This window comes from Paramisgurnus dabryanus, chromosome 11 (genome assembly GCF_030506205.2).
Source record: "Paramisgurnus dabryanus chromosome 11, PD_genome_1.1, whole genome shotgun sequence".
NCBI classification, from domain to species: domain Eukaryota; kingdom Metazoa; phylum Chordata; class Actinopteri; order Cypriniformes; family Cobitidae; genus Paramisgurnus; species Paramisgurnus dabryanus.
Window position 1 is genome coordinate 29,795,918 of NC_133347.1, and position 72,089 is coordinate 29,868,006.

The following is a 72,089-nucleotide window of genomic DNA, read 5'->3' on the forward strand; positions in this document are numbered from 1 at the left end:
AGTTGCATGGGCTCCGGCTCGACAGGTGGTGAAGAAGAAGAGGGGGAAGCGGTGGTCTCGTCTGTAAAAGTTCGCTCATGAAGAGATCGTCGCTGATTGCGAAGCATTCTCCGGGCTTCGATCCGGAGAGCTAGATCAATGATAGCATCCAGCGTGGGGAGAAGATTGTGAACAGCGATTTCATCTTGGAGACCATCAGACAACCCCTAAACAAACTGCGCTCGGAGAGCCGCTTCATTCCAGTGGCAGGCAGCCGCTAAGGTCTTAAACTCAATGGCGTATTTGGTGACTGTGAGACCTCCCTGAACCAGATGTGCCAGCCGAGCCGCAGCGGCATCCCCGCGCACTGAACGATCAAAGAGCTTCTCCATCTCCACGCGAAACTCATCAAACGACCGGCAACAAGGATCGCGGGCATCCCACACGGCCGTAGCCCACTCGCGAGCCCTGCCAACCAGAAGGGTAATCACAAACGCAACCCGGGTGCGCTCAGAGGAATAGGCTCCATTCTGCGACGGCTGACTGGGTTGGGTGGCATCATGACTGACCTGGTCAAGGCGAGAGGAAAAGTCAGTCATACGAGCAGATAAATCCTCAACCTCTTGAGATGTGGTAGTGAGACAGGCCGAGTGTTGTCCCAACCATGAGCCCTGCTGGGCGAGCGCCTTCCGGAGTGCGTCTACCTCCGCGGGATCCATACTGGCAAGTTCGTCCTGTTAAGAATGACACAACACAGGAATCCCAGCGCAGAGGTGTTTATTCACAATATGTTTAGGAGACAGAAACTCAATGTAATCAGATAAGTAATGAAATAACACTTGAAGAAATGTATATGAGAAAACACAATATGAAAGTCAGTATGTATAAGAGAAAACACTCCGTGTCCGTGAGAATGTAATAAAGAGAAGATAACACTAGGTGGGCGGGGCACAACGGGATCTGTTCGGGAAAGTCACTAGAGTGGGAAACACAGCACAGCCATAGGACGTCCACTAGCACATCCGAAATCCACAATGAAGAAATCCTGGCGGAGCACAGAGAGAGAGAGAGATTAACAGTCAAAGCCTTCAGCTATAATGGCTGCTGGACAGCGCACTTCAGCAGCGCGGCGCTCAGATGATGGACAGCGCTCAGGGAAAGTTGTTGACAGACAGAGCGCAAAACTCGGCTGTGCCACTTCTGCCGAGGGAGCGAGAGAGAGACCAGAGATGATAAACAATCCAGCAGCGAGAAGGCAATGACAGGGTATAAATCCACTAGAGAGTATAACAGAACGGGGAATCTGAAAGGGCAAAGGCAGCAGAGAGCACGGATGAATAATAAGATAAACTTATCAAACCACGACAAGACATGAACTAGACAAGGCTAGCAGGCATGAACATACAAAGACGAAATTGCAAAGAACAGAGGAAACGAGGGGAATTTAAATCAAACCGGATTGGGCAAATAATTGAATTCAGGTGTGTGACGCCGGTGAGAAGAGTCGGAGATAATGAGATCACCAGGTGGGAGGCGCGCACGTGTGGAGCTGTCAAAACAAAACACAACACATAGTGAATCAAAGACAAAGCGGCCGATAAGACCGAATTCATGACAGCATTGCTACATCTAAAAGAGAATAAGAGAACTTCATAAGACGACTTTTTACGAAAACACATTACGTTTGAATCTAAAAGAAATCTAAATATATAAAAGTCACTTTCTCACTGTCATTTTAATCCCTGATTTATAAATTTTTTTTGACAATTTTTTTTACAAAAAGCATACAAAATAGCAAGTATATCATACATTTTATAAAAACACAATAAAGCCCTTGACCTTCAATGTCAAGTTAGGGTTAGGTTAGGATTATATACTTTATCTAAAGTCATTTTCTCACTGTCATTTTAATTCCTGATTTATGCCAATTCCAGTAATTTCTTTTTATTTTCCGACAATGTTTGCTATTTCTTTAAAAATTGTCTAATTTTATCCAAACTATATAAGATATTTGAGTCACATAGAAATTACTAAACAGATTTTTGACATGTGCTATTCTTCCAGAGAAATACTACTTCAAAGTTGACGACAGTGCTGTTTCCAGAACATATAGGCTAGGGGCATTTCGTTTTCATTGGGGGGGGGGGTAGTGTTTATGGTCTAAGAAAAAGACATTCACCAGAACAGTAAAAACATATTTGAAATCGACCAAGTTCCATATTTTAACAACTTCGTTGTCCAGCCTACAACTACACCAAAACCTGTTAGCCTTACGCCTATACTGTATACTTCGTAAAGATGAGTCTTCAAATACACCTTACACATTCACTGTAAAAAATACTTTGCTGCCTTAAAATTATTTGTTAAATCAACTCAGATTTACAAGTATATCAACAGAGATGAGTTGTCACAACTAAATATATATAAAATATATAAAAATATAGTTGAGAAAAGTCAACTTAATTTTTTAAGTTATAACAACTCACCTGTAGTTATAACAACTCACCTGTAGTTATAACAACGCATCTCTAGTCAAGATAAATAATAGTAAGTTGAAATGACTTGTAAATCCGAGTTGATTCAACAAAATATTTTAAGGCAGCAAAGTATTTTTTACAATGTTGGGTCCCTCGTGCAACATTTTTCACAGGTTAATAAATAAATATGACCTCATGTTGTTTCAGTCGTGCTTAAACCCTGCCTCCAGAACTTTTCTTCAATTTTTTATATTTTATTTTTTTGCATCCGTAGCCAGCATTATAAGTGGTGTTTTGAAATCAGAGCTACTGTACATCAAATGCCAAAATCAAGTATAGTGTTTGACAGGTTGATCCACATCATTTTGCAGACAAACAGGGGGAGGAATACAAAGAGGTGGAATATAAAGACAGATAGAAAGTGCCATGATTGTCAGGTATGGTAGCCCACACTTGAAATGTGACCTCTGCATTTAACTCATCCCCCAGTGTAGTGAACGCACACAAAAGCACATCCAAGGTGTGTGTACGACAAGCGCTCCATACTTACAATCAACTACATAACATATCTGAATAAAACATTAAAATATAAAAAAATGCAATTGTTATTTAAAATTGTATCTTAACAGTTGTACAAACTATACAATAACACAAAACAATATATTTTTTTTGTATCTGTACCTGTATCTGTACACTGCAAAAAAATTATGTGTTAATTTTGTACACATTGTGTGTGTCATGCCATTTAAGGCATTATTTAATGTTAAAATAAATGAAAGGGACAGCAAGTGTTAATTTATCACAAAATGGAGTAACACGAGTAACCAAATTATTTAAACTTCAGTAATTGTAACTGCGTTACTTGATTTAAAAAAAAAATACTTCGTTACATGCTCATTACCGCTAAAAGAAGTGGAATTACAGTAACGGAATTACTTTGTAACGCATTATTCCCGTCATTTAACACAACTTGTGTTGTCCCTTTCATTTATTTTAACATGAAATAACGCCTTAAATGTCATGCACACACACAATGTGTAAAAAATTAACACATCATTTTTTGCAGTGTATAGTTGACAGACTTCAGCCTCAGTGTGGCATTGTGTATCAATGACTGCTAAAACATTTCTGGAGCAGTGCTGAACTATCCCACTCCAGCTTTAAATTCAATTCTATTAAAAAAACTTTATTGTCTATCAGCCAGTGATAGAAAATTGTTTTGGTTAAAAAAGGCTTGAATGTATACAATACAATCACACATCAGACAAATCACAAATTTAATAAAACAACTATAAGAAATAAATAAAATAGGAGCTATATCTGTTAATAAAGCTTTTTGGTTTAAAATAGTAATTGCAATTGGAATAAAAGAGTTTCTATAAGCTTTATTTTTGGCCAGTGGAGCTTTAAACCAACACCCAGAGGGGGTCTGTAAAAATAAAGGACAGCCTTCCTCTTGACTGCACTATAATACAGATCTAATGGATTTATTGGAGGGGACCCTGTGATTTTGGATGCCTGCCTAATTAATCTTATTAATTTCTTTGTTTTCATTTGTTAAGAAATTAAACCTATATCACATTAAAAGTTATAACAGGTTCCACAAGTGACCTATACACTGTTGTTAAAATATCCTGCTTTACATTAAAGGGGACATTTCTTTTTTAAGATGTAAAATAAATCTTTGGTGTCCCCAGGGTATGTATGTGAAGCTTTAGCTCAAAACACCATAAAGATAATATATTATAACATATTTATATTGCCACTTTGCCTTTTTACCACGAGTCGCTCAATCTATGGAGTGCCCCGCCCCTTCTGCTTTCATAGCAACATTCAGCATTGGCCCTGTATTAAATAAAACATATTAGAAATTAAAGAATGCATGTGTCAGAGTGGTTCGTCAAATTCCAAGCAAATTTTTCTGAGAATAAACAGTTAGTTTAATAAAAAGTACATTAAAATTCAGCTTTAAGAAAACAGCATTTGCATGAAGCAAAAATGTATGCATTGCTATGTAATTGTTATGTTCTTATTAATAAAGTTGTTTGATTGTGTGTGTGCACATAAGCTTACATGTTGCGCTGAACGCATATTTTGAAATGAAGCCACACACATGGCGGGCTACATACATGTTGTGGCGAGCTTTGCATCGTGCACCCTCAAAAAAGAAGTCACCAGCCAGCCGCCACTGGGTTTTACTGAATGGATGATGGACACATATTGGTGTTCTAACACTTTATAAAAAAGTGAATTCTTGTAATATGTGCCCTTTAAACTGTTATATGTGCAATTTTAAAAAGCTGTTAGAGTTAAAAAGCGTGCATGTTTAAATTATTACTATCTTGGGGGTTAAGTTTGATGGAAAACTGATGGAACACGGATCTGGCAACTTGCTGCAATGAAAAGCAGTGATACGACGTAACGCCGGGCTGCGCAGACAAATCGACTTATGACATCACAATACCGCGAGAGCCTTTCAAAACACATCTGTGGACATTTCTCTGGGTGACGATTGCCCAGTCTTTTCTTTAAAACAGTTAATTTTTATTTAATTTTTATTTTTGTGGTAGCGGTTATTCGACGTGTATAGTATTGAAACTGTAGAGGAACTCCACGTCACGCGCAAGGAACCCGTTCCCACGAGCTTCCTGGATTCATGCGTCAAACCTAGTGAATTATGGGTCATGAGTTCGTAAGCTTCATTATAACACATTAAAGGCGCGGAAGGAAACTACATCTCCCACACATTTTATTTACCATTCCCGGAGAAAACCCCGAAGTGTAGGATCAGTCGTCAGACTGCGGGCTCTCCTCCTAGGCTCTGACAAACGGGAGAGGAGCGCAGAGGAGGACAAAACTGACTGATGGAGACTCAGCTGTGGATGATCAGGATTAGCGGACAGCAGGCGGTCATGCAGTGCGCTTACAGACGGATCTAAATCACCGAAGATGTCCGTGGACCAGCAGCGAGACTGGATGCGGGCGGAGGTGGAGCGGCTGTCCCGGGAGCTCAGCGACACCACACGGGAGAAGATCCAGGCGGCGGAGTGCGGCCTTGCGGTGCTGGAGGAGAAACAACAGCTCCAGCAGCAGTACGACGAGCTCGAGGCAGAATATGAGGCCGTTCGGCAGGAGCTCGAGCAGTTGCGGGAGGTGAGAGACTCTAGTCTGCATGCGTCCGTATTCCGTAACGTTAACCTACTTACTACCGACTGACGCCGCTGTTTACCTCATAATGATTAAGCTCATGCCAAGAAACATGCCGCTGTGCATTTGATTTGATTTGATTTGTAACGTTAGTTGACCTAGTAAAAAATTATAAAACTGTGTAGTTGATGTGATGATAATGACAGCATCGTTTTTTGGTAATGTGGTGATAATGACAACATCGGGTAGTTGATGTGATGGTAATGACAGGGTCGTGTAACTAGTTGATGGGATGTCAATGACAGCAGCGTGTAGTTGATGTAGTGGAAATGACAACATCGTGTAGTTGATTATTTAATATATTTGAACGAATATTAATTTCAGAATAATCTAACATGATAATAGTTCATAGAAGTTTGAATTGTTTCTCTTAACATCAGATCCATATCTGATTTTATACGCACATTTTTAAATTACAGATGGCATCATAATCATGAAAATTCCTAGATCATAACTCATGTTTTTAGTGGTGAAATGTGACTGGGTTGGATTTGAATTTTTGCGGGAAGTTTTTGTCCCGCCTAAATGCTGAAGCAAGTTGCAACAGGAATGTTGGGAATGCTGAAAATGTTCTGACCTGGACTGATGAAAGAAGTCACTGTCCTGTTTTATCACACTAGGTTTCTTTTTCTAGAGATGTTTCCCTTTGATTTCAGAATGATTCACGTGCCATCATGTCTGTTATCACTGATGTATGTGTCAAACTCTGGTTGATTCATCATTTTAAGATATCTGTGAATGAGCCAAGATTTAGGTCATTACAGTTGGTAGTCTGAATTTAAACCTTTTGTAAATGTTTTTTGGAGCCGAGTTACTAATTTCCTGTTGGTTGGATGACTTTTGACATTGCAGAAGGCTGAGCTTCCTGTATTTCTTTACCATCTGTTTATGGGGAACTGTTTATGGGTCATCACGTCATATGAAGTGACCACGTTGACATGCACAGCAATATGATTCTTTTCTAATAGTCAAAGTAAAGACTAAATTGAAGTAAGATGTTTACTTGACTCCAGCTAACCTCATGAACACACTTGTTTACATTTTCAATACAGGGTTTCCCCGCAGAAAATTTGATAGTTAGTTGGTCGGGTTGGGCGAGTGGGCGGGGCAGAGGGCGTGGCATCAAAGGGGCAGGGCGTATGCGTCATTATGAAAATTAAAATATTTTTATTTAAAACACTCAAATAAAACTTAATTTTGAACAAACTATGACAGAAAATGAACACATACTAGATTATTAATGAATTAAATGTTTTTAACAGATACCTCTAATGGGAATAGCTGCGTGATGAAGTGAAACGCATCTTTGATGAATGAAGATGCATCTTTGCTTTACATTATGGATTTGGGATGGTACCTACACCTCTCAGGAAACATACAGATAGAGATCATTTTAGATGTTTAATGACCATTTAGAGCATTGGATTCGCTAGACAAGAGCTTAAAGGATTAGTCAATTTTCTTAAAAAAATCCAGATAATTTACTCACCACCATGTCATCCAAAATGTTGATGTCTTTCTTTGTTCAGTCGAGATGAAATTATGTTTTTTGAGGAAAACATTGCAGGATTTTTCTCATTTTAATGGACTTGCAGTTTAATATTGCAGTTTCAGCAGAGTTTCAGAGGACTCTAACGATCCCAAACGAGGCATAAGGGTCTTATCTAACAAAACAATTGCCATTTTTGACAAGAAAATTTAAAAATATGCACTTTTAAACCACAACTTCTCGTCTATCTCCGGTCCTGTGACACGCCACATTTTATATCATGATAATGTTATGTATCACGGTAGAGTTTTTTATCTTTTAATAAGGTGTTTATGTTATTAAAATATTTAATGCCATAGAATTTTCATAATTCTCACAAAAAACTTATACAAGCATAAAAAAGAAGATAAAAACAAACAAAACTCAAGCTTACTGAAGATAAACCGTGATGAAAAAAATGATAATAAATAATATTGTATATTGTATTAAAGGTAGAAAAGTGATCTAGTCAAGATCAGTGAGAGATTTTCACAGAAATATTTGTGACAAACAGGAGCAAAATTAGGTAACTTCTCCTTTAAGACTAAAGTCAATAATATTGAATACTGGATACTGTTACACATGCTGTTTCCTTTTTCAGCTGTTTATTTTCTCTTAAGCACTTAATGGTCATGTTTATGAGGATGCTTGCAAAGACGGGAATTTTGACGCATATATGTGTTAAGGCAAATAAAGCGACAACAATGCTCATGAGCTTAATGAGCAGCGGATGCGCAACTGGCGCACTTCTCTCACACAAAACAGTGCACGCATTTGGAACTGTTGTTTGTGTTTCAATGGCTTAAAATCACTTGTTTTAAAACTGCAGTGCTTGAATACGTGTACAAACGTTACATTTTCGTGACCACATGCGCTGCAACACGACGTTGTCTTTAAAAAGCAATTGTTTATATTGAGTTTTCTTTAGAGAAATAACAGTTCTTTTGAAAAGTTTGCTCAGCTTGTAAAGTTTTGGTCACTGTGCTGACAACAAAACAGCGGTACCACAGTGCCATAAAGACACAACTGCATTTAAAAATTATAGTTTGTGCAAGGATTGTTTGTGTTTTCCGTGAAGACACATGACAGAGAAACTTGTCAAGAGCTGGAGGCAGCATGAAAAAATCTCTATGCAGGAAAAACCCTGTGAACATGATGTCACTGTTTTTTTGAATCATCTTTTTCCTCTTATTTCCAGGCTTTTGGACAGGCTCACTCTAATCAAAAGAAGGTGGCAGCTGATGGCGAGAGCCGTGAGGAAACGCTCCTCCAGGAGTCTGCGTGTAAGGAGGCGTATTACGAGCAGCGCATGCAGGAGCTGCAGGCAGAACTGCGGCAGACACGCAACACCCTGGCAAACAGCCAATCAGAGAACGAGCGTTTGGCCACCATCACTCATGAACTGAGAGAGGTCTGTCTGTTTAAACTTCTTGAGTATCTACTTACAATCATTGTCCTTGAGATGTTAGAGATGGCTTAAAACCAAATCCTAGCTTATTGTTTTGCTGTACAACTTAAGTACCCATCATTGAGTATCTTCAGTAAATGGCCACAAGTATGTTCGAATTTTTTTACTTATTAAGACAAGGGTCCAGATTAGCGTAAGAGAGCAAATTCACAAACGCATAGATGAGAGTGGAAAATCTGCGGGTGATTTTCGAACAGGGTGCATTTCAATAATGACCAAATTAACAATTTTATACTTTATTTGACCCGTTAAATAATGAACGAACGTTTCGTGATTCATTTAAATGCTCTCCTCCCATAAATTTAGCATCTGAAAGGAAAACATAAAAATGCATGTAGTGCTGTAAGGTCAGTCGCAAAAAGAATGTCCACTCCTTTTCATTGCGTGTCTTTAGTAAATCCTGACAGTATTTTTTTAACAGCATTAGAGGCGTTTGCTCTAGTGCAAACTGTTGGGCCCAAGGTGTGTGTGTGATGTTTGGGTGTGAATGTGTTGAGATTTTCTGCTAGTTTGGGTGAAACTACCTCCACCCTCGCCTCCAGTTCTCAAGTGAAAGTGCGTGTTTGTGTTCAACAGTGGCGTGTGGTGCATAAATTAGCCAAAAGAACGTGCCTGAACAGTTTAGCAAAATAGGGAATGAAGAGTAGAAATGGAGAGAAAGATGGATTGACCTAAATGTGTAGTTTGATTAGAAGATGTAGAGAAACAGAGAAAGAGGTGGATGAGTTAGGGAAAGAAATTACTTCCTTTAAAACTTAATTAAATAATAGAAGTAGTAACCTTTTTTTTTTTTTTCGAAAATGTAAATGAAGTTGCTGATTTATTGTCTTATGTTGTACAGAACAGTCAGATGGTGGAGATGCAGAGATCCCGTCTGCGTGATGACATCAAGGAGTTTAAGTTGAGGGAGTCTCGTCTTCTGCAGGACTACAGCGAACTAGAGGAAGAAAACATTGCCTTGCAGAAACATGTGTCTGTCCTGAAGCAGAGCCAGGTAATCTTCCTCATTCCGTAAATCGGCTACTGTTAAACAAACGGACCGTTTCCAAATGGGTGCACTTGATTTTGTTTGGTTTTTTTGGCTTTTTTTGCATTATCCACAATAACGTGGGGGTGCTTACAACGTCCCCTGTGCTACTGCTGTGTACTTTTTGCCGAACCTGAAGCCGAGTCCACGGCAAACTTCTGCCCCAAAAGTCTGTGTGGCATTACATTAGCAAAGGTTGGACTCAGAAGAAAGACTGCAAGGGCTCGAGGTGACATTTCGGACAGGGCCAATGTAGTAAAAACGGCACCAGTTGACATCTGTCTGATGTGTTGTAGGTTGAGTTTGAGGGTCTAAAGCATGAAATTCGTCGTCTCGAGGAGGAAACACAGTGTCTGAACAGCCAGTTGGAAGATGCCATCGGTCTGAAGGAGATCGCTGAGAGGCAGCTCGGTGAGGCCCTGGAAACCATCAAGACAGAGCGAGAGCAGAAGGTGAGAGTTTTTCTTTTAGAGTTGTTATGGGCTGTTGGAGGTAGTATGGGTAGTGAGATCTATAGATCAAACGTACACTAGCCTTGTCTATTCATTAAGCTGTGCTGCTACCGCCGTAGCTGATGTGTTGTCCGCTGTAAATGCAAGGCTTGTTTATGACTTTTTTTGACATGCCCCTATCATACATGGCTTTGTGGTGTTTTTGTAAGCAATTTGCCCTTTGAGGTAGCAGCGCTAGCAAGAGGTTTAGCGCAATACTTGACGCTGCGCAACATCTTAGTCCCACACTAGTGTTGCTTTCGTCAACGAAAAGTATGACGAAATATAGTCGTCAACGAACCTTTTTCACGTGACGAAAACGAGACGAGACGTAACGAAAATGCTGGTCATGTGACGATGACTATAATAAAATGTATAATGCAATATTGTTGACGAATAAAAACGAGACTAAAAGTGGTTTACAAAATAAAAACTAAGCTAAAATGTCTCTTCATTTTCGTTGACCAAAACGAGACGAGACGAAATGTTATAACGTTATTTCGTCTTTTACCCATCTCAGCATCTCCGCGCCCCCACCACCTGACTGCAGGTGATCACGTGTGTTGTTGGCGCTGCGTAGATCAATCAAAACATGAAAGTACCGCGAGAGTGAGTAGAAAGCATGCGGAGCAGTCTGCTCTCGCGATGCTTTGATATCATACGCCTCCATTTGCACGTTAATGGGCATTTCAAACAGTGTACGCGGCAACCGCGAGACATGCGGAAAGCGGAGAAACGGGGGCGGTTACAGAGGTGAAGCAGAGTTGGTCCACAAGCCTTGCTCGTGCACCTAAGATCCTCTCCCTTTTACGGACACGACTCTTCATGGCAGTCGCTGTTGAAGATAAACACATTTCCACTAAATGCTGCACAAAATGCTTCCACTAACGTTACATGAGAAAAGCTGTAGCCGCGTGGCGATTCCGACCGGGAAGATGCAGCATTCTGGCTCCAAATGTAAAAGAAAAGTCCAAAATAAATCCCGTGCATCACTTTCAGGTCAGTTCAACAAGCCTGTTAAAATCTATAGCTTTGATTGCTGACAACACCAGTATAACAATGTACAAATTTATATCATGTAACAGTTGTTTAAATGACATTGTGCTGCGTTGCGTTTTGAAACATTGTAAATATATCTATGCTAAAGACATTCGTTGTTTTGTATATGCTTAATAACTACACTTATTTATTATTTAAATAAACAAAACATACTTCGCTGAATACTTGAGTATTAAATCAATCAAACACCTGTACTGTTGAGAACATAACCATACATACCAACTTTGCTTTTCTTAATAGACATCTGCTGTTTTCTTAAAGCTGACTTTTAATTTACTTACAGGAAAAACATTAAGTAATTCTCCAAAATCGCTTGGATTTATACTGACATTTAAGATCAGCTTTGTCACATTAGATTAAGCCAAAGTCCATTAGGTACACTGGTGGTAACGTACAGATGCAGAAATATAAACTATAATAATATATAATTACATATGTATGATTGTAGTTTGTGCTGCTGTCAAAATACAATTATAAATGTTAACAATAGCATATTTCTATTCTCACACATACTATAGTTATGTGTGACCCATTTGACCTTGTGTGTGTTTGCTTAGACTACTTTTGTTTTGATTATGTAGACTTTTATGTAGACTCTTACGAACAATCAAGTCACTCACTCAGAGGATAGTAAAATAAATATCTATTCAAATCAGAGCATCTTCCATGTCTGGAATGGATGTATTCTTGGGTCTATAAGGTAACAATAATATAACTTTTGTTTGAAATGGGTTTGGCTAAAAGAAAATATAGTTTTGTCTATAATATTATTAGGTCATTATACTATATGGGTTAAATAGAATTGCATTACTAAAAAGAGACTAAATACATTTTCACTGACTAAAACTAGACTAAAATGTCATCAGTTTTCGTCGACTAAAACTAGACTAAAATAGTAATGGATAAGTCTGACTAAAATAAGACTAAAATGGCAAGAATTTTAGTCGACTAAAACTTGACTAGACTAAAAAGAGTATGACGTGACTAAAACTAATAAAAACTAAAATGACAGCTTGACACAAAGACTAGACTAAAACTAAAATGAAAACAGGCTGCCAAAAACAACACTATCCCACACAATAGATGTAAGGTTACTGTTCCTCTTTGGTTTGGCACACAAGTTTCTACAGTGTCCGGTTTAGTCAAGCCTAAAGCCATTTAACAACAGGTTAAGCTACAGCGTACAGAATTGCCTCTCGTGTGTCACGTGACCAGAGTGTAATAATCGCAGTCCTTGCGATTAGAAAAAAGCAGTGGACACAGGTGTAGTCACCGTCAAACATGTCAACACATACAGTTGTTACATGCTTCTACCCAGATGTTTATGCTGAAGAAAATTAAGGATTTCAACTGGAATTTTTACATTATAGTCTGTTAGGGCTGTCACTTTTGAGAAAAATCTAATTTGAACGGATTTAGAATATCATGCAATGTAACCGAATATATTCGAATATCTAGGCACCCCCCCCTTCGCGCATCAAAAACCCACCGTAATGGAGATTCAATCACAAAATTATTAAAAAAGTGACAGTCATAAACTGGGCTGTCTGGATTACCTTTTTACTTAATGTTTGAAACAGCAGGTAATCAATTTAAGAATAAAAAACGTATATATGAAAAAACGATTCAGAACAGTTACAAACAATAACGTGACAACTTAAACAGCAGCAGGAGTATAGGAACCCAAACCGAATTCGCGCCCGCAGATTTCGGCAGAAAACTCTGTGGAATTTTGCAGATGTAATGCCCGTCATTGACAAGCACACATATCCCGCGCTTCAGCGTGTTTGTGGGAAGTAATCTCATTGACAACAAGCACACATACATAGCCTATCCCGCGCGTTTGTGAGCCGTCATGTTCGAATGCATATTCGAATATCGAATAAAAAGTGACAGCCCTATAGTCCGTTCTGTTTTTAGCTGGGGCGGATCAAATTGTGTTTTGTGACTCTGCGTTAAGCGGGAGAATGCTGTATGCGGGAATTTTTTCCCATATGTTTGAAACTGCTGAGGGTCAATCCAATCAAATGATGCGAAATGGTGACACCAACTCAAAATCTGATTGGTTAATGCAATGATTTTATTGCCATATCTTAAGCTGAGAGCGCCTGCACAGTTCGTTCTGAAGGCCTAGGCAGATTTTTTGACCGTGACAAAACATGATGTCCGACGCTGGCTGAAATATGATTAGATAAATGCTCTATCATAAATATACTGGAAGTATATTTTCTGGAAGCAGCACAACCAAGAGAAAGCTATGAAATAAAGAGAATAGACATTATCGGATTAATTTAATACACATTTATAGAAAAATTTATTTAAAAATAAATCAGTGATTCGGATAATGTTTAGGCCAGCAGAGAAGGCTTTGCTGGCTCTGACGGCCCACTACTTTCACGTCATTCTAAAAACAGCTAGTCTCCCAAAATGGCAGGATTTGGAATGTGCCAATTTATGATGTAATAACATGACTAAACACAGCCTCCACAGAAGAAGGTCAACCCCTGCTTTACAGTACATCACTGCCTGTGCAATCGAGCATGTAGTGTAAATATTGAGAGAGACAAACAAACAAAAAAAAACAGAGAGATTTGTGCAGATATGGCTCCTACCATGTAAAATATCTTATTATGCTAATAATAGCTTACCTCTAGAGCATGTATGCAGCCTGAGGGCATAAATTAGGAGTATTCCCACTTCTCCAGGCACCACTACACCACTTGTCTACATATGTGGAGTGGTTGAATGATGTATATATGTAAACATATCTATGGTGGGATCTCCCTATAATGTTTTACTTAGCAACCTCAAAGAAGACTGTAGCATTTACATAGCAATGAGCTCACTCTGAACACCTTAGCAACCAGCATTGTGGTGCCATATTTTTGCTTATAGAGAAAATATTAGTGATGCACCGATGTATCGGCCACCGATATTTATCGGCCGATTTTTAATGAATTTGAAACCATCGGCAATAGCACGAGAAAGGCCGATACCGATTGTTTATTAATTAACTGCATAAAGAAATCCATTATATGTAAAAAAATTGTTAATGTCGTTAATAAAATAAATGCTGAATAGCAAAAACCACCTTTGAAGGTTGTCATGCTGTCTTATTATATTTGTTTTAGCTTAATTTGTGCCTCTCTTATTATGTTGGTCAGTTGAATGTTAATTAGATCCAATCCGTATTCAGGTAAAAATAATTTGATGCAGAAATAAACTAGCTAATAGACCAATTGTATAGTATTGTATACAAGTGCTTAATATCGGTATCGGCATCGGTATCGGCCAGAAGTTGTCTGTTTAAATCGGTATCGGCCCAAAAAAGTCCTATCGGTGCATCCCTAGAAAATATGTAAAAAGATATTTGTTAGTGAAGCAGTATATTTGATGCAGATTGTTTCTGAATCCAGGCGGCCTTAAGAAAGGAGCTCTCCCAATACATGACCATCGGAGACTCCATGTACAACAGTCCTTTAAACATCTCACTCGACGGGCTGAAGTTCAGCGATGACACGGTGGTCGAGCCTAACAACGATGATCCCATTCATGGCTTCCAGAGCGCTTTTGACAAGATCACCAAAGGCGGTGACAACCGTGTTTCCACGCCTAAAAAAGGAGAGCGTTTCCACCCGTCCTCCAGCCTCGTGGACAATCTACTGAATGAGCTGAACATCTCTGAGATCCAGAAACTAAAACAACAACTCATGCAGGTGATACATAATGTGGTTTCGATATTTTACCAGGTTCTGCGAAACACTGTATCGGCTTTACTTCCAATACCATTAGTATGCTTATCACAGTTAAAAAATATGGATATGTTAAAGTGTAAAAATGAAAAATGCACAGATTAAGTCTTGATAGACACAATCCATTATTATTTATCTTCTAAGCTACATTATATGTATACATTTGTGATAAACCGTCATGTTTTTCTGGACCTCCTTTCTGCTTTCAGGTGGAGCGAGAGAAGGTTACATTGCTGTCCACCTTGCAGGATTCTCAGAAGCAGCTGGAGCAGGCTCATGGAGTCTTATCTGAGGAACACGAGAAGGTCAGTCGCCTCACAGAGAACCTCAATGCCATCCGCAAGCTCCAGGCAAGCAAGGAACGCCAGTCCGCTTTAGACAACGAGAAAGATCGCGACAGCAATGAGGATAGTGACTATTACGAGGTGGATATCAATGGCCCGGAGATCCTGGAGTGCAAGTACAAGGTATAGAAGAAATAATGACTGTAATGGTGTTTTTCTGCCAGGTTTTCTTGCATTGTAAATGTACGTGCCTTTTGACAATGTTGCACTCATACTTACACTGCTAGTTTTAGCATCCAAGCCTCTTCTAAAATAGAGTTGACATAGTTATGCTACCAGATAAGAAATCAATGTGTTGTGGCAAACAGCGTTCAGATGTAAGTTAGTAAAGACTATGCTGATTTGTTTGAAATTGCAGGTCGCTGTGACGGAGGCAAGCCAACTGAAGGAGGAGCTCAAAACGCTAAAGGCAGAGCATTCAGTCTGCCAATCACAGTACAAGGAAAAGCGGGCACAGCTAGAGAGCCAGGTAGCATCTCTAAGCGCTCAGGTCACTTTCCTAGAGCACAGCAGTCGAGCAGAACGCGAGCAGTTAGCACGGCTTGAGAAGGAGCTACGGCAAGCCAGCGAGGTGGCGGGCGAATCACAGGGCAGCCTTAACGTCGCGCAACACGAGCTGGCCACCTTTAGCGAGGAGCTAGCCAACCTGTATCACCACGTCTGCATGTGCAACAACGAGACGCCGAACCGCATTATGCTCGACTACTACCGTGAAGGTAAAACCGGAGTCGCCAGCACACAAACCACAGGTCGGGGAAGCCCTGAAGGTCGCGGTCGACGCTCGCCTATCCTGTTGACCCGTGGCCTCTTCCCCACAGCTGACAACAGCGATGGAACTTCATCTCCAATCTCCTCCTCCATTCCATCTCCAGTGGCCGATCCTCGCAAGGAGCCGATGAACATCTATAACCTGGTGACCATCATCCGTGACCAAATCAGGCATCTGCAGCTAGCAGTGGACCGCACGACGGAGCTGTCCCGCCAACGCGTGGCTTCTCTTGAATTGGGTCTTGGAGCGGATCGAGACCAAGAAGCCAGCGTCGAGGAGATTCTCAAACTTAAATCACTCCTCAGCACCAAGAGAGAGCAAATAGCCACACTGCGAACCGTCCTAAAGGCGAACAAACAGGTAAGTGTATACTGTATGTGTCATTTATGTTGTTGGAAGATTTGTTGTCTCTTTATTGTTCATGTGTTTTTCCAGACTGCTGAGGTGGCGCTGGCCAACCTGAAGAGCAAATATGAGAATGAAAAGGCCATGGTTACTGAAACCATGATGAAGCTACGCAACGAGCTGAAGGCGCTGAAGGAGGACGCTGCCACCTTCTCCTCACTCAGGGCCATGTTTGCCACTCGGTATGAGACAGTCATTATTGCTTTCTTATCTTCCTACATGCACTGCACAGGATTTGTACTTACTTGGGTTAATCTTAAAAAAAAACAACATGCCTAGAAAATTTGCCTTTTAAGGGAAAAACTGGCATAACATGCAACCAGGTTAAGATATTGGTGTGTATTAAAGGTCCCCTATTGTGACCCAGAGACGTTCGGGCAAGTAAAAAGTATTGTCACTTGCCCGTTCGGGCCAGTGCTTCACCCTCGGTCACTAAAATATATTTTCATCAATGTATAGACCAATTTAGAGTAGACGTCACTGCAAGCTGCGCGCGTAATGCGGTTGCAGAAAAACAGTGGAAATGAATTAGACACGAGTGAAAAGAGAAAGATAACTCACTAGAAAATGTCCTGTTGTGCTGTTAAGTGTCAGAATAAGAATGCCAAAAAAGATGGCTTTCATTTTTATAGAATACCATCGTTGAAGACATCATTTGAAGATAAACGTAGGTGTTTATGATTACAGTAAGCCCTTAAACGGACAGAATGGAGCGAGGAAATCATCTGGAAATCTTTTAATAATTAGAATAGAAAATAAGTAGAGAAGATGTCCGGTGTTCTGTCGAAGTCTGTTCCCTCCATGTGTTTCTTATAGCGTTTTTATTACGTTACAATTATAATTTATTCAGAATAAATGTTTTTTTTATACTGAAAAAGCAGTAATATCACATTTTTTTTTTAAATATTTCATAATTTTTTCGTTTTCTATTATTTCTTATTATTTCCTTATCTTAGCTTATGTCTTCTTCCTGTTTTTTTCTAAAATTATTATGTTTACATGCTTAATAAATATATAAATATAGCACACACACACACACACAATGTAAAGTGTTATTAATATATAAACAGGCCTTTTTAATGTATGTTTAAACATAATACTTTTATAATAGTTTTAGAACAAACACGTAAGATAAATATAAGGAAGAAATAATAGAAAACAGGAAAATTATGAAATATTTAATAAACGCTATTATATATAATACATGATAGTATTGCTTTTATATGTACTTTAGCGATTTAGACTGTAAAAATAATTGATTTAGCAAAAAAGATCAATACATATACATTACATACATGCATATCAGTAGCCAAGGCATTTAAACTTTTTATCTATCTAAAAAATAAACGTAACGTGATTAAAACGCTATAAGAAACATTGCACTAAAGGGAAACATAGGGGAATCAGACTTCGACAGAACACCGGATCCATAAAAATCACGGTTTAATGCTAAAACACTTCACAACCCTACTGCGGAGCAGTCACTTTCTGCAACCAGTTTGGCTCCGCCCACAAAAAACTTCATCTCTGTTTGCAAACACGAAATTGATCTATATTATCTAACATTTTGAAAGCAGACATTTACTTTTTATGCAATATTTTTTTATGCAGTTTGCTGTCAGTTTACAGGTTAAGCAGAAAAGTTGGGAGCCTTTTTTTCGTTGGAACATGTCTGTTGTATATGTATACAATTATATTTGACTTTTGAATTTATTATTTTTAATTATTATTATTTTAATATATGACACTGACATTTTTTTAGTGGGGCCAGTGAAAATTTTGGCAGGGCAAGTGAAAACCTGAACCACTGGCCCGCATGGGCCAGTATAATTTTTTTTGTGTTGAGTCCTGTATATGTAAGGGATCATCAATGGCCTGCCATGCATTAAAGGAGGCAAAGAACCGTCCAATGTGAAGAGGAGTGCATTTAACTCCTTCCCCACCATTGGCAATTAAGAGAAAATGCTTCCCTGCCAATGACGTGTATTTCCGTCAATCTGTAATACAAAGTGACGCTCTTCTGCAATTTATAAAACACGGAAGAATCGCCGTAGGGCAAACAGCTGTATGTCCATCTAAGTTTTGAGGATTGCTCTGCATCTGATCTCTATCAAAAGTCATAATGTAGTGTTTTTGACACCTACCCATATTTGAGAGTTGATAAAAAAGAACTGATGACGGATGTAATATGAAAGGTTTTTTTTTGTTTGGAAGCAGAGAGTCTGTTCTTTCATTTAATATATGGTGTGTTTATATATTAAAAAGAAAACCATTTTCTAGAAGGCATTAAACTTTTGTGAAAATCATTAAAAATGCTGGCGCTGGCATCCTTTAATGCACGTCAGGCCATGGTTTTTACACTTATTCTGTGGTCATTTGCCAAGTTATAGACCAGTTAAAACTATATTGCTTTTTGCAGCACAATATTTAGCCAAATGGGTAATTTTTGTTAAGTACTGTGCATTGCCTCAAAGATCGACTTCTTTGGTGATCTTTAGTTTTTTGAAGACCTTGGATCTCATTATTGTGGTTGCATGGAAAACAGTTTGGATGTTTGTTTAAAGTCTCTTTTTGCTCCTTAAAAATGAAAATATAGGTTATAAATGACATGAACTTAAGAAAATGAAGATAGATTTAAAAAAATCCTTGAATAATTGACAAAGAAATGCATGTTGAGGGTTCCTGCTCAGGTTTTGGTAAAAACAGAGATGAAGCTCTGAGGAGCAGCTGAGCTCTGTATGAGGTTTTGTATTGACTTGTTTCGGGTTATTAATATGCTAATGAGAAGAGATTATCAGACAGTGGGCTGAATGCTGTTTTCTCATGAACACGTCTCAATGCTCTGCTTTTCTCCAGAGACTGGCACAGTTAAAACTGTCAAAACACTTCTGGCTTATGTTGTTTTAACAAAATGTAGAGTAAAACACAGGATGGTTTAGATTTCACCCAAAAATGGCATTGCCACACAGTGCAAAATATCTTCTCAGTCATTAGATTTCATTGAATTACATTCACGCTGATGGTTTGCCCAATAAATTGAACAGGTGTCACAAGTAAAACACAAACTCTGTGGACTGCTTGCTTTAGATTTTATTTCCATTTTGTAGTTTTTCTGTTGACTTCATTCCCACTTTTCTGAAAAGCTGTCGAAGTGAAAGAGTGTGAAGTCTGTTTCAAAGTCATCCCCCCCGCACGCCTCCATTATACATGCTGGCTGCTTCTCACACGCACATTCGGCCTCTTTTGACCTCCGTCCTTTCTTCCCGGGGGATTCGTGTTTGGTTCCCAGGGGCCAATATCTACTGTTTCTATTGTGTGCCTTCATTCCCAAAACCTCAATCTCACCCTCAGTAATTCTTCAGCAAACACACACGAGTCCAGACTGTGGCTGCTGTACTTAAGAGTCAACGTTTATACTTGTGAGAAACACTTAAATATAATCCACCAAGTGTACGATGGGTAAGACAGTAGATCACCAGGGGTTTGACCATCGGCATTTTGTTATTAGATCAATGTAAAACAGTAAAAGCAGTAAACTGACCTTCACAGATTTCCAATAACACTGATTTAACACTGATATTTTGAGGAATGTTTGGACCCCATTCACTTCCATGGTAGGAAAAAAGAATACTATGGAAGTAAATGGAGTCCACGAACAGCTAAGACCTTTCTTTTGTACATGACTATACATTTTTTATACATGATTATAAATAAATAAAAATAAATAAAAATTGAATATGAGCTGACCTCACAGTCTGCACTACTTCGTTGGCATTGGTTTGGTGTGTCCCTACAGTACCTTTCCTGTGAGAGCAAGACTTAATGCTTATCATTTTTTGATCATGATAATAGACATGTGTTGAAGTAATAACTGCATGTGTAGACTTGCACCGCTTTAAGCTACAGAAGCATAACTGCATCTTTCCGCATATTAAGATGAAGATTGATATATAAACATACTGATGAACAAATGTGTGACAAACTGAATGATGAACAAAACAAAACACAAGGAATGGTTTCTCTGCTTTACAGAGGAACTGAATTGGCTGAAAGATTTTAATTATACCAGATGACGTATGTAGAGCGACATAAATTTAAGCGTCAAAAAACTTTTAACGGGTACGTGTGCACACAGCTGAAAGCTATGCAACTAAACCGGTAGCTTTTTATTGATATTGAAAAGCAATGTGTCTTGCCATATTCAAACATCCTTCTTGGATATAAAAATTGTTTAACGCCAAAAGTTGCCCTTTTTAAAAAAATAAACTTGCGTTCAAAACGACTTGGGATACTATCTAAGGCTGCTTTGAAAAGTAACTTCGCGTCTACTGCCGTGTTGGATAAACAAAACTGCTTCGGTGTGTCGCATAGACGTCGTCATCGTCTTGCTGCCCCCTCCCCATTCCGTGATTGGTTCCCTAATGCCGGGGAAAGAGTTCAAATAACCACCAGAGCAATGTTTGTGGTGACTGAGGTATAAGAGGTATAATTGACTCCAGTCCTTTGAATATTTGAAAATAATGCACACCTGTGATGCATTTTCACCTTGGGTGTGCATTATTTTTGAATAATTCAATGGCCCGTCGTCAATTATTCCTTACATATCCAGCTGTTATATTCAGCCGTTACAGGTGGGCAATGAATCTTTGGATAGCGTAGGCTGTAAAGGATCTATTCCTTCAATCTTTATCTATTCCTTCAATCTTTTAACTTAATCCAGTTAAAAATGTTTTTTAAAGGCACACAAGGCAAGTCTGAGTATAATTTCTCTACTAGCTCCCCCTAGTGTCTGGGAATAAATGCTTTCTATATCTGAGACTTTACAGACTGAAGGACACCGGGTCGGATACAGCGAACTTGCAAGTGGGGTATTCTTCCTACAGACGGTAGGGGCGGGTGAGAGAGTCTTCATTCGTCATGTAATGAGTCATTTAACCATATACCGACTTACGAAGATGATTTATTAACATAAAAATGCTGCCTTGTGTCCCTTTAAAGGCTTTACATTTGAAATAATGACGCATTACTAAAACCAGGCGTTTATACGCATCACTTTAGCTAAATTAGCATTATAAACTTTCTAATACAATGTTAATATGTTTGCAGTTTTTTTTACAATGTCCAGATGTTACCAAGTAGGGCTGTGACAAAAAATAGGCTGTCCCATTAAAAATACCTGTCTGAAGTAGATTTTAAATCCCAAGACTGCGATTCTGTGTTTCATGCACAGCTTGTGCGTCAGTAGTCTGAGTCGTTTATAACGTGCATTTAAAAAAGCAACACTCATTAAACAAAATCATTCAAAATATTCTTTATTATCATGAAAATACCTTTTGAAGAACAGAGATGTAAATATTCTTATAGACATTTCCTGGAATAGCGCTTGTAATGTTACTTCTTCTGTGGCACAAATGGCGTTTCTGCTAGAGAGCGCCCTCTGGCTTTTGGATGTGCCGGGATTTCCCTGTAATTCATTAAAATTCATTCATTGAGAAAACGCGCATTTAAACGCACGATTAATCGTTACAGCCCCACAAACTTCTATTGGGTTTATGAAGTCATCTTAAGAGTTTCGTAACTTGCTTTTTAATGTAGAATCCACCCCAAAAAAATTATTTGCCATGATTGCAAATAAATAGCAATTCTTATAACGCTCTTTCTGTCTCTCAGGTGCGATGAGTACGTGACTCAGTTGGACGAGATGCAGAGACAGCTCGCTGCTGCCGAGGATGAAAAGAAAACGCTCAACTCTCTTCTCCGTATGGCCATACAGCAGAAGCTAGCTCTCACTCAACGCCTGGAGGACCTGGAGTTCAACCACGATTTAGAGACTCGTCGGGGAGGAGCCAACGGCCGCACCAAAGGCACCTCCTCACGGGGAAAATCCGCCCACAACTCAACCCCGTCCCATGTGAGTCATCCCCCCCCCCTGCAGCGAGGGAGCACCGGCGGTGTTCTGCAGTGAGAAGTATAAGATCTACTGCGACTGATGGGCGTCTATCAGATGTACAGAAATTCTCTCTCTCACACCTCTTGCTTGCTCTATGCTAACTCGCACCGTGTGTAAGTGTATTTAGGGGCTTTATATGGTCATGTGCCTGCCAGCGTAGCTGAATGCAGATGTTTTAGAGCAAAGTGATGATGTTTAGTCTCATCATTTGGTAAAGTGTGTAATGTCTGTGGCAACTGGATGCAGTTGTCCTTTGAAGCAGGATTTGTCTTTCAACACTTCTACTACCGGTCGTCCAAACTCACGCCACTGCTTGAGCAGATGTAGGGCCGAGGATGCTCAACCAATCAGGGTGATGTTGTGATGATGTCTTGGAAAGTGCGATGTGAGAAAGTATTTAACGCTCATCTTCACACACTTAAGTGGAGTATTTAGGTGATACTTTCATGGGTAATTTGGTGCTTTCGTGTATAGCCTGTTGGAGAGATGAGTGTGTCTCTCCTGCCTCTGAGATCTGAAGCCCGTCCAATCAGATCACTTGTGTTTACAAACGTAATATGCAAACGTCTTCCCTGCAGTGTTGAAATGCAGGAAGTCTATTAAATTGAGTCGTTTTTTGCTTTAAAATCGAATACGAAAATTTAACCTCGGGTTCAGATGAAGAGCGACCGTTTGAATGTCACTCGTGAGGCAGGCGGGAGCGTCATCAAGTGCATGCGGCAGGAGGCCACGCAGCGCTAGTAGATGTCTGGCTGTGAAAGCTTTAACTTTGATTTGATGTACTTGATCACACAAGTAGCTTTAATCGAAGTCGTGGTGAAGGGCTTGACGTGGTTGCATGCTCATAGTGATGTCATAATGCAACTGTAACCAGTCTCTGTTTATTTATATGAGGAGAGGCCTTATTTTAGCTTTCACGAATCGCCAGACGACGACTAATGGCAAATGAAAAGCCACACGGTGATTCTCCGCTGAATCACTTTTTTAGGCCACAGTTGTTTTATAGTAAAAGCACGTTTGAAGATACATGTAAATGTATTTACCATGTAGGGGTTGTAATTTAGTCAAAGCAGTATTTGAATTAAAGTTGACATTCAGAAGATAGTGAGGTTTATTCCGGAGTCACCAGTGAGATTTGATGAAGACAGTAATTACATCAGATTATTGCTTTAACCTATACAGTATATACAATGTGCTTGTATACGAATTGTAGGTGAGAGCTTACGTGATGATAAACTCAATGTAACCAATTAGCTGCGTCACTGAATGGCTTAAAACTGCTGGCGCTGTCTGTCTGCAAAGCACAAAAACCTTTAGGGTGTTTTTTTTTAAACATGCTCATGCCACAGGATGCTAACAAATTGCATGAGTCAACAATAATAAAAAGTTGAGCAAATAAAATAAGAAAAGTGGTCATTGATGAAGATCTAGTTACTTGTATTTGTGGAGTCTGATCTTGTGGCTTTACCCACTATCATTTCTTATTTTCTAATGATGTCGCTCTCTGCCAGACCCTCAGGGAAAAAATACAACTAATCTCAAGTCTTTATTTGTCCAAGTAGAAAGTGGCATGTCATCATCTTGTCGTCTATGAAAATGTCCACAATAACTCGCCTGTTTTCAATGGCAATAACACTAATGATGAAATGCTCATTCAGAATTAGAGACATTAAACTTAAGTTCAAACTTTTCCTTGTACTGAATTCTTTATGTGCATACTTTAAAGGTGCAGTGTGTAAATTTTAGCGCCATCTAGTGGTGAGGTTATTGCAACCAACGGCTGCTCGCCCCTCGCTTTTGAAATACACAGAGAAGCTACGGTAGCCGCCACTGGAAAAACATGTCATCCATGGAGACAACTTCGTAAACAGAGTTTGTCCATTAAGGGCTTCTGTAGAAACATGGCGGCACAAAATGGCGACTTCCACCTAGGGGGACCCTCGGTGTATGTAGATAAAAGATCTTATTTTAAGGTAATAAAAACATATCAGTTCATTATAAAAAGGTCTTTATACATCCTTAATAATATAGTTTTGTATATTATTTTGCATTTCTTTCAAGAGATCCTTCTAAAAATTACGCACTGCACCTTTAAAACAAAGACACTGAGTCTCACTCACTAAGCATGCGTAAGCACAAAATTGTTCGTAAAATGTCCGTACGGATGTTTTAACTAACAAATCATGATTCAACAAAACTTTCATACTAATTTTTTTTTTAAATGTATGCAAAAACGTAAGAACAACTTAGACCACACATTAGACCGCAATAATCATGAACAAGAAAAAAAATACATAACACAGATATATATTATAGTGTTCCTATTCTTTGTTTGATTATTGCGTATGTGTGGTCTAAGTTGTTTATACGTTTTAGCAAACATTTAGAAGAAATTGTAGTATAAAAGTTTTTGTTGATTCATGATATGTTAGTAAAAACGTCCGAGCGCACATTTTACGAACAAATTCGTGCGTATGCATGCTTAGTGAATGAGACGCAATGTTCAAATAAACCGGTTTGATTGAGCTTTGAAACAAATGACAGAAACTCTACTAGCCAATAAAAAACTTCTAATCACCCTTGAATTGATTAATATTATACTTTATATTTAAATATTCAACAGTGATTGATATATTAACTATACTATATTGAGCTTTTTTCAGATCATTATAAAAAGTGACTAGGTTTGGTCTTTACTTCGTTGATAAGCTTTATATATCTGTTAATTTTTGTTTTCCACGCTCAGACGTGTTTGTATTTGATGAAATCAGTAAAATATACAATAAGTATTATTAATAAACAGCTGCTTTATAGATGTACCGGGTGGAGATGCGAGAAAATACTTTGCCATTAACCCTTTTAATCTCAAATTGTTCCCAGACATAAAAATATCCAAATAATGTGCCAATTTTAATGGAAAAGTTTGTGAAAAATGAGTTTTAAGGTCAGTCACAATTGTAAGCGATGAGATTAAATGAGTTAATGTAAAGCACATTGAAATGTTAAATGGTTAGGGTTAGTTGAAGATTTTAGTAAGATCATCTGGCTTCAACAGAAGGCATTATGTGGGCCTAATACCAGACTAACCCTAATTTTATTCAATTCATTAAATATGATTCATTGGACCATATAAATGATTTTCCACTGAATTCTGTTGGATCGCAGCTTTTGGTCAGATATAAAAAATATTAAACCTCAACTGAATCAAATCCAATGTAAAGTTAAAGGGACACTCCACTTTTTTTTTGAAAATATGCTCATTTTCCAGCTCCCCTAGAGTAAAAAATTAGATTCTTATGGTTTTGGAATCCATTTAGCTGATCTCTTTTTAAAACTAAAAAGATTCAATTTTATGTCGGTCTTACTACACGGAAAAATATCAAAACTGTTTGGTTATTTTTTAGGGCAATGCTAATGGTCTAATCAGATTCAATGGATTATGCTAAGCTATGCTAAAAGTGCTAACGCCAGACCCGGAGATCGACTGAATGGATTCAAAAACGGTAAAAATCAAAAATGTTTAACTCTAAGGGAGCTGGAAAATGAGCAAATTTTCAAAAAAAGTGAAGTGTCCCTTTATTAGTCTCCAAAAATGAGCAAATGTATAACTTTACAGCATAAAACCGCTTATATATGGGGTTTAAAAACTTTTAATGAGGGCTACTTATTTCATTTATGTATGTTCTGGGATATGACTGATTTATAGGTTTATACTATTTGTTGTATTAATCTAGTTTGTGGTGTTTTAGTTTTTGAATGGGTTTATGTCATTTACACACATATTTACAGAGTATTAGATTTCTTCATGTACACGCCTTTCGTCATCTATTATTTTGATGTTTTAGTCATAAATCATGTTGTTGAAACTAAATCCCAGAAGTTCCAATGCTGCTTTTGTTTTCAAAGTTATCAATTAGAAACTAACCAGCAAATGGCGGATGGGATTATTTAATTTGTATTAAAATTGTAAGCACCTTGTGTAACGCTGAAGCTGGATCACTGACCTTCAGCATTCTCTACAAGAGTACGACAATTAATTCCAAATTGGAATGTTTCAATTCTCTCTCTGTGTCGATTGTGTCAAGTGTCATACACTGTTGGTGTTATCACCTCTTCACCCCTCCTACATTTCTTTTCATCTTTTTTTTAAACTTCATTCGGACCGTTAGTGCCTTTTATTATTTCAAGAGAGAATTTTAGATTTTTGTAGCTTTTGCCCACACGCATGAGGATGTCTTGTTTAAATTGAGCAGCAGCAATAAGTTCAGAAGACATTCGTTCTGTTGTGCGGATAATCTTAACAATTAGACAAATGAAACCTTGTACTGAATTCTTCGGGTCAGTGATCCTAATATCTAATTCAGGTTTTTTTGTGAAAGTTTGGGGTTGAAGCCACATATCCTTGTTTGCCTCATAATGAACAAAAAGTTTTAAGACACGAAACCCAAAGTGTTGTTTTGTGGTCAGAGACTGGTGTTACTCTAGTGTTGTATGGTGAGGTAGCTGAAGGTTGTGTGGTATGGGTAGTATTGTTGACAGATGTAAAAGTAGGGCTGGGCGGTATATCCAGTTTGGTAATAAATTGGGATTTTTGTCCCAGCGGGATACGATCCTTTTCCACGGAAGCTCTGTCAGTAATGTACACAAATGTAAGCTTCCCAAACGGAAACGGGTCATTAAATTTGTATTTTTGTTACACACCATTTTAATAAAGGTGATTGTGACATCTCACATGAGAATTTGACCTGCATGTTAACATTTATTTCATCTTGTAGAAAGTTTTCGTATATCGCCAGCCGTCCCAACATTACCATTATGTGAATGTTGGTGAAATCGCCCAGCCCTAGTTTGTTATCGTTTTTTTATTCTTGCGTATTTTTTGACATGGTAGTACAAGCATTATAATTTCAGGAAACAGAAAACTTTGCATCAACAAGCAAATGATGTCATGAACATACATTGCTGTTTGTTGAGGCATGAAATTAATCAATTCAGTTGCCATATTGAGAAAAAAAAAACACTTAATTGCAATTTACAAAAAGAAATGAAACCGTTGAACGGTAAATATCATTTTCTGTTTCCTGGAAGTGCCAGCATTGTTATTCAACTAGCTGTGCAAACTTTGTTTTTTGTGTTTCAGTATTGGTCTATAAGAAAAGTTTGATACCTTTATATAAAGTAACTTCATTAATTTGTATGTATTTATTTAAAATGGTGAGCAGTTATGGACTTTATAATGTGCATTATTGTCATATGCATGTTTTTCTTTCTCTCAGCAATGAGACTTTTACACAGAAGCGAAATCAAACTTGAAATCTTCAACGGTTTAAAAAAAGTTAATAAAGTAATGAAATGGTAGAGGGAGAAATGTTTTGTGTAAAACTGATCTCTGGAGTTCAAGGATTGTTCTCTCTAGAGGTTAAACTCTGTGTAGGGGTTCGTCATGCGCTCTCATGAATAAACACAAAGTCAATGAACTTCTGTTGTGTAACGTCAATCTTCTTGCTCTTAATGCAGTTCTAAACGTAGGTTCGGGAGGAGCCTAAACATTCAGGCCTGTCAATCATCATCATCATCATGGGCGTATATAAGGCAGCCTTTAGGCCTTCCTGTCCAGCTGCTTTCTTTTCCGGATTTTGGCCCCGCCCGTTTCCGGAATCACGTCTACACAACGAGCTCCAGGCTCCTACTAACTTGGGAAATATATTTTTAAATACCAATGCAGCAGCTTTTTTAGTACCCGCTCACTACCGCCGTAGTTGATGTCAGGGGCTGTGCTCAATATTTTTGCATTTCGGATGTTCTTTTACACGACAACCGCATGCTCGATTGCAAACGCTGTTTGACAATGGCGACGTGACATCATGCGCTTCTGTTAATTCCGTCTACGCATGCGCGATCGACCAAAACAACAATGGCGGCCCACAGGACTGTGTTGCACTTGTTTTCACGTTTATTAATTCATTTTACATCAAAGCTAACAATCATCGGAGCTTTATAATCCAGAGTTAATCGTAGTGAAACCTACCTTATTGTCAATTCAATCAAACTGCTCGTTTTTTCGTTCTTCTCGATAGTTTATTTTTCTCACAGCTCTGTAGAAGAATTCGCTACACGCTCCCGCGTTCTTCCATCCAAGGCAACACTGCATTCCACTGGCCCCGCATGCATACATGATATGACAGTCTCCGCGGACGGGCAAGGATGCCCACGCAATGGTCTACAACGAGCCTCCGCTTTTCGCGCACACGTCTCAGGCGAAAGGCATGACGCGCTAACTGTTGCACTTTTCTTTGAACCGACAGCATTGAGCAATTGAATTAAAAAAAAACCCAACACAAAGCTAAGGATAGAAAAAGTCGTCTGTCGGACTCGGAACAACCCTATTGTTGTAACACAAAACTTGACACATATAAGAACATGAACAAAATAACAATCTCATAAATATGTCTTTATTAAACTTTCATTTCATTTACGTTTTTACTTTTCAAGCAATGCAGAAATCGGATTGTAGTTATTTCCTCATCCAGGGTTCATTTTATATAAATATAAGATAGCCTATCTCGTGTTTTAAATGGCAAGTTTCTATACTTCATAGTAAAAACGCATATACATTAAATAGCATTGTATTGCATGGATCAATCAAAGAGATTTGTTGCAGGCTTGCCTGCTCACACGGGCTCGCCACGAGTCCGGTTAAGTATTATTTAAAGCTGATCTTTCTGTCGCTTTATCTCTACCGCAGTAGGGATCTCAGTTCACATTTATCCTATTATTATCAATTTTCTCTCCGTTACAGAACCGCCGCTCGCACTATCACGGTAAGCTAGTCCACTTTCATCAACCTAATAAGCATATAATGTTTATTCAATAAAGATATTGCTTCTTCATTGCTTTAAATATTATTCACAATTGATTAGAACATCTCAAAAAACGCGGTTCGGTTGATGCGTAGTGCTTAATTAACAGGCGACCTAACCCCGGTCTCATTGCTATTCACAATTTGTCCAACAGCCAAACCTCAGTGTTTATTAAAACATTTAAACACGCTTCGCAATTTGAAATTGTTCTTCGGTATTGTCTCTCATCGACGCACCATTAAATTGATATCAGGTCATTAAATATCACGCCACGGAGTTATGCCAATAAACTTTATAGACTTTATGGACTAAAGAAGATTTGTCTGTATTAACTCACCTCGTAACCAACTGCAGGACTTCATCCCTAAACGCCGGTTTCTACTAGAAGCGCACATAATTAGCCTTTACCATTGAATAATTTCCACCTGTCTCACCTAAAGTTCATTCCCTCAGCCGCAGCAGCAACCACAAACACCGCTCCCGCACTTGATTTCATTTTCAATCTCAAGGCCACAGCAGTTATCTGACCAACCGCAATAGCGCCAGTTAAAATCCATTTCTCACTGCCGCAGCAGTGTTCTCGGACTCCGATTATTCACCAGCCCCAGTTAAACTTGATATTTCTCCACCTCAGTAATTTCGTCCTCTCACGATACTTTGTCAGAGAAAATTGTCAATTTTTTCTATTTGCAGTTGTGATCCCGGTTTCGTCCCCTCACCCAGCTTTTAAAATAATTTTACTTCATTGCTTCAGCAATGAATTCGGCCACTTCTTTCACAATAATTCGTCAGAGTAAATTTACAATTTTTCTTCCACAGTAGTGATCCAGCCTCCATCCTAACACCCAGCTTTAAATTTATTTTACTTCATTGCCGCAGCAATTATTTCGGCTGCTTCTCCCTTGATAATTGTCAGAGAAAATAACTTTTTCCTACCACATCAGTGATCCAGGTTTTCTTCATCACACCCAGCTGATTAAATTATTTTTACTTCATTGCCGCAGCAATGATTTTGGCTGCTTCTTTTACGATCATTTGTCAAAGACCATTTTTTATATTTCTCTACCGCAGCAGTGACTCCTGTTTTCGTCCTCACACCCAGTTTCTAAATTAATTTTACTTCATGGCCGCAGCATTTATTTATTTTTTCGGCTGGTTTTTCACGAAAATCTGTCACAATGTTCTTATTTTCTCTCCCGAAGAAGTGATTCCTGTTGGCGTCCTCAAACCCAGCTTTTAAATGAATTTTACTTCATTGCCGCAGCAATGATTTCGGCTGCTTCTTTCACGATTATTTGTCAGAGAACATTTTTATATTTCTCTACCGCAGCAATGATCCTTGTTTTCGTCTTCGCACCCAGCTTTTAAATAAATTTTACTTCATTGCAGCAGCAATGTTTTCGTCCGCTTTTTCACAATAATTTGTTAGAAAATGTTTACATTTCTCTACCACAGCAGCGATTTCTGTTTTCGTCCTAGCACCCAACTTTTAAATTAATTTTATTTAATTACCGCAGCAATGTTTCGGCTGCTTTTCACGATAATCTGTAAAATATATATATATTTCTCTACCCAGCCGTGATTCCTGTTTATGTCCTCCAGCCTCTTAAATTCATTTTACTTCATTGCCACAGCAATGATTCGGCTGCTTACTTCACTATAATTCGTCAGAATTTTTATTTCTCTTTACCGCAGCAGATCCTGGCCTTCGTCCTCACGGCCAGTTTTCAATAAGCTTTATTTTAAAAAATGTTAGGGGCGAGAGGGAACTTTCCGCTGTCATCAACAGTCTTAAATATAGTTTATGAACTTCTAGCTCCGTTCTTGGATTTTTTGTTTTGTTTAGCTAAACTTTACTTTTGAGAATTGATCACAGATTAAAGATCAATTGTTCACAAAACGAGAACAATTGCCGTTTGCTCTTGCGTTTGTAATAATTTTTTCATACAAGAGTGCTTCTACATTGCTGATAGCACACATACACGTCTATTTGATGTCTATGCTACATTTTCACCTGCAAGATGTAATTTTTGATGATTAAATTGCACATCTGCAATACATGACTCGCCCTTCTCAAATTCTCACTATACACGCTGCAGAGATGTGGTGCGTGCGCGACGCGAATGCTCTGCTCATGAAACTGATCAACGATTTTTCTATTGAATGCCAAATTCGGAAAGTTTGACTTTGGTTCATAAAAGCAAAGCGGCTGGCTGGCAGCAGGCCAATTGGGCGGCAGGCTGCCGGGAAATTTTATTCCAGGTTGTTATGAGATGTTTACTCACCCAGATTTTTTTTTTTCCCCAGAGCTCCAGATCCTTCTAATGCTTTTTCATTCGTACCCGTGCTGTCTAGGTGTCCAAAGGTGTCATTTCAAACGCATCCCTGATAGCACACATACATCTCGAAGATGTCTATTTGATGTCTGTGTTTACATCTGCAAGTCACATTATTTAGATTGTTTGCTCATCTGCAATACGTCTCTGGGACTTTTCCTAAAAGATGTCATAGACATATTAAAGATGTTTTTGATTTATAACGTATGTAAAGCAGCTCTTTCTAAGACCTTTATAAGATGTGTTTACACACCAAATGTATTCCACTTCTCCAGATCTTTATCAGACATCTTACAGTCGTACCTGTGCTATCTGGGATTAAACGGTGCCGTGCTAGCTGCAAAGCTAAGTGGATCACGTCTTTGGGCTTTGATCTCACAGCGTAGTCTACGTATTATAACAATCGAGAAACCCTGCTTTTCCCATAAACTGACCGGCCGCAGATGCATATTCTATAACATTCATATATTTTTTATACATATTCACGCTTTTTCAATTGCGAGGCGATGAAACAAAAATTTCAGTCTTCCGTTCCAGTTTTAATTTTCTTATTTGTTGACACTTATATCAACGAGAAACCCCGGGACCACTAGCTTTCTTTATCTGCCCAGTCCCACCCGCAGCAAAGGTAAGCTGCATGCTCCCACAAGGTTCGAGTTGGGTCCCGCTGGTCCCACCGGATACCAACCTCTTAACACAGTTCTCTAAAGTAAGCAGACAAGCCCACAAAATAGTCACAAGATGTTCTTATTTTGCGTTTTTCCCCCTATAGAAATTTATCATAAATAATATAGTCTGTTGCTCCAAAAAACGTGTTCACGATTGTTTCCAATGTTCGTGTGTTTTTTGCGCAGTTATTTGTCAACAAAAATCGAATTAACATGTTGGCTAATTATCAACCACAATCAGCCTCTAACAACCTTTCGCTCGATACGCATTGATTTCAGCAGTGATTTTGTCCTGCTCATACTACTACAGTATTGATCCCAGCCGATCGCGCTCTTATTTAACAGTTGTCGCAACCTTTTTTCTCACTGCCTTAGTAGTGATCTTATCCCGCTCGCTCCGAAGCCCCAGACAGCGCATTTCCTACTCCCGCAGGAGTTATTATTTGTTTATTTGACAGGGACCATACAAGCATACATAGTTACAATACATAGCCCGTAACTGATGCGTAGCATATAGTGTTTATAGCTAGAGCTAAAATCAGCCCAAATTTCGCACACTTTTTTCCGTATAACTTTGCTCACTGCAGCAGCAGTGATTTCATAACGCTCGCACTCCCGCAGTAGTGATTCAGCCTTGCTCCCGCAGGAGCCCCAGTCCGTTCGCTTCCCAGTAACTCCCGCAGGAGTCTGAAGCCAAAAAATTTCGCACAGCTTTTTCTGTATAACTTTGCTCACAGCCACAGCAGTGATTTCATAACGCTCGCACTACCGCAGTAGTGATTCAGCCTGCTCCCGCAGGAGCCCCAGTCCGTGCGCTTCCCAGTAACTCCCGCAGGAGTCTTAAGCCAAAATTTCGCACAGCTTTTCTGTATAACTTTGCTCACTGCCGCAGCAGTGATTTCATAACGCTCGCACTACCACAGTAGTGATTCAGCCTTGCTCCCGCAGGAGCCCCAGGCCGCACGCTTCCCATTGACTCCCGCAGGAGTCTTAAGCTGAAACTTCGCACATCTTTTTCTGTACAATTCTTTCACTGCCGCAGCAGTGATTTCATCTTCGCTCTTACTACCGCAGTAGTAATTCAGTAAGAGGAAGAAGAAATGGTTTGATGATATTCTACCCATTTTTTGGGGGGGAGAGAGAGGATAAATCTTACAGACCTTAATTACTCGCAGGCTCCTGCTCAACTTGCTGTCCATCAAACACTCTTTTGGGGGTTGAACTTGTGGCTCGAGCCCCAGCCTCAGGTTCGCTCTCTCTGAAGGTTCAGAGCTCAGGTACAGAGCTCCCTTCGAGGACAGCAAGCCAAGTTTGTTTACCATTAATCATTAAGACCTGAATGCGCAGGCGAACTAGTGAAATGCAGTTCTAAACGTAGGTTCGGGAGGAGCCTAAACATTCAGGCCTGTCAATCATCATCATCATCATGGGCGTATATAAGGCAGCCTTTAGGCCTTCCTGTCCAGCTGCTTTCTTTTCCGACATCCCTCCTCCTCCCCATCTCCTCCTTCACTCTCTCCTTCACTCTCTCCTTCTTCCTCTTTGCAGTTCCGTTGCGGGGGGTTGAACTTGTGGCTCGAGCCCCAGCCTCAGGTTCGCTCTCTCTGAAGGTTCAGAGCTCAGGTACAGAGCTCCCTTCGAGGACAGCAAGCCAAGTTTGTTTACCATTAATCATTAAGACCTGAATGCGCAGGCGAACTAGTGAATATTATGTTGTTTATTTTCCAATGTTTTTCATATGATCGAGATGATAAGCTGTTGAGCTCTTCTTGCTTTTGCTTAAGTGATTTTAGTTGTGAGCGGGACACTGAAGTTTACTTCAATATTTTTAATGTAAATGTTAATATATTACGACAAACTATAAATTGTTGGAAAGGCCTAAGAATGTAGTTTTCATATTTCAGAATCTTTTAGCAGTAATAATAATGCAGTAACTGTAATTTATTCATTTGTGACAAGAGCAAACTTCACAGCAAACCAACACAAACCTCAGTTTTTTTTTAATAATTTTATGTATTAAAAATAATAGTATATTGCATTTTTTATTACAAAATAAATGTAAACTGCTATAAAAATATTTTCACCTCCAGACACTTCTGTAAAAAACATTGAAGTGCCGTCTTTAAAACAAGACCAAAATTAGGCTTCTAGACCAAAAAAAGCCAATTAATTTGTTAACATATTAATTTGAAGGTGTACATCACCTTTTCACCCCCCCCCCCACTCAAAAAGGGATGCACCAGTTAAAGGATTAAAGTGATTTTCTAAAGGGTAGAGCAGGGGTCAGTTCTTCATACATCACGTACTACCTCAGAGATCAAATGACACATCCGAGATGTTCAGATCTCACTAAATATGATCTTGCTTATCAAGTTCTTTGAACACTCCTGCTGTTGATGATTAATATGGCAGGATTGAATTATCTGAGATCATTGCACTTTCGTGCACCGCATGAAAAGGCAATACATATTGATGGTTGAAATATTGATCAGCAACGCTGTGATTGGCCGGTTGTTACAATGGCCACGAACACGCCCATAGTTTTAACCCCTGCAGTGCGTGAGCTATTGATGTAAGGTTATATTAAACATGTAATGACAGGAAATGAAGCTATCCAATCATTGCAGTGGGCATTTACAACCAGGGCTGCATTCCACTCCAGTATTAGACACACACTCGCAAACTTCCCTAAACTCTTCCCCTCGGGGAATCCCTGTCGCCATATTGAAGTGGATGAGGTAAGTTTATATGGACAGACCCGATTTTGACCGAGGGAGCGAGTCTACTTCATATACCACAATGTAACACGATTGTGACATCACTTCAGCAGCTTGCGCTTTGCACAGTTAAAATGATTGAAGGGGTGGTCTCCACTTTTCATGTGATCAAGGGCTTAGGGCGATCCATTTGAACCCACTTCAAGTGTTCTAGCAGAAGTGGGCACTCGTACAACGTAAGCAATAACGTACATCTGAGTGAACGAGACTGAGGGAAGTTAGCGAGGGAAGGTCATAAAAAAACGAACTGGAACGCAGGCCCAGTCTTCAATGCGACTCGCCCCTTCAAACGAACCATTTCTCCAGAGAGCCACTAATCCATGTTATAAAATAGCCTATTACTTAATGCTTTTGATGTTTTTGAATGTAAAAACCACGCAAACATCATAAGTAGACCTCATACACAGTATAAAACAATAAAATCCACAGGTTCATTGCCCCTTTAAAATACAAAGATACAAAACTTTAAAATGTAGAAATTTAGTTTATATTTTATAATATTGTTAAATATTTTGTTATCTTATTTTAAATTATAAGACAATTCTTTTTTTACAGTAAAATTGCTTATATTTCTTTTATGTAAAAATTTCCCTTTTTTAGTCAAATTATATAAAAAAAATTATATTAAACCATCCACATATAAATTTGTAGAGCAATTCGAGTGCTTTTATGCCATTCTTAAATGTGAAATCATAAAAACATTAAGTGCATTTTTATAGTTTTTAAAATTTAAATGCTGTTATGATACACTTTTTACATACTTAACCTATTAATGTATTTTAAAGAATGTGGGTACATATATCAAATTATGAGGCAATAAAAATTTTTTCCTGCTTGTAATTCTTTTCAAAGTGTGCTATTTAAGACAGTGCCTCTGCAGGACACCGGCCTTCCAAGACCGAGCTTGAGCACTTGTGCCATAATATCTTGGCTTCATAGAAAGTGTTACATCAATTAGTAATGGCAAGTTGGGATCATTTTAATGATTTAGATCTTTGAATGTTGTTCATCAATAATTTCGTTTCTTTTGATAATCTGAAATGAATTAAAATATTACATGTTTATTTACAAATTCCCTCTACTCATGCAAACTTTGATAATATTTTAATCCAAAAATAGATAACAATTCAGTCAAGTACAGATTATAAAAACAAAAAACGCTATTTCATTTTTTCTCGATATCCACATGAGTTCTGTAACATAAACAAGAAAGTGACTGAAACTATTAGCTCACCTCCAGAGTGCTCGTGTCCAAAATCACCTACTTATTTTATTCTGTACATTTCTGTAAAGTTGCTTTGCAATCATGCAAAAAATGTATCACTGCTATAGAGATCAAATTGCAATGAATACACAAGGTTTTCAAATTCAGGATTTATCAAAGTAAATGATAGAAGAAAAAATGTTCTAGGCCATTTTACTTAGAAAGACTTTGTCTATTACAACATTGAATGGTGGAGAAAAAAAGGCAAACTGATTTTCTCTTTTGTTTTAATGTTGAAATTAAATGTTTGACAAATGTTATAATGGCACAACACATTTGAAACGAGCTGATTTCATTGGTTCAGACAACTGCTGTCATTAGCATTATAGTTTGGGTGTAGCTAATATAGAAACACTTTAGCTTTACTGTTATTACTTTTACAATGGTCTCTTTAAGTTAACCATTTAACACTTCAGTTACAAAATTCAATACATTACTGTACACAGCAGTGCTAATGAAGTGCAGCATCTAAACAAAACATAAAAAACTAAAATGAACTCATCTAATCCTTATGTAGTCATTCATTTATCTTTTATGTCAAAAATAATTTGCTGTTTGTACAAAAAAATGTCCAATAATCCCACATTACATTCTTTTTCAAAAACAACAAAAAGCACGCTAAATACTGACACTGGTACATGAGATCATATATATATATACACATATATACACAAATGTATTGTATCCAAATGTCTTATAATTCTTCATGAACACAATACTCTGTATTGCACACATCCCTTAAAGGAGTAGTCCACTTTAAAGATGGGGTCCATTGACTTTTTATAGTAGGAAAAAAAATACTATGGTAAGTCAATGGGCCCCATCTATAAAGTGGACTACTCCTTTAATATAAGCACATGCATTAGTTGGTGAGATTGAGAGAAGCCCAGGAGACCTGACAACCATGAGTGGTCAATAAACTGATGTTCATAACGGGGCTTTGAGAGACCAAATATGTGGCAAATGAAAAATCATTGGGTCATAACTGCCAGTATTAATAACATTCAGTCAAGTGTCAGAGTTCAAAGTTCACATCAGAACGTGTAGCGAGATATTCAGTGGCTATAACTTGACCTTGTTGACACCTTTAGTCATGCTCTGTACGTAAGCCTCATGGATTGTGCCGAGGAACCGCGGGTCGTTCTGAAAACAAGTGAAATGAGGTTACATTAGGACATAACTTGATGGCGTTTCTGCACACTGTTGTGTGGTTGGTCTACTGTACCTTGATCAGATGTATGAGCGTCTCTTGCAGCTGGGTTCGACTGTACAGGACAGGGGGTAAATCTGCCGTCGCCAGAGGGGTGGTGGGTGACGAGGGAGAAGCAGGGATTCTGGGTGGATCTGTTGTCTTGGTGATAGAATGCTGGAATACACTGGGAGACAGAAGCAGTGAAGACTCCTCCCCGTGGACAACTGGCCCCGCCTTCAAGTCATTATAAGATCAGAAAAAATGATTGACATAAATAAAAAAAGTAATTAAAAAATTAGTTCCTCTAATAACAGTAAATTGTTACTGTTAAACATGAGCTTTTGTCATCATACCACAAAGATGAATTCAGTTCACTTTTTTCTTTTAACACCATTCCAGCATCTATGATTATATTCATGTTCATCTATTCTATGGGCTTGTTAAGTCTGATGTCATGCAGCACTGCCCAGTCCAAACAATCTCAAATGCCATAGGGAAATAAAAAAAACAATCACGCTTATATACACATGTAAAATTACAAGCCAAATGGATTTTGCATGCAACATCAAAAATCAAAGAAGCGTCCATTAATCGGTTACTTGTCTTTTAATCTGCTCACGAGCTCTTTGCCGTTGCTGCTGCATTTTGCTATCTGAGGAATTAAAACGTGTAAGAAACGCTCACAACATTTCCAAACCCCAGTAAGGTAATGTGCAGTTAACCTCATCTGTGTAGAAAATGTATGGTTTAAAATGTGATCGTCTCGACGTTATATTAGTAGATTTCTAGATTCATCATCTTGGTACAATGACAAAGTTCGCCAGAGTTCACAGGGGCGCGGAATCACACGTTCACATATGAGGTAAAATTTTATGCAATAATGCGTTCCTCTAATAATTTTATTAAAAACATATATTTTTTAAATCATTATTGAACATTAAAATCAATCACGTGGCTATAGCTTATGTCATTTTCATTGGATTTAAAATAACATTAATCTGATAGAATAATGCAGCTGTTGTGCAAAATGCATTAATGACACAATTAAACAAGTCATTAAAACGTAAATAAACAAAAATGCCATTTCAGATGTAAATATAAATATAAATGTCAATGTGTGATTATTCCGATTGAATAGTATTTGATATGAAAGTTAGTCAACACTTTTATTTTGCATAAAAGCAGGGGCGCTCAGATTGTTAGAAATGTAAGTACCATGGAAAAGACTGAAAGCTCTATTATATTTCGTTTGATGTCTGTGCATGCACAAATTCTGTGACCCCTTAAAAAAATTTGGTGCATGACACCCCTGATAAATAGTGCTCATAAACAGTTGTTTAAATAATATCCTCTATTGAAATGAGTGATGGCTTGGACCCAGAAACAGTATTCCTTACGTCATGACTTAACAAGCTCATACACAAGTTAATCTATACACAATATAAATTCATCGTATTTTAATCTTAATTGCAATTCGCCATTTGCCATTTCACTTACTCTATGGGTCCTGCAAAAACTAAAGTGAAAGAACAAATGATGAATTGCAATTGATATTAAAATATAGCAGGGTTGTAACTCGAAAGACATTTGAAAAGCAAACTCCATTTGCAATTTTCATACAATGTAGGGTTGCCGTGGTGACAGAATTTTCCCACCGGTTAATCAGCGTGTCACAAACCCGGTGATCCCGGTATCACTGTGTGGGAGGGGCTTATAAATGCGCATGCAGACGTGCACATTTTACTTTCACTTTTGAATTACGCAACTGTTAAAATGCATTGGTTGCGTGCGAATTTGCGTACAATGCAGTGCAACAGCTGGTTTAATTAGAGTCAATGTGCGCAGGTAATTCTCACAGAACCTGCCAGTCCCAAGCAGAGCAACCGGCTACTTCTCCATAAAGCGCTGCTTGAATGATGGGTTTATTACTTTTCTTGATGAAAAACACAACAACAAAACAATCTCGCTTATATTAAACATCATATATGTATATTATAACAAAAACGAGTAAGCACGCGGCTTCTGTCATCGTCTGGTCAGTCAGCTTTGCACACTCTGATGAATAAATGAAATCTGACACCTGCTGCTCTGTGATAACGTGCGTTCAGCTCCGCTGAATTCAGGCAGCAGGCACATTCAGTTGTTAGTGTTTGCCCTCTCTAACAAAACTAAATGATTTAATTACAAGAAAATATCAAAACGACGGTGAAAGACGATGTCGCGGCAGGCAAGTGATCTAACCAGTGAGAGGCTGAAGCATCGGTAATCACCGTTTCACCAACTATCGCGGCAAGCCTTATACAATGGCGCTTTTCCATTGCATGCAGTTCATAGTACCCGATACTGTTTTCAGTACCACCTTGGTTGGGGTTCCAAGCGACCTGAGCTGATACCAAATGTGACGCAAAAACACTGTACATCACTGATTGGTCTGAGAGAATCGACACTACCAGCGTCATCGTTATAATGTTAAAGATTAGCTTTAGCTCAGTGCTAGCTTGTGCTGTCTCGAGCAAACATGTTGTCATCTGTGCTCTGCTATAAATTCCCAAACTCCCTTTTAGCGATGAAAAACATCCACAGGTTGAGAATCAGGAACACCATAACAGTTTTTCCCAAACTTGCAGTTTGTGGCAAAAAATTTGCGACAAGCACGTCAGCATTATATATGCTTAAAGGCAACTTCATTGAGGCTAAGCGGAGCGCCGTCGACTGACGCCGCGGTGTTTGAACAGAAACTGTCATGTGAGACATAGGTAGTGATAAACGCGATGTGCAAACATCTATTTGTGGTGGCCAATTTTAATTTTGTGGCGGACTGAGAAATAAATAAATGTATGGGAATGTACAACAGCGCTCTCACTTGTATGATGTCACAGCAGTAGACAGCGCAAATAACTCGACACGCCTATAATCCCTCCCACTGCGAAGTGATACTAAAACTCGATGGAAAAGCTAACCACGCCAAAGTGAGGTGAGCTGACCCGACCCAAACTAAACTAAACCGTGGGGTAATATGCAATGGAAAAGCGCCACAAGTTTCACACAGAAAGGTCTCCTGATCAAGAAACCTAATTGTTGCTACCGGCACTGAACCATTTTGCCATACAGTCGTTTATATGTTTAAATCTGGCGTTTAGGTATGTTCACACGCAGTCAGAGAGACAGGACTCACTAGATTCATGTAAGAAAATGTAATATGCTATGCATTCATGGGTTCAGTCAGACAAGTCTGACATCTACTTATTCACCATCACATTACATTATTAACAAAGTCTTGTTAAATAAAGAGCACAAATTAAGACCTCCGAGAGCTCCGCTGTTTGCATGAATCCTAAAACTCAGTTTGTGATGATGGGTGAAGACTTCATGTGTTTGTGATGATGGGTGTTGTACTTACTGTAATGGATTTCACCAGCGTCTGGGCGTTCACTTCTTTACTCTGTGTCAGAAGACAGTAAGACATGGGAAAAATGAGAATAACAGGTTATGTGTCACACACATACAGGCCTACTCTAAAAATTAACACATCATATATTTACTCAAACATACAAATAACAGAACTGTGATACTAACCTAACCAAACCAAACCAAACCATGTAAAATTCACATGTCCTGCTAATATACTTTCCTCACACAAGTTTTCTATACTTTGTAAGGCAGTAGACACAACGATGTTTCACTTGTAAGTGATTTTTCATTTTATCAAATGCGTTTTATCGCAAAAGAATAAAAATTACCTTTGATACACCCACCAAGGGTTTTGTTAAGAAATATACTGTAAAAAAAACCCTAGTAGCTAAAAAAAAAACTATGTAAATATGTAAATGTAACACTCGTACGTGCTAAAGTCATTTGAATCTTGAGAGTGAACTGTGCTTACCTGCACAGACGCTGGGCTCTTTCCAGTGAAAGATGTGGAAACTTTGCAGCCGGATTCTACGAAACACTGTGGGGTGACCAACGGGCCGGGCATGAAGCCGGGCATCCCGTCTCTATCCGCGAGCGTATTCACACGTGCAGGCGGAAGCCGGCGCAGTGCAGGACCGCTGGACCCCACCGTGCTCTCCTCCGTGTTCGAAACAGCTGCTTTTGGGGAGATGGGGTGCTGGGAGTCCCTGGTGCCGGACCCCTGGAGCAGAGACACCAGTGCCGGCTCAGTCGAGAGCCGTGGGGTGAGTTGAGGGGCGAACGTCAGGCCCCGCAAGCTTTCTGCTGGGGTAGGATTTGACGACTGGGGCGTTTCTTTGGGCAAAGAGCTTCCAAAAAGTTCTTCTACTGTGATCTGCTTCACTATTGAGTGACCTGACTGTGGAGAACAAAGAGGAAAGGAAAAAAACTTGGTTTAGGAGACTTTCAGTCACTTACAAAAAAAAAACAGAGTTCCCATGCTGAACGTACGAATGAAAATGAATGCAGTGTTTTGTTTATAACAGATTAAAATAGCAACTCTAGTTGCAGCTCCTGACCCATGAAAGAGACTGTTCAATGTTTCAGAATTGGTTTTGGGAGAAAACTTACGATTTTGTTGCAGTGTTTATGATAGCAAAGCCACAGTAAATGAAATGCTGGCTGTCAATGTTTATTTCAAAGTCTATTTAAACTGGGATTTCATGTACACAAAACCAAATGTCTCCCTTTCATTTGTTTCCCAAAAGTCACTCATCATTTTCATAAAGTTAAACTTTCTCAACTTTGTTGTGTTGCTAGACATGCCCCATCTCATTGCACAGGATCACTGTCGCTAATGTAGGGTTGTAACGGTATACCGGTATATGATATTAACATGCACGATTATCATACCGTAAACATTTGCTTAATACCGGTTTTGGAAAAAAATTATAATAAAGGAAATCTCATCTGTGCTTCTGCGCATATATACTTCATTTCACATGACTGCTAGACACCACTCATATAGCTTTTCTCTGTACAGCAGAGAAAATTTCATGGCCAAATGAACACAAAATCTAACCTCTATCCCCCGCTGAGAAAAAGTTAAAATCTGCATTATGGGAATACTTTGGGTATCCCAAAAATGAGCATGTGTTGTCCTTAAAGATGGATATCCAGTTTGCAAGAAATGTGGACGAAGAGTGGCTGCAAAAGGAGAAAATACGTCGAACATGTGCTACCATATTCACAAACACATCCCTCTGTGCAGATAAAGGTGTGTTTTGTTTATAATTTAAAGCAGTATTATTTCCGTGATGCAGAGGGAATCCCAAAATCCAGTCATGAAAATCGGCCATAAATCGGAAACGGATGTGTGTTTAATTTTCGGCCGATCTGTTTTCGGACACAATTTTGTTATATAAATGCACCTCTGAAGTGAACTGTCTTCAGAAAAGTCTTGATGGCATTTTCTTGTCGTTTAATCTCAGTATAATGCCTGATAAAGCGTTGTTTATTAGCGCACATGTCTGTTTTGTTTACATGTGAACGCTGGGAACCTCTCGCTCTCCGTCTCGTTCTCTTAAAACACTAAAGCACATTTAAGTGATTTTTATTACAAGTCAATTTTAAGTTGATTACACATAGGCGATATCTTAAGAGAAATAACTTATTTCTTATTTTGTTCAAATGAGTGATGCAGCTTTAATTTTCTTCTTTTTTTTCAAAAGGTTTTTTTATATATCTGTTTTCATTCATTTAAGGGTCATTATAGCTGATGATTATAATACAAATAATAATTTTATAACATATACCGTGAAACGACGAACACCGTGATAGTTTCTGAGACAATTTTCATACCGCGAAAATTTCATACCGTTACAACCCTACGCTAATGTCACTGGAAGTCACAAAGTTTCCATTGAAATGAATGAGATTGCGTTGCTTTGTTACTGCTAGATGGAAGTGGAAAATCTGTGTCTAGTTTACTAAAAAGGCGCAAATTAAATAACAGCTCATTCCCAAAATGACCTCCTGGATAAACTGACATCTCTTTTGTAAGCAAAAGACAATAAAATTAGGCAGCTAAATGTTACAGGACAACATAGTTTATTTAAAATTATATCATCAATTTGTTTCATTCATTCTGGCACTTTTAAAAATTGTATTTTTAGACAAATTGTCACAGTTAACGGTTAAAGCCAAGAGGTTATAGACTAAACATGGAAAGAATAAAATAAAAATTCTTGAAAGTATTTGTTCTTTTTTCTCTCACTAAAAATATTGGAATCAGAACCAGGAATCGATAAGAAACGGATTTGATAGTGGAATTGTCATCGGAATCGCTACAATTAAAACAATACCCAAATTTTGCCAAATGCATAACTTATTTAAATGTAACATTGATTACTAGAGTGTTATAAAAGTTTAGGGTCACACCAGCTTTATACACTCCCTGACAAAAGTCTTATAACTTATCTATTTTGTAGAAACACCTGCTATTAACTTGACTTTAAATTAATCAATTATAGAAATAGTTAATATGAAAAGCTAAAACCCTCCCAAATGATGTTTAATGCACTGAAATAAATTAGTTTCACTGAAAAAACACAAAGCTCAAATTTTGGCAGAGAAAAGTTTTGTCGCCTATACAGAAATTGAACAAATTTACTGCAAATACAAAAATATGTCAGCAAAATAAGTAGTGGTGTTGTGAGATCCAAATTTAATATTTTGTATGACTTCCATGAGCTTGAAAGACTGCATCCATGCGGTTTGGCAAGGATTCATACACGTTATTGATAAAGTCATCAGGAATAGTGAAGAAAGTCTTGTATGCATCCCAGAGTTCATCAATATTCTTTGGTTTCATCTTCCATGCTTCCTCTTTCATCCTACCCCACATATGCTTAATGATGTTCATGTCTGGTGACTGGGCTGGCCAATCCTGGAGCATCTTGATCTTCTTCGCCTTGAGGAACTTTGATGTGGAGATGGAAGAATGCGATGGAGCACCATCCTGCTGCAGAATTTGGCCTCTTTTATGGTTGGGAATATAAGAGGTAGCTAAGATTTCTTGGTATTTTAAACTTGTTCTGGTTGAAAGAGGGACTTCAGGTGATGTTTGCAGAGGTGTAGTTGCAGTTGATGTGAAGGTCTGGGGTTCTTTTTATACACACCTGAGACCTAATTGATCCTTTATTAGTTACAGATGAAGCTTATATGACAAGGCGACAACACTTATGTCTTTGCAAAAATTGACTCAATGAGCTTTGAATATTAGAATACTTTTTGACAGTTTCGTTTTGCACTGAAACATTATTACAAAAGCTGTTGGGATTACAATTAGCCATTTCTTGAAAACAAATCTTGATTAGAAATATATTTTAGCGGCACTTCAGGTCAATTTGTTCACAAGCGACAAGACATTTGTCAGGAAGTGTAGATGACCTTACTAAACTAAAAGCCACAAAACCTACATTTTGATTTGATGGGGACTTGTAATGAGGGACAAGCATTTATAGAAACTTTCTAGCAGAAGTGTCACATGACTATATAGGTGAATAGCATTCTTTACCTTTTCATGTTGAGTTGCCGTCTGTCGGTCTGTGGTGTCCTCTCTCTTTTCCAGCGACGGCAGAGAATCATCTCTCTCCATTGACTGACTCTACACACACAAAGACATTTAACAAACAAATAATAACCATTTTTAATTATTAATTATTTTGTAATTATTTCCATTTTTGCATCTTTCCTTTTATACTTTTTAAAGTGTAGTGTAATTCTCATATCATATATCAGACCAATATGTATACCTAAATATCTAAAACTGTTGGGTCACACTTTAATAGGCTTGGTTATGTTTTTTTTAAATCACCCGATAGATTAAAAGGGTGGGCTTTACTCTTATTATAGTTTAATTTATAACCAGAAATATAACTGTATTCCTTTAATAAATGTAGTAAAGGTGGAAAATAGGATGTTGGATTGGTTAAATATATTAACAAGTCACCAGCATAGATAACCCATTTTCTATAGTGTCTAACTGTATTCCAGTATGAGATCAAGAATGATTGCTCAGAGCCTGTTTCTGTTGCTCATGGTGTCCCACAGGGTTCAGTTTTAGGGCCGCTTTTTTATAATTTATATTCTACTGCTCGGTCATATTTTTAGTTCCTATAAGATTAATTTTTACGCCAATGATACACAAGTGTACATCTCCTCAAGACCTGATGCTTCTCATCCCTTCTAGATTAAACCTTCACAAATGTTTGCAAGATATTTCACTAATAACTTATGTTATTATGTATGTCACTAATAACTTGTTTATTTTATAAAAAAATGTTATTCAAATAAAACGTTAACAACCAATAAAACTGAGTCTTGGGGTTATATTTGATGCTTTGCTTTCATTTATATATAGTACATGGTACTGAAATTCATATTTATGCATTGGTTACATCTAGGGATGGGCATTCGATTAAGTTTTCTTTGTCGATCGTCGGGAGAATTAACGATCGACTATCGATTAATCATTAATATTTTTATAATAAAATTTGTTATTTAACTTTTATACTTAAAAAAATGCAATGAATACAAATATACAGCGTGTTTTTCCTCGATGAGACCTTTATTACAAGATCAACTTGTGGCAGACAGTTAAACTACATTTAGTTAGACAAACATATATTTGCGTGCATGTGCTGTGCTCTAAAGCAGCGCAACCTGCAGCTGCGAGCCAGCGTTCTTAAACAGAGACCTCATTATTTCCAAAATAAATAAAAAAACAGATTCATGTTTAACATTAAATTAAACAAAAAACATAATACTTAGATCTGAAAGGTTTTGTCAAAATGTAACTCAAAATTATTCAAGCCAAAAGAAAGTGCAAGATATTAGCCTTCCTAACATTAGGCTATAACAAATTAGGCTACTTAAAGCCTCGTGAAAAATAACTAACTTAAGTAACTCGCATAAAACTTCTGCACCAGTCTACTGATTTTTTTTGAGAAATAAAAGCATTTTTTGGTGTCAGACGCGACCGCAACCCATGGTGACCGTCAGTCCAGCAGCCGCCGAAAACAGCCGCTCCGAGGAGACTGACCGGGATGCACAGATACCTCAGCGCAAACTTGGCTTATTCCGCATACAGAGTATGAGTGAAACAGCGTGCGTTTTGTGAGCCCCATTAACCATTGTTTAATTATACTAACATAGTCTTTTAGTTTTTATTTGTTGTAAAACAACAGTAGACACAAATTTACTATGGTCTCCAACTCCACAATATACCATAACCATGCTATTTGTAGTAAAATTGCGGAAATACAAATCGTTTTAATCTGCAAAAAAAAAAAAAAAACATTTTCACAATGATAAAATCATGGCTAATTTTCCTAAGGTAGTAATTACAAAATTATATATGTTTGAAAGACGGAGATGCGCACCTGTCAATCTATTACATAACAGAGCGAGGCCAGAGACAAACGTGCTCATAAACGGGAGTAATATGGAATAATGTGTGCATCTTTCAATAACTGTAAGTATACATTTCTTTTAAATATATTTTGTCATATAAAGTTTTGAGACATTGCCTAATAATGCTTTTTCACTTTAATTGCTCATTTAGACTTATTTTGCGGGTAACAGCGTTTTTGACGCATTTACCTCAGAGATTATTTTAGCAATATTGCTTTTTTCCGGTAATAATAATACAATTTATATTTCAATCCTGTTTCATTGTCTGTTTATTCATTTCATTATGCTGTTATGTTAATGTGAGAATATTTATTTGCCATATGAAACGTGCCGTTATATGAATACTTTTGTATAATATTCAAATATATGCGGAATAATGTGTGCGTCTTTGAATAACTGTATGAATACAGTTGCTTATTTTTGTCATAAAGTTTTGAGAAATAATAATATTGTGAGGATTTATTTCCATATGAGACGCTTTTTGTCGTTGAATACTCTCGTTTATTATTTGGAAATCATATACATAGGAAATATATAATGTGGAAGGCTAGACTTGCAAAGTTACTCTGCTTATTTTTATTTATGATATAGGTGGAGATAAATAAAGCATTGCAAAACTGCTGATTTGATCCATTCAGATCCTGACCACCAGGCTAGAGATTTTAAACATCTTTAATCCACATTTACTAGTCTGTCAAATAATATCTAAAATATATTGTTTTGTGAAAAAAAATGATGCTTTGTTCTATTGTTTATGCGGAAAAGTGTTCACAGAAAGTGTCAATCACATGAACGTTTTATATGCAGAATAAGCGGTCAGCAGCGCACTGCAACAGGTGCTTGACGGATTCGCCGCACACATACGCAAACGCACTGCATACGGAGTATTTGTGAAACAGGAGTTAGATAAAAAAAAATGCATTCAATTAATTGATAACAAATTAACGTGATCGACGAAATTCTTAACAATCAATTATCGATCGTCGATTAATTATGCCCATCCCTAGTTACATCCCAGATTTTTTAATGTAATGAAATTTTTTTTGGCATCCATAGAAACAAACTCTGTCAACTACAGTTAACCTAGCATTCAGCAGCTAGGACTGTCACTTAATGACGTATCTCTAATTACATTTCTCTAATCATTTATCAACTGTATTGGCTTCTGTCCGTTACGGATACGTTTTAAAATTTTACAATTTGCATATAAAGCTCTTTATAACTTGGCAGGACAATATCTCTCAGAACTCCTTCACTTGTATATTCATTCACGCTCTTTGAGATCTTCCTCTGGAGACTTACTGTCCTTAATTTTAGGGCTTTTAGTTATTCAGCACAAAAGCTGTTGAACTCCTTACCAAGGCACATTCACCAGCTGAATTCAATTTCAACTGAATTCAAAGGTCTCCATGAGTACCTTGAAAAGCACCTATAAATAAAAGGTATTTTTATTAATTATTATATATTATTGTTTTTGTTTTATGCAAAATATTATTATTTCACTCTTTATGCACTAGAGGGAGTTACGTGGTTAATTCAGGAAATTATTTTCTTTTTCACATATTGGATTATAAGTGGGCGAGAAAGACACATTCCGGTTTACATTTGGTGTTTTTAATCCGTCTCTTTTGTCCACTTGCGAGTTGTTTAAAACGCAAGCGGAAGAAATGACGCGAGGCGGAGAAAGGACGCGCTTTAACTGCCGCGCAGTCTGTGGGAGTACAGCTGCTTGTGCTGTTACTGAACATGCTCATTTCAAAGCAATTGATTAAATAAGCTCGCGCAACTTTACACCCTCGCTAAATTAAAGAGGCGGAGAGCAGACGCTTTAGTTTTATAAAAGATTAAAGTCCCGGCAGAACACTGTGGGTTCGTGTTATTAAAACGTTGTGCAGTACATTAAACATAAGCCTACATCATTATGTTGTCAGCAAGTCAAGCATTGTCATCTTAACTGTAAGTTTCTAATTAATTTGTGAAGTACATAACTTATTGTAAAGCTAATAAACAATAACTTTATGAGTTTCCATTTTCAAAATAAGCCCAATATAACATTATTCTCGTCAAAACTGACAATCATTTAAGTTATATGTATTTTGTTTTGTTTGTGTTTTAAAGTTATTTATAATTAGTCAAGTTTACTGTTTTGTGCACTTATATTAGAATCATTTTGGATAATAAAGTTTATTGTTAACTTGTAAAACACACCTGCCTATATTACATATCTTTGTCACGTCATTCTAAGTGTTTGATCACCACATTTGTGAGTGATCATTGCAAAAAAAGTATTTATATATAGTATATTCTGTTAATGTATATAGTGTATTATATGTACAGTAGCCTGCTGTAGTATAAAATACTGTAGTATATGTGTACTATACTATAATATACACACAAAGAATATCGGCCGATATATCGTTATCGGTCTTTTTTTACTCCCTAATATCTGTATCGGCCCAAAAAAATGCATATCGGTCGGGCTCTATATTAAAGGTATAGTTCACTTTAAAATGAAAATTCTGTCAGCATTTACTCGTCCTCATGTTGTTCTTAACCTGTATGAATTTCTTTTTTCTGATGAACACAAAAGAAGATATTTTGAGAAATGATGGTAAACACACAGCAGTAAGTGACCATAGACTTCCATAGTAGGAATAAAAAAATATGATGGAATTTAATGGGTACTGTCAACTGTGTGCTTACCATCATTTATCAAAATATCTTCTTTTGTGTTCATCAGAAAAAAGAATTTCATACAGATTTAGAACAACATGAAGATGAGTAAATGATGACAGAATAAAGCAAATAAACCCCGAGAAGCAGTGGGTTACCAGTGCATTTTATAACAGCTAAGGGGCATTGTTAGGCACGACGCGAAGCGGAGTGCCTAAACCCCCTTAGCTGTTATAAAATGCACTGGTAACCCAACGCTTCGAGGGGTTTATTGCGTTTATAAAACGGTTACTTCATATGCATAACGTTAGCGGGATTTTATAAAATAAAACCCAAAAAAGTTGTAATTATATTAGTACAAATATTACTCTTCCGCCAAACAAAGTAGTTCCTCAGAATCAAGTGTGACTGAAACAGAGCGCAGTTCCCAACCAACACAGACACAGCAAAGACACAATGAAAATATGATTTAAGACTGTGGTGTTTATTTTATAAATCACCATTCATCTAATTTATACATTAACATTTATATCGTGCAACTGTTGAAGTGATGATCAAATATGCTTGGAAGCATGCTGAACTCTTTCCCCGTCAGCGGTTTTTTTTTTTTAAGTTGCCACCCAGTTTTAGTTTAATGCCTTCCAAAAAATTATCTTCTTTATATAAACATAAAATATCAAATGAAAGAACAGACCATCCGCTTTGAAACAAAAACAAACAAAAAAAACATTTCATCCTACCTTCATTTGATCTCTTATCACCTCTCAAATTTTTTTATTAAAAGCGGAGATAATTCCATTTTTGTGAAGAACTTTAGTAAGAGATCAGATTCAGACGGAGCCATGAACAGTACTACACGGTGTTTTCAGTGAATGCGTCAGTGTTTAAGTTGGGTAAGATCGCCACCCAGTGGATAATAGCGGACGTATGAACTTGAATCCTCAGACAACGTTTTCTCTTTATCGACGAGATGACTCAACAATATTTATTGACAGTTATCTGGATATCGCCATTAATAGTGCAATTGTAGACAAATTAAAAATATGATTTAAGACTGTGGTGTTTATTTTCATAAATCAATACGCAGTAACAGTGGCGCAGTGATACTTATGTAATGTGGTCTGAACCGTGAGGTTACCGGTGTATTTTATCACGGCTTAGAACGCGTTTCAACCAATCAGAATGAAGAACCAGAACTGCCCGTTTTATAATTTTCATTTTAAAGTGAACTATCCCTTTAAAAGGACAAAGTATTATAAAAAGCATCTTAAACGGTTGTATGCACTATAAGTCTTCTTAATACACTCGATAGCTTCATGTGAAGGACAAACGCACCTTTAAAGATATTTAACCCTCAAGAGATCCTTAAAAAAACTTGCATAAGTGTTCCTAAGGCCAAAAAAATGACACCTTCCCAAAAACTGCTCAAAAAATATCATACATCAATATTTCTTTTCCCATATTAAACAATTTAAACTTTTAGAACTACTTCTGCCTAAAATATACAGATCAAATATTAATTACATTTGTGGAAATGTTATTTTTTAAACAGCGTCAGATTTTATACAAAACTCACACTTGTGATCATAAGGCCAAAATGACACCTATCCAAAAACTGCTCTTAAAATATAATACATTAAAAAAATCCACTTAGTTTTAACACTACTTCTGCCTGAAACATACGTATCAAATATTAAAGGAACAGTATGTAAGAAATGTATATCAATTAATCATAAAATGGCCCTGATATGTCACTAGACCTTAAGAAATAATTTTCATTTCAAATACTTATATCACTCACAACAGTGGTCTGGCCAGGATATTGTCATTTAAGAAGTGGAGTTGCAGCCCTCAACTGATGTTTATGTTGTCATTTTGTGTATTGGCCACCAGTTGTGTGATTGCAATACCAGTTTTAGCTACAAGGTTTGTTATTGCAATACCAGTTTTGGCCACAATCCTACATACTGTTCCTTTAATTACATTTGTGAAATCAGAATCAGAATCCTCGGCATGATTATTTCTAGAGCCTTATGTGTGCTGTAATGCCTTGCCATTTTCACTACTCCTGCTATATTGTTTATACTTATAGCAGTGTACTTGGATAAACAACATGAGGGAGAAGCAAAATGAAGATTGATTTTTTTCGATTATGGCCTCTCATCGTTTTTATTACTGAATTAGTTTAGAACGCATTTTTTGTCCCTAGGATCACATGTGTCGGTTTTAATGTAGCTTAGCCATTTTAAGCTAATTTAAAAAAGTAAAACCAAAATTCTTACATTTATCAAAAATTATTAACCTAATTTTGGGCAATATTCAACCATCAGTCTAGATAGATTAAAAATGGCACATAATGTCCCTAGGATCTCTTAAGGATTAAGTTCACGGAAAAACTGTACTCTGGGAAACGTGTCATTCACACACGCACACACACAATAACTGTAGGGTATTTTAAAGATCTGATTTTGAAGTCTCAGTAAGCCGTTGGATGGATTCAATTCACTATGTGCTGAGCACCTGACGCATCTATTCTCTTTGTGTTTTAACAGTTATGAACAATCCATTGCACTGCGAGAATTCCCATGTGAGGATGCTTCAAGTGCATCAACTCTGCATCCAAGAAGCCAATAAACGTAGTGTACAGGATGATTTGGGTTCATCAATTCTGCACCCGGGATGTGCTTAAAAGTTCAAGCGCATAATTCCCAAAAAAACCATCGGCATACTACAGCTTTTTTACTATGACTACTTATTACTATGTTTTACACAATGGTATCAGGACATCCCTTGTAAATATTGTGTCATTTGTTTCTAAAAGAAAGATTTATATTTCATTTTCTGTAATATTAAACTGTACCTGTCAAAATGATTTGCAGCCATGAGTTATTGTTTTTGATTGGTAGTTAGCTGAAATGAACGAAACTTGGAATGTCTCGACTGGCCAATCAGAATCAAGCATTTTATAGAGGAGTGAAATAAGTCGAGATTAATAAAAATCAGTCATACCCTCTGGTATTCCTCTTTGGCTTTACTAAGCAGCTCCAGTATATCTGTGGGACGAGTCTGAACGCAACCGTTTGTCCTGCTGTCCAGAGCTCTGGCTGGTGACGCCTGCTGTGCTTGCAACGCCTCTTGCTTCACAATCCTGCAATGTGCAATGTGTGGTAAAAACTGTATGGCTGCTCCCTGATAATCCAATCCATGACCAATTCTACTGCACTGATGACAGTTTCAATAACAATTATATATGTTACTCACTGCAGCATGAGCTGGGCTATCCGCTGGCAGTCCTTCTTATCATAAAACCAGATACTGTAAATGCCCACTGACAGAGAGAGAGAGAAAGAGAGAGACAGAGAGAGAGAGAGAGAGAGAGAGAGAGAGAGAGAGAGAGAGAGAGAGAGAGAGAGAGAGAGAGAGAGAGAGAGTTCACTTCTTTATCTGTACCCTTTAATTATATCAACATGATGTTAGGAGGCCATAAAAACTATATAAATACTACAGTGTGAACTACAGTTTTTAAGTATTTATAAAAGAACTTACAGTTGCCATTCCGGTACAGCAGAAAAGGATCTTGCAGCTGAAATTCCAAGTCCTTATTGATCGGCTCCACTAAATTTTCAGTGCTCAAACGATTCATAATTGTAAAGCCATGATGTGGGGATGCAGACCTGTAAAGAAACAAACTCATATCATACTTCACGAACCTGTACGAGACAGGCAACAGTCAAACATCATGCTTCTGGAGCTATAAAACAGCAGCAGTCCATTCTTACCTTGCATACACAAACAAGGTGCCTTCAATCTCAGTCTTTTCCTGTTTAGAGACAGATGTATTAGTCTTCAAATAACAGAGATGTGTTAGTCTTTAAATATCAGCTACTTAATGCTGACTGTACCAAAGATACTAATACAACAAGATCAAGCACTGCTATTACTATGGGCACTGCTTAATCATCCATCAATATAAAGATTGATGATTCTCTGTGAGGCGCTCTACTGGTAGTTTTCATGTGTCCTCACCACTGATCTATATAAATGACTGGATTGCGCATGACGTCACAATTGTGAAGCCACCGCGCCACCATACTGGTCTGCCCAAACATTCTATTAAGTCAAGAAAAGTGATATTAGATTAATGATAAAATATCACTTTACTAGTCTCCGTTTGTATATGAAGTCTCCTTGTACATTATTACATTATTATCCTAAAAATTATCTTTTTACACCTTACGTTACTAAACAAACTGCGCGCGCATGAAACCTGGTCGCCAAACACAGAGGGGCGTTTTCATCCCTGTGTGTCAAAAAGCAGATTTAAGTCCGTATTTTTTCTCTTCTAAAGTTCGGTAAAAACACATAATGGGGTTAAAATCTTGTTTAAGAATCTGTTTTATAATGAGAATCTCTCTTTCAGCGCGCCTATGTGTGTGTGCGCCGCGCGACTTTAAGAATCCCACACAAACATTACAGCGTAAATGCTAGGATTAAGATTGATTTTATATATAACAGATAATCTGGATACATTTACCCTAATACATGGTAATGTTTTAATGTTTTGCTTTAGTTTTAATGTCAGACAATCATTGAAATGTGAGAAAAATGAAGAGAAAGGCAGCAGATATATCATCCTTCTTCAGAAAGAGTAGCAAGCAGCAGTCAAATGAATCTTAGTAAAATACATTTCAGTGGCCTACAAAATTCACGTGATTTTCTGGTCTCTATAGTTTTTTCAGCAATGGGAGATATAAATTCTGGTTTCAAAGTAAATTTCAAAAGTTTTATTTGATTAAATAGTAAAAAAAAACACGAGGTTGAATTATGACTATAAATTGTATGTTAATCTCAATTCATTTTAATAAAAATTTAAGTATTGTAGCAATTGTATGTTATACATCATTGTGATTAACGCACCTATAATACTTAAAAGTATTTTAAGGTTGGATGATAGAGATTTTATGTGCCACTCCAGAGTAACTGCTGGCCCCTGCCTGGCCACCCCTATGAAAAATCCCTTGCCCCCCCACTGATTAGCAAAACACAAAAAACACATTATATTATAAATCTTTACCCGGACAAGTGACTTTTGTGCATGGACAAGTGAAACATAAATTTACTTGTCCAAAGGACAAGTTCCTCAAAAAGTTAATGTCAAGCCCTGGACTCCCTCTGCCGGTTGGGCTTACCAAGATGGCTGCTCGATCACTTTACGCTGTTACGTTAATCCCGTTATTTATATAGATCAACGGTCCTCACACACTTAGGGGAACCTAAGCCCCGCTGGATGGCAAGAGAGCACTAACTGCTGTTGTCCACAGGTTAAGAAGTGACTAATTTTTTTAGCCTAAATAAATAACAATACCACCGAATAGTTGTTGTGCAAGAAAATGTCTAATATCTTTCAGCTGCTAGTGCTAAACAATAAAGTTACGGGGTCCACATCATTCAAGTCCAAAAAATGTGCATATATCCTTCTCCAAAGAAATCCAAATGGCTCCAGGATGATAAACAAAGGTCTAAGATGGCAGCGCTACCTGAAGCAAGTTATTTTCGTTTATAAAGTTTTAAAAATGGATATTTCAACAACAACACCGCACGGGTTACCCTCAGTAGGCATTTGTTTATCATCGTGGAGCCGTTTTAATTTATTTTGTGAAGGATGAATGCACATTTTTTGGACTTGAAGGTCGTGGACCCCATAACTTCACATTTGATTAACTGAAAGATCTAAAACATTTTCTAAAATAACTGAAAATGTGTTAGTCTGAAAAATGATGGACATATGCATCTCGGACGGCTTCGGGTGAGTAGTAAATCATGGATTTAATATCATTTTGGCCGAACTATCCCTTTAAAGGGCGTGTTGCAGGTTAACCACCACTGTTGATTAATGGGTACATAAATCACTCAAGATATGTATATCATTTTTAAAATGTCTCAAAAAAGGTCTTAAAGACCCTTTTTTTTAATGTTTTTGGTATTAACGTTTTTTTTAAGCAATTCGGCGATGACGTCACGTTGGGTAGAAGTAGATGAAAGCCTCAGCCAGAGCTATAGAAATAGATGAGACATTTATTGCCGTTTTATTAATACTTACGTTTATAATATGGAAATCATATATACATAATAGGAAATATATAATGTGGTATACTGCAAAGTTACCCTGCTAATTATTATTTATGATATATGTGGAGATAAATAAAACTTTGCAAATCTGCTGATTCAATCCATTCATGTCCTGACCACCAGGCTAGAGAGTTTTAAACATCCTTAATCCACACTTACTAGTCTATCATATAATATCTAAAATATATTTTTATGTGAAATAAAAGGAAGTTTTGTTATATTGTTTATGCGATCATAACGAATCACACGATCATTTTATACACAGAAGCAGCGGTCATCAGCTGCAGCGGGCTTGAATCCAACCGCATACTGCAATAAACAGGCGTTCGGCGGCTTTTTACATCAAAGGATGACAGGCTAGAAACCAATCACTGATCCCCGTATTTTTATAAATCCTGGACATGATTGGACCGGCCGAACGGGTTGAGCACTTTTATATTTGTTGAGCAGAGAGGCTGCATAGTTTGACCAGCGGGCTGCGGGAACCGGCCGCACATCAGACCGACAGACGGTGTTGCTAATATAACTCACAATGTATAACTATTATCAGACCGGCCAACCGGGAAAGTCCCGACTCTCCCGACTGAAACTCCGCTACTGGCTGTAGGGAAATGTGTGCGTTTTGATCGGTGTTCGAGGCTCTTACCTCGCGACCAGATGTGACGACGTGACGCCTCACTCAGCTTCCAGGATTTGAGTCATGCTGCCTGAATTCGTTTGTGCTGAAGATCGCATACACCCATTTCAGCAGAATTATGGTCTCCCTCAAACCAGCACGCACGAGTATGTTAATTGTTTGTTTACTTTCTACACGAAGTTATGCTAAGGCTATCTGGCTTTCTGCCTATTTCTCTATACTAGCCCATCTGTCTGTCTGTCTGTCTGTCTATCTATCTATCTGTCTGTCTATCTATCTATCTGTCGTTCTGTCTATCTAGTCTATCTATCTAGTCTATCTATATCTATGTATTTATCTATAATTTGCATTGATATAATCTGAACATTGTACTTTACTCATCTCTCTAGTCACTCTCAATGCTCTTAAGGCAAATTCTCTCCCCAACGTGACGTCATGCAGTGCGTTGAGGGGGAAAGGAGAATCCTTGCAAACCGCTGTACTTTTTCGTTTTTTATTCCGTTTTATGATAACCAACAACATAAAATACAATGGATAACAATTTAAATGTTTATTATCAACAAGCAAATTGCCCAAATTCGTGGAAAAATTTTACCTGCAAAACGCACTTTAAGGTGGCAGTAGCTGGTCTAAGCTGGTCCTCCCAGCCTGGCAAAGCTGGTCAAGCTGGTGGGTCAGCTGGTCTTAGTCCAGCTAGACCAGCTTAAAAAAGTGACCAAAACACAACTAGACCAGCTTAAAAAGTGACCAAAACACAACTAGACCAGCTTGCTACAGCAGCGAGACCGGTGGCCGGTTGCATAATCATAGCCAAGACGTTAAGACTGCGTCTTAATAAGACTGCGTCTTAAGAATGATTCTGACTAACTAGCAATTACTTGGGCTAATCAGTCTTATTTTTGGATTTAAATTAGACTGATCTACCTTTCTATGTAACATGCTTAAAACAGTTATGATCAGTCTTGAAGAAAAAAATTCATGGCTAACTTTTAAAACTAGTGTTAAAGTTTTATGCAACTGGCAAATGCTAAAACTAGCTCCAGTAGGAGAAACACACTTAAAAATTTTAAAAACTTATCAGCAAGGAATAATACAGTGTTTTAATGTATTTCTGTCTTACTTTTCTTTATTTGTTTATTGTTAAATATTGTAGTATTTTCTCATATATCATTTCTGTCATATATGATTATATGTAGATGCGTATGTATGATGTTCTGTTCGCGTGGTTAAATTGAGTTGAAGCCGTGATGGGGCTGTGATCCTCGTTGGAGGACTCTGTTTAATACCAATGTTATTTATCAGAAACAGATGCTGTTTCAGTCTTAGTCGTGTGCTTTCTTTCCTCAAAGCTTGTCTTTATTTTGTTTAGTCGTAGATGATTTATTCATGAGATAAGAATCAGTAGATAACCCCATAGAGCTTGTGGCGTTGCTATTAGCAACTGCAGGCTAACTGTCCCGTGCCGATCGAGTAATAAATGTTGAAATCTCACCCATTCATTTGCTTTGGAGTTGAAGGTGTAAAGCGCGACCTGGCCCGTGACATCCAACAGTTTCACTATGTAGGGATCATAGTGCTGCAGAGCCGCTAGACTCATCATCTGACCCGCTTTATTCACACTCTCCATCTTTACTTCTGCACGGAACACAATAAAGGACGCACACTTCCGGTTACTGCTTTATCACATGTCTGTACGCGCCCCCTGCATCTCAGAGGCTTTTATTACTTTAATACTTTTATTATTGTATAGCATTAATAAAAACTTATACAACTAACAACAATTAAAACAAGAAAATAAATACAAAAAAAATAACATTGTGAGAAAAGAAACGAAGTTGAAAGTGTAAAGTGATACAATTTAAATACACATATTAAAATAAAGCGTTTCATAAGTTTTTAATATTTCTTATAGTTTGTTTTCATATTGTTTAATTTATTATATAAATTCAAAATTTGCCTTGATTCATATGAATGTGATATTTACAGAGTAAAATAAAAGGTTGTGCAAGAAAATACATTTAGCTTTTGGAATCAATTGTAAACTGTACAAAAAGAAAAATGATCATAAGGTCGATTTGTATAAAAGTTGTAAATAATCAAGTAGCCTATTAGGTAAGGGATAATGTAGAGGCAGCCGGTAGTTATTGGGAAATAAGCCCCGACAGTGTGATCAGGACCCGACGCGAAGCGGAGGGTCTTGTATCACACTGAAGGGGCTTATTTCCCAATAACTACCGGCTGCCTCTACATTATCCCGCTTATTACACGGCTACTTGTCACATAAGAAAAAAAACTGGATATGAATATGAATTTGAAACATTTTATTGGCATATTTGTTTTAAATTAACATTTTTATCCTTCCGCAAAACTTTGCACAGATGCATAAAATGATCGTAATACCTTATTAAGATCCTCTGCTTCATACTTGTCTGTCTCCATTTTTTTCTCTTTAACCAGTCTTTGAGAAGTTTTAATGCCCATTCTGTATTTTTTGTGTGTTGGCTTCGTAGCTGCCATGCTCTATTTTGTCAAGTTCAGTCTCAGTAAGCTCTCGTCGTGGTTGTCGAGTGTTTGTCACAAGATGGCGCCAAACAGACAGTAATCTTTATTGATCTTTATTGGCGCGGAGCGATTTTACTCGTGCAAGTAGTCCGGCCATGCGTTATTATTTTGGAGCGGTTATTATTTGAAAAGAACGAACCTGCAAATGTCTCAACTGACCAATCAGAATCAAGCATTCCAGAGAGCCGTGTAATAAGGATTGTTAATGTACGTCACCGCAGTGTTGCATTATGGGACGTGGGCGCCATGTTTAGAGGCACCGCCGACCGCTATGCCATTTAATTGTGGGTGTGTTAAGCTAAAACTAGGTAAACTTGAAGAAGAACCGAGGAAATTTAGGAGTTTGAAAGAAAAAGAGAAGGGACCCTATCGGGAGAAACTAAGTGCTACTGCCAAAAAACTTTATTTGGACAAATAAACAACAGATCCATTTGATTTAGCAGCCCATGACTGGATTACGGATCCAGACGCACTACCTCCGCTCACATATCTGTTATTATTAGCCTACCTTGTTTTTGGATTGAGTGCATACACTTTGCAGGAGTTTAAGAGCTATAAATCCCTTCAAGCTCATAGTAAGATGACATTCTTCTTTCGGAGTTTTATGACGGTTGGCAAACCAGCTAAAAGATATATGCCATTTACTTACAATGTATACGTATCTTAATGAATCTATAAAAAAATATCCGTTTTATTCTGTGCAATGAATCAACACATGTATATAAGATGGCTCTTCTGTTCTTGGCCAAGTTATTAAAACAAACAAAATGCTAAATATTCAGCTAACGTTATGTTATTTCAAAGAGTCACAAGCAGTGGGTTTGAGCAGTTGCATTTAATAAAAAATATTTGTTATAATCGTCAAAATTGTCTAAAGATTTATTTTTATAACTCTTGTGGTTATGTTGATCAGAAATTAATGAATAACGTTACATAATTTACATTTACAAGTTAGTTTGACAGTGTTAGCATAAAAACAAGACAATTTAAGTGGTTCTGCTTTTATTAATCACAAATTACTGAATGACTGAAAATGCAGCAAACACACTCTATAGCTGATGCAGGGATTTTTTTGAAAAGTAAAAGTTTTTTCTCCTGATTGCGGCAGGCAAACCACGCGATCCGGCGTCTTTTCGTCAGCTCCTCCACCGGCTTCCCCCAAATAAAAGCTGAAAAAACGTATTCCGTTGTTCAGTTTCCTCCCTGAACGATCGTGTGACCTGCTGTGGCAGTTCTTGATCGAGCAGTACTGACCAAACATATCCAAGTTTATTAAAATCTCGACAGAAAATACAAAAACAACCTCCAACACACTAACTCAAATACAGCGGGATAGGAGGCGATCCTGCAAATATGGCGGATTACTCATAATGCCACACGGCGTGACGTCAACTCCACATTCCCTATAGACCAATTTCGTGTTTGCAAACAGAGATGACTTTTTGTGGGTGGAGCCAAACTGGTTGCAGAAAGTGACTGCTCCGCAGTAGGGTTGTGAAGTGTTTTAGCATTAAACCGTGATTTTTATGGATCCGGTGTTCTGTCGAAGTCTGATTCTTTTATGTTTCCCTTTAGTGCAATGTTTCTTATAGCGTTTTAATCACATTACGCTTATTTTTTTAGATAGATAAAAAGTTTTAATGGCTTGGCTACTGATATGCATGTATGTAATGTATATGTATTGTTCTTTTTTGCTAAATCAAATATTTTTACAGTCTGAATCGCTAAAGTACATGTAAAAGCAATACTATCATGTATTATATATAATAGCGTTTATTAAATATTTCATAATTTTCCTGTTTTTTATTATTTCTTCCTTAATAAATTATAATTGTAACATGCTAAAAACGCTATAAGAAACACATGGAGGGAACAGACTTCGACAGAACACCGGACATCTTCTCTACTTATTTTCTATTCTAATTATTAAAAGATTTCCAGATGATTTCCTTGCTCCATTCTGTCCGTTTAAGGGCTTATTGTAATCATAAACACATACGTTTATCTTCAAATGATGTCTTCGACGATGGTATTCTATAAAAATGAAAGCCATCTTTTTTGGCATTCTTATTCTGACACTTAACAGCACAACCGGACATTTTCCAGTGAGTTATCTTGCTCTTTTCACTCGTGTCTAATTCATTTCCACTGTTTTTCTGCAACCGCATTGCGCGCGCAGCTTGAGGTGACGTAACTGTGACGTCTACTCTAAATTGGTCTATAGAAATTTCAGACATCAATCCAAAACATTCTTGAATACAACCTTTGCATTTAGAAGACGCTTAATCCAAAGCTATTTACAAAGATAAGGAAACAACCAAGCGATTTGTCATAGAGAGTCATAATAATACAAGAGGTGCTTATACCAAATTACAGGTTTTCACAATTCCGAGATTATTCCTGTTGAGAAAAAGAATTAGTTAATTTATATATTTTTATAATATATTATTCAACCCCCTTCACCTGTAAACATGGTCAGCATGGTTATTTTACACCTTAAATACATATAGAAGTCTCTGAACATTGATTTACACTTATTTTGTGACCTTATGTTTTAGGCTTACCATGTTGGTCCAGAAGCCCTCAATGTTGGTCCAGAAGCCCTAAATATGGGTCCGCTGCCAATCTCATTGTCTAGAAATTTCCTCTCCCAATGCATCATGTTCCTGTGGGATGCGATAAGGAAGAAGATGTGGGTACCTTTTTAAAGAGAAAAAAAGTGTAGTGTTACAAAATTGTGTGTAAAAAGTGTAGTGTTACATACACTGTGACATACTTCAAATGCCAGGGAAGATACAAATTAGGAGATAATCAGTACAAAGCAAGTTTGTTTTGCTCATTTTTCGTTTCTGAATAAAATAGTATTGATGTTTTGGAAAAAATATGTGTATAACTTTACCTTTCCACAAAGTAATGGCCATCATCCACAAATCTATGCTTCAACAAGGGCAGAGGCACAGCTACAATAAATGGCAAAATTAATCAGTAAGGCCCTATTAAAATGTTTTTTTTTTCTTAATATATCTTCGTTACTCATACATATAATTATACAACATACAATAAATAGTTAAAACACATCTAACAGGACATAAAGGGTTTATTTTAATCAAAATATTGTCAGTATTTATCACAATAGATCATAACCTTTAAAGGTGGAGTGCACAATGTTTGAAAGCTAGTGTTGATATTGGAAATCACCTAAACAAATACACCTCTACCCCCAATAGAATCTGGACCTTCTTTTGATAGACCCGCCCCACACATACGCAACCCAGGCAACAATGTCGTTAGTAGACACGCCCCTTACTGCTGATTGGCTAAAAGTGTGTTTTGGTACTCAGCCCGACTCCCTTTTCCAAAGCGTTTTTCAGAAATTGTCCACTCCGCCTTTAAGGTACAATACGGCCTTCATATTTTTTACCTCAAAAACAGTGCTTACTAGCATTAGCTAAAATTAAATGCTTTCACTTTGTCCTCCATATCCAAGACCTTTGTATGTTTCGTTCAAATGAAACTAGAGCCAGTGTTGAGAGTTTCCATACAGATCTAGAAGTTGCTCTTTGCACAGTAGATGTAATCCAACATGTCTCTTGGAGAAGTAGATGCATGATCAGGAAAGGTATAGACAGCAGCCCTGACCTCCATGACCAAATCCACTGAAGGCTCTTGTCAATTTTTTGCAGTTGTCTTCAAGTTGTCCACTATGGATTGATTCTTTTTTATGTTTTCTTTTGAGAACAGGAAGCTATACAAGGCATAAAATCCAGCATACAGAATCTGTCATTGAAGCTTCCAATGGCTGTGTCAACCAAGGGCAAAAAAATTCTCTTGTGAAAGCCTCTTCTGGCTGGGGTGGATTGTGTCTGATCTCTGCTTTCAAATAGAAACTGATTTGATGCTTTGCGATGTCTTTTCTCAGGCAATGTAATATCTAGAGATATCTGTTTGCATCTGTTTGACAGGCAGCAAGTAAATTTTCCCAGAAAATATTCAAGGATGTTTGCACCCCCTGGGTTTCCATTTTTCATGTTTTTAGAGAAACACTTAGGCTCTGAAGAATTTAGCTCACATGGTTAATCTGATACAAGACATTGTACCAGATTACCACACATAGGAGAAAACGCCAGTTCATTAGCTCATTCTTTAAGCTTCTTGCTGTGGACATCTCAGAATCTTTCTTCTCCACAGCAAATTTCTGAAGGGCAGACAGGGCTTCCACAATCTCTGGCAGCTGGTAACGTATGGCCTTTACACTATCAATTCGAGCCTCCCGTCTTGTTGATGACAAAGATTTCAGAGTCAGATGCTTAACATGTTGCTGTAATATTGCCCAGCTCTGCACAGATGAGCTAAAAAGATGATACAATCTCTGAAGAACACCAAAGAAAGAGATTGATGCCACAGATGACTTGGCTGCATCTGCCAAGACCAGGTTAAGTGTGTGACTGCTGCATTGGACACACCATGCCTTACTGTTGAGCTGAAAGGTTCTTGCCCGAACTTCATGTTTACTGTGTATCATATTGCTGCCATAGGAAATATTCAGTGATGAAGACTCCAACAGAAGATTCACAATTCTCAAAACAAGAGAAGTTGTTCAGTATGGCTGATGTCAGAAGTAAGGTTGCACGATTAAGTCACAATCTCGAACTTCGCATAAAAAAATGGAATCGTCGATGTTGCTACGCCCCCATGTCATGTCCGGTTGGCTTGCCAAGCGGGAAAAACACACGTGTTGAGTGCTGCAAGTCAACCTCTTCTAACTTAGCTAGCTACAGCCAGTCAAAAGATAACATGACAGATGCAGGAGACACCACGCAAATTGCTCTTTACATGAGAAACAAAAACACAGCACGCGCCTTCAGCTGAACTCCTTAGTCAGGAGTAAAGTCCATTATGACAAAATAGTACTTTGCTTTGGTCACCCCGCTATCTCCAATATCTCAATTTGTGTGGTACTGCTAAGGTAATGGACCTTTGCCTCTTTGTTTTGAATTCTCCTTATATATTAATTTAAAATTGGATCGAATTGTGCCATCAGCTCCACTTGTGACAAGAAATTGTGATTGTGTGGTTCAAATAAAACATCTGTTTGGCCCCTCAAAGCTTGATTCCACTCAGACAGATGGCAATGATTCTCCTTATGACACCTTTCCAATGTTGCACTTCAAGCTGCATTAAATCCTGATGGATTTGATCAATTGTTGTTTAAGTTTGGAATCTCTTCTGAAGATTATGCCAGCTTTGCATATTATCAACATGTGCCTTTGAATACTCATGTTCTTTTAAATGACTGGCAATATTTTCCACATGAAAAATCCATGTTTTGTGAGAGCATTTTCATGTTTACCTAACAGTGTGCATGCAAAGGAAAACACTGCTTTTGCACTGATAGAGTATACAAGCCATGATCTCTTGATTTTCATTACAATTTCATCTTTTGTGAAACGTCTAGGAACTTTTTCATAATTTTGTGGAAACACTACATCAGTTACTTGCACTGGGCCTTTTTTCACAATTTCACAGCACTTGTTATCATTGAAAATACTTGGCCATTTTGCAGGGTCGCCCGACAATAGTCGGGAGTACCTTTGTCAAGATCATTACTGCTGCGTGCAGAGGAAGTGAGTTGTTTTTCTTCATTAGCAGGTAGTTGTTCTTGTAATGTCAACAAAGTGGATGGTACTGAAAACATAAAGAAAATACTTAGTCACAAAACACTTTAATCCAGATATTTCTGTACGTGTGTGTACATTGCATGAGGGGGGTTTGGCGAAAAATCGTCCGCTGCCAGCAGGATGTGGCTGGCAGTACCTGACACTAAAACCGGAAGTCAGCTGTTGCTAAAATCGGAGGAAGCTGTCAGAGGCAGCAAGACAAATAAATATTATAATAATTTCTAATACTTATTTAAATAAATATAAATGTCAGTTTTATGTGATTAAAAAGGTTTCTCAAATATAAACGAAGAAAGAGATAATTTGGCTAAACATTAAGTTCCAGCTAAATATTTATGTATGAATGCATATATCCGTGTAAATCAATGCTTGTGTGAAATAACGAAAGATATGCACACAAACACCTAGATACATGAATTCATATTTATTTATATGAGAGGTACTTATTACTAGGTGTATGTTGTATTTTTACTATACAGGACACACACACCTAAATGACAAAAAGAGATAAGTCACATCAATGACCTTTTTTTGACGTTTTTTTCCGCGCTGAAAACCGGCGCTCTGCGGTTTTTCCGTGCTCGGCGCTGAGCGTCGAGAGTTGAAAGAGATTCAACTTTGGGAGAAAAGCTCCGCTCGTCAATGTCAGTTCTCACACGGCCGCCCAATCACAGTGGAGGAGGGGCGGGACATTACCACAGCATCCAACCGGCTCGCAGTTGAAGTATCACAGCTATCAAATCGCTCAGCGGAAGAAAGCTGGCACTCAGCTGAAAAACAGCTGGCATTCGGCGTCCTCAAGGCGTTTTCAGCCGCGTTTAAAAGTTTTGGTGTGTCCAGCCCCTTAGAGTTGTAAAACCTCAAATTTAACTTAAGCATAAGCTAATTTTCAAAATTCAAGCCTCTCACAGGCAGCCGATGCATGAAGAGGTGTATTAGACCTTGTTCACACTGTCAGTCCAAATCCAATTTTGGTGCATATCTGATAGGAATCCAATCACATTTAGAACGTGTCAACGGCCAAAAACCACATAAAATCCGTTTTTTCTAATCCCTTTCAGGTTACATCCAGTGGTGGTTAATCTATTTCAGTCTGACCGCCCTGATCGAATTTGTGAAGCTTTTCGGTTATGTCATGCTGTTGCGTCACGTAAACACATCAGACGTCGAGGCAGATTGCCGTGCCAGCGCGACGTCATTGACATAGAAACAGTGCAGATAATCTGGAAAATGGCAGAACGCTACAAGACGCACAGATCAGATCTGAACAGTTGTGATACACAATATGGGCAGCGAATCTGTCAAATTGGATATGCAGCAAAATCAGATTTGGACTGACAGTGTGAACAAGGTCTTAGTCTTGATAGGAAGGCTGCAAATAGCACCAACGATCACACGGGAACACACTTCATGTGTTGACAGTTTCAAAGAAGAGAAAAAATCTTCATCATCAGATGAACTGTTGGCCAATTCCTTAGAATTATCCAAAGGATTCAGAATGAAATACATTTAAGTTAAACTTAAGTCAGCACAATTCAATTGTTTTGGTAAGAGCAAGGGAAAATAGAATGAATTGATCTCTAAAAAAATAAGTACTTTTTGACTGTAAATAAAATTGTAAGGATTAAAAAGTACTTTTTTTCTTAAAAAATTTAATTAAGTCAAAGTAAAAGTATTGATTTTTAATTGTACTCAAGTAAAGTAAAAATCCCCCAAAATAATACTTAAGTACAGTATTCAAGTAAAATTACTCAACTACTTCACACCTCTGTCTCCATTTAGTTACACCTGTATATTGAAATGAGGAGCATAATAAAATAACATTATGAAGATAAACATTCAGAAATGTCGACAAAGAAATGGAATGGTGCGGCACCACTTTAAACCTCTTTAATCAAATATGTAAAAGAAAATACATACTGTCAAGCCAACAGAAGTGTGCACTCCTTCGAATCGAGTCTGTATCCACCAGACTCTTAAATTTGGAACAAAACAAAGAAAGATTTAACAATGCATCGTCTTTCTTTTTTCTTTTTCAAGAAAAATTTTCGACAGGACAGCATCTGGCAACTACTGGGTATTATAAACAAACCCAATATTACTGCAATTTCCAAACATCACAGTCTAACCTCCCTAAAAACAGAATGTGCATCCTATGGGAGCAGGTGATACTAAAAAAAATATATTACACGGCTCTCTGGAATGCTTGATTCTGATTGGTCAGTTGAGACATTTGCAGGTTCGTTCTTTTCGAATAATAACCGCTCCAAAATAATAACGCATAGCCGGTACTACTTTTACGAGTAAGATCGCTCCGCGCCAATAAAGATCAATAAAGATTACTGTCTGTTTGGCGCCATCTTGTGACAAACACTCGACAACCACGACAAGACACAGAGAGCTTACTGAGACTGAACTTGACAAAATAGAGCATGACAGCTACGAAGCCAACACACAAAAAAATACAGAATGGGCATTAAAACTTCTCAAAGACTGGCTAAAAGAGAAAAAAAATGGAGACAGACAAGTATGAAGCAGAGGATCTTAATAAGGTATTACGATCATTTTATGCATCTGTGCAAAGTTTCGCGGAAGGATAAAAATGTTAATTTAAAACAAATATGCCAATAAAATGTTTCAAATTCATATTCATGTCCAGTTTTTTTTCTTATGTGACAAGTAGCCGTGTAATAAGCGGGATAATGTAGAGTCAGCCGGTAGTTATCGGGAAATAAGCCCCTTCAGTGTGATACAAGACCCTCCGCTTCGCGTCGGGTCCTGATCACACTGTCGGGGCTTATTTCCCGATAACTACCGGCTGCCTCTACATTATCCCTTACGTATAAGGCATTTGCCATAAAACTACTATAATATAGTTGGTGAGGATAACGACTTTCAGTCTCTGCTTCGGTCAAATTGAATGTGCTACCATCAAGATCCCAATTCTCTGCCCTTCTTTCTCCTGACATTTTTTCTCCTCCAACATGACGTTTTTGACTACTTCCAACATGCTTTAAGGGTCTATTGTGACTTATGTGTGGACTTATAATTGTACGAGTTCTCATATGTAAGAGTTGGTTCTCTTTATTGTTTCTTTAAGATCTGTTGTAAAATCAGCGATTCGTGAAGACTCTCTTCTATTCGTTCATAATGTATGTATATAATATGTTCATATCTTGCTTTATTATTTTATTACTTTATTTCTATTCATATTTTTATCTTTATTTATCTGTGTGTCGTTTGTTGTCTCTGTCCACTGGAAGCTGTGACTCTAAAACAAATTTCTTATATGAGCAAACATAACTAGCAATAAAACCTCTTTCTGATTCTGAATTTGTATTAATTGTACATATGTGTTATTTCTGTCAGTTATTGTTTCCGTTGTTAAATTACTGACTTTCAGAGCTGTAGGTCTGGGATGGGTGTTTTAGTTTATAATCTTTTTTCCCCTGGTTATTCTTAGTTAGTGAGAGAAAGAGGGGAGACTGTTTTCCTTTGTATTTTTCTTAATTTCCATCCAAAATTGATTTAGATTCTCATTATGTTTGTTATTTTGGCCTTTATTCCTTTCCAAAGAGATGCTTCTGAACCCCACACAGAGTGAATACAACACTTAAAAGTATTATTGTGTTTGTGTTGAAATGGCACAGGAAAGGGAGGGGGGTAACAGAAATTTAGCTTTGATTATTTTGTCATCGGACCTTTCCAATCTGGGACAGGTTCGTGACAATACCTACATGTAATTTATTACCAAACATAACTTATGTGAATAAAATACATTTTACATATAGCCTTACTTCCATTTGTCATTTTGGATGGGATCAGATTCACCCACCACCTCCTGTTACCATGCTGAAAGCAAAAAACACATTTTAAAATTGATGTTTAAGATGTCAAAAAGTAATACATTTTATCAGTATAGAAAATGCATACTTCCAAACAGATAACATTAACAATTTTGAATATAAATCAAACAATTCATTTGACAAAAAAATAAACATATAAATCTTTATTTCACTGGATCAGCCTGATGTCTTTTGATGATAACTGTGTGTGGGGGGGTAATCCTTAGTATGAATACACCACAATCCACAGATGCTGACTGTGCAGGAACATCCTGGAAATTAAATCAAAGTAGAAAATTAATATTTTCCTTATTTTATTATTAGTGTGTGTGTGTGTGACATGAATTAATACCTTATTGTTGACAAGTTTCCAAGATCCTGGAATCAACTTTATTGCGATGAAACTTTTTTTTTTAAGTTTGTTTTTATACACATAAATACAGGGACGTGCACAGGAATTTTTAGGGGCAGTTGCTCTGACCTAAATAAAGTGCACCCCCCCCTAATTTTTTTTTTTTTTAACTCACGGCCTATATGAAGGACTGAGAATAACAGGGTCTTTTTTAAAATCAGCAAACATGTTTGCCTAATGCCTACCAAAAAAATTGTAGCCTAGGCTGCTTGTCTGCAAGCTATGATAGCTAGCTGCTATCTGTCTGATTATTTAGGCTTAAACGAGCCAAACTCAGCCTAGATTCATGAAGATTTTAACAGAGGTGGAAAGAGTAGCCAAAAACTTTACTCAAGTAAAAATACAAGTAACTAAATAAATAATTACTCAAGTAGAAGTAAAAAGTATGCAATGAAAATAATACTCAAGTAGCGAGTTACTAGTTACTCATGAAAAAATAAATCTAGATATACACGCACAAACACACACGCACACACACAGACACACACACACACATTCTGGTTTCCATGTTTTGTGGGGACATTCCATAGACGTAATGCATTTTATACCATACAAACTGTATATTCTATTCCCCTTACCTGCCCCATTCCCTAACCCCAACCATCACAAAAACCTTTCTTGTACCTTAGATTTTCAATAAACATCATCTTGTTTGATTTATAAGCTTGTTTCCTCATGGGGACATCAACATGTCCCCACAAGGTCACAAAAACACTGGTATTCCTATCTTTGTGGGGACAATTGGTCCCCACAACGTGATAATTACCAGGTACACACACACGCACACACACACACAATACAGTGCCCTCCATAAGTATCAGAACTGTAAAGACAAGATTTTTCTGTTTGCTGTGGAGACCAGAAATTGGTAAGATAAATATCAGTATGTCAGAAGTTTAGAAAGTCACATTTTATTAACCTTTGTTTATGTTTCAACACATACATGCTTTAACAACAAAGAACAACAGCATTAAATGCTGACTTATGTGTGTTGTACACAAATGCACATAAGTGAATCAAACTGATCCTACACATTTTATGCTTTTCATGTGTAAACAATCAGGACACAGCTCGCTGACCATTAAAAAAAAAATAATGTGACAGATTCTGTACTTTTGTCTCATGTTCATCTTTTAATGTTTAGACATTTCTTGACTCCACAACAAACAGAAGAATACTTATGAAGGGCACTTCTACAGTATGTGTAAAACTGCAACATACACAAACAGTACAGAAAAAAGAATACAAACACAGAATAGACAAGCATTTCAAATTAGTAAACTGACAACAGTTTTGCATTCACTATGTATAAAGTTAGAATCTCCAAAGATGGTCTGAGGACATTGACAGTTTACACTTACATAAAAATGATTTTAGACAAAACTCATCTTACGTTGTCATGTCACGTGTGTTTTGTGAGAATCACTTACATCATACAGTACAGACAATCATCAGACGTCAATCATCGATGTATTTTCTTCAATCTGTGCTAATGCTTCTGAAGGTTGCACGCGTTTAACTGTGTCTGACGACGAACAGGTCGCGTGTATGTAATGGCGGGTACATGTGTGAAGTTTTGCTTTTAGTTAAAAGATTGGTAAAATCATTTCCACGTCGCCCAACACTGGTTATATTCTGCGTGTTTCTACATAGGTTACGAGTAAAACAGCTTCGGACGATTCCGTTTTTGCAGCGATCTGAACAATTCATTCAAACTGATTCGCGAACCAATTTAAAACGTTTGGCCCATTCGCTGTGTAAAGAATCGAATCAAAAGACTCATTTATTTGCAACACTTTGTAAGGAATCGACTCAAACGAGTCATTAATTCGCGAATGCGCCAGAAACACAAGATAGCAATTTAAAAATAAAATACAAATTTCGTAATTAATTAAAATACAGTAACAAAGGAATGCTGCATAGTGTAAACGAAGTAAAAGTACAATTTATTTTTTTCCACCTCGGAAGGGCAACTTGAGTCGAGAAGGGCAAATGGGCAGTTGCCCGGGCAACCTGAGCAACCCCCCTGTGCACGTCCCTGCATAAATACACATACACAAAAGAACACGAGAACAAAATGTTGAACTGAACAACTGGACTAATATTTACAACTTTAACCCATGGGTTCACAGTCAAGGCTTCAGCTAGTCCCAGACTAAAATGCATGTTTGAGGTGTTTTAACTGAAACCATCTCTTAAAATATGTCAAATATGTGTAAAGCTACTTAAATGTACATATTTAACTACTGCCTAATCCTGGCCTAAATCAAACTTTGTGAAACCAGAGGGCTGTTTCATAAAACTAGATTACGAAATAAGCCAGGCTTCTTTTGTTAAGTCAGATTTATTGTCAGTTGATTCGGTTCCATTAAGCAAACTTGAAAAAGTTTGAACTCGGTCACTATGGCAATTTATGCTTGGAGAGCCTGGTTCGTTGTTGCTTACCTAGAGCTTGGTTGATGCTGATCTCAGGTATTTTAGTTATTATCTACCAGTCCGAAATGAAAGAAAATTTACTTATAATGTAATAAATTATTAGATACAAGCATATTTTTGTTTGTAGTTTTTTATATTTTTAATTAGTGTAACTACCTAATGAAATTTGTATAGGCTATAAATATAGACCACTCAACCCATGCGTCAGACTTCAATTATCATGGCATGTCCTTTCATTGATGAGGTGGTAAACGATTGTACGCACGCAGGGCATTTCAGAGAGAACAGATTTTCAGGGAACGGTCAGACCCGTTTGTCTTTTCCAGCTACCTAAACTCACCTAAATGATTATTAGGAACAGCTGTTCAATTTCTCATTAATGCAATTATCTAATCAACCAATCACATGGCAGTTGCTTCAATGCATTTAGGGGTGTGGTCCAGGTCAAGACAATCTTCTGAACTCCAAACTGAATGTCAGAATGGGAAAGAAAGGTGATTTAAGCAATTCTGAGCTTGGCATGGTTGTTGGTGCCAGACGGGCCGGTTTAAAGTATTTCACAATCTGCTCGGGTACTGGGATTTTCAAACACAACCATTTCTAGGGTTTACAAAGAATGGTGTGAAAATGCAAAAACATCCAGTATGCGGCAGTCCTGTGGGCGAAAATGCCTTGTTGATGCTAGAGGTCAGAGGAGAATGGGCCGACTGATTCAAGCTGATAGAAGAGCAACTTTGAGTGAAATAAATAACCACTCATTACAACCGAGGTATGCAGCAAAGCATTTTTGAAGCCACA

At 37.7% G+C, this 72,089-nt stretch overlaps 2 protein-coding genes across 2 annotated transcripts; one reads left to right on the plus strand and one right to left on the minus strand.

The window, feature by feature from the left end:
- Positions 1-5,225: 5,225 nt before the first annotated feature.
- Positions 5,226-27,933, plus strand: LOC135729866 (protein bicaudal D homolog 2). Its single transcript, XM_065247756.1, has 9 exons — positions 5,226-5,609; positions 8,390-8,602; positions 9,501-9,653; positions 9,983-10,138; positions 14,653-14,952; positions 15,198-15,455; positions 15,691-16,461; positions 16,537-16,688; positions 22,177-27,933. The coding sequence occupies exons 1-9, from the start codon at positions 5,406-5,408 to the stop codon at positions 22,469-22,471; spliced, it is 2,502 nt and encodes an 833-aa protein (XP_065103828.1). The 5' UTR covers positions 5,226-5,405; the 3' UTR covers positions 22,472-27,933.
- An 8,638-nt stretch (positions 27,934-36,571) lies between these two features.
- Positions 36,572-58,010, minus strand: dcp1a (decapping mRNA 1A). The gene is made up of 10 exons (XM_065247757.1): positions 57,851-58,010; positions 53,372-53,412; positions 53,139-53,266; positions 52,854-52,920; positions 52,602-52,740; positions 45,022-45,111; positions 41,437-41,862; positions 40,954-40,995; positions 37,587-37,787; positions 36,572-37,504 (listed from the first exon to the last, which is right to left on the minus strand). The coding sequence occupies exons 1-10, from the start codon at positions 57,983-57,985 to the stop codon at positions 37,424-37,426; spliced, it is 1,350 nt and encodes a 449-aa protein (XP_065103829.1). The 5' UTR covers positions 57,986-58,010; the 3' UTR covers positions 36,572-37,423.
- Positions 58,011-72,089: the final 14,079 nt, after the last annotated feature.

Excerpts from the sequence above, each read along its gene's own strand:
- dcp1a (XM_065247757.1), bottom strand. The coding sequence starts at position 57,985 with ATGGAGAGTGTGAATAAAGCGGGTCAGATGATGAGTCTAGCGGCTCTG. Across the intron at positions 52,921-53,138 it reads GCTGTACCGGAATGGCAACT|TGGGCATTTACAGTATCTGG; the intron begins GTAAGTTCTTTT and ends TCTCTCTGTCAG. Across the intron at positions 37,788-40,953 it reads CGCTGGTGAAATCCATTACA|GCGGGGCCAGTTGTCCACGG; the intron begins GTAAGTACAACA and ends AATGACTTGAAG.
- LOC135729866 (XM_065247756.1), top strand. The coding sequence starts at position 5,406 with ATGTCCGTGGACCAGCAGCGAGACTGGATGCGGGCGGAGGTGGAGCGG. Across the intron at positions 9,654-9,982 it reads CTGTCCTGAAGCAGAGCCAG|GTTGAGTTTGAGGGTCTAAA; the intron begins GTAATCTTCCTC and ends GATGTGTTGTAG. Across the intron at positions 14,953-15,197 it reads TAAAACAACAACTCATGCAG|GTGGAGCGAGAGAAGGTTAC; the intron begins GTGATACATAAT and ends TTCTGCTTTCAG.